Genomic DNA, 72089 nt, shown 5'->3' with positions numbered 1-72089 from the left:
TGGCCCAGGACTGAGTTGCATATCCCATAAGGTTCTATGCTAATTAAAATAATTTGTACAACGGACCATTTACTTTGTGCCATGGTGGTTTGCTGTTGTCAAGAAGATATAAATGTAATACATATTCTTCTGATTTAAGTTATCACTTTTATGAAGTATTTATATTTTAGGCATATAGTTATTGTAATCTGTATTTTGTTGTTTGTTTTAAGCTCAGTGAGGCAAGGGAAACTAGCTGAGAGGCAGGTAAAAAGGCTAAGGGATGCTATAAGGAGGGAAAGTTTAATGGTATGTTTAACTGATGCCATATTGGAGATATGGTTTAAAGAATTCCTGGGAAATTAAACTCTAAAGGTAACTGGTCTATGATTGTTTAATTGAGTTAATGGGCATGGTTATGTAAGTATAAAGATAAAGATATGACAATTATAAGATATGTTCAGAATAGCATTATCATTTAGCAAAGCATTAACTAAAGTAAATGCCAGCCACACATGCGATGAGTGACACAGCACAAATCACTATGCTCTAGATGTATGATCCACCAACTATGGAAAACTCAATTGTTTTAAAGATTGTAGCAACACAGTAAACATGGAAACAGTGTCTGATGTTAGTGTGGTGATCACACTTTATATTAGTTTGTACATGGATGGTGCAGTGGTATAGCAGTAGCATTGTCATCTCACAACAAGACGTCCTCTGGTTGAATTCTGGGCTGGGGTGCCTTCTGTGTGGAGTCTGCATGTCCTCCCTGCATTCGTGTGGGTTTCTTCTGGGTGCACTAGTTTACTGCCATGTTACAAAGACATGCATCTGGTGTGTTTCTCCCAGGGCCTTTGCTGAAAATTGGCTTCGTTCTAAATCAGACTTTCCCAGTAAACAAACGTTAAATAGCTTTCAGACACCATACAACAGACCAGAACAAAAATCTGGCAGGACAATCAAAGACGTATCATAGAATGTATGCTGAAATATCCTGAAAGTGAACCTGCTTCCAGTGATACAGAATCATACAGAAACTGTTCTATAGTAGTGAAGCAGTGAATAGTTGTAGTGCATACAACATAACTAAACCTGGCCAAGGCCTTTGACAGTATTCCCCATGCAAACATCATTGATAGGCTTATACATCTGAATATAAATCCCTATAATATGTGAAGGATATCTAATTGATTGTCTTTCAGAATCCATGTGGTTAGATTAGCAGGTGCCACTTTTGAAAGCAAAACAGTTATTAGTGACATCCCACAGGGGTCGGTTTTGGGACCTCTCCTATTTGGCATATAATTCTCAGACCTTCAGGTCAGCACTTCTAGCCTATGGTTAACTAAGTTTGCATGTTTTTGTAAATTGGGTGTTGTTATTCGATCTTCAACTGACTCAACATGTAAGGGCAGTGGTCTCAAATTAAATTTAAAAAATGTAGTATAGTTCATTGTAGTAAACAAAACTGTTTCAATTACAGTATAGGAGATGCACCACTTCAATTAGACACTTAAGGGATCTGGATACTCTTGTTGACAATTCCTTATCATTTGACCATCATGTCCCCATAGTACTTCAGAAGCCTTTTATCTGGCCCATATAATTTCCAAGGGCATCTCCATTAGATCTGAAGAAGTCTTAATTCCTCTATACTCATATATCATTAGACCCATTATTGAATATAATGCACCTTTTGGCATTTCGTTTTTTTCTAAACGTCACACAGCTTGAGAAACCTGCAGAGATTCATAACTAAAAAGTTCAGTGGTCTCAAAAATCTTAGTTATCAAGAGAGACTGGCAGCTCTTTCTCTGTATTCATTCTCTTACAGACTCCTCTGTGGAGATTTATAACTAGCCTCTCATGGCATGAAAGATCCAACCCTATTTGATATCTTATTCCTTCACACAACTAGTGCTATAGCAAATACTCATTTAAAGGCACTAAACCTTCATCAGCAGATAAACCAAACATGTTGGAGTGACAGATTCATATCCCAACAAATCCTCACCTCTGGAACAAACTTCCACTACATGTCAAACAGAGTAGCACCCTTGCCACTTTCAGTGTAAACAGATAATTGTATGAGCAGCCACAAATTATCTCCCAGTCTACCTTATCTTGCCATCCTTAAGGCTAGAGAAAAATTTTGAATACATTGTTTTTTTTTTTTTTGCCTAGGCTTGAAATCATCTGCAGACCAATTGCCTACTAATTGCCATTGAACCTATGAATGAACAGGACAGTAAATAAATAATTTACACAGATAGCTATCCGTATAGCATTTTTTATGTTTTTTTCTGTGATTTCAATATGCATGATTCATAATTGGGAAATCTGAGAAAGAACTATTGCTTCCTAGGCACACACTGCCTCAGTGTGGTATTGCTATTCGTTCCATTTATTTGTCTGTTTGTTTATTTAGTTATTTATTGATAGTATGTTGGTTTGGTAAACCCCATTGGGTGAACCATGAACTATTCTCAGTGAAAACCTTAAAATTAAGGCTGTGCATAGACTTGACATTAAATCTTGTATCCCAAATACATTTTACATATATGACACATTACCACCTATACATATACTATTAACAATCTGTAGTTTTTTTTTTTTACTTTTGGTTCTGTCAAACTTCATCTATACCTGCCCAGCTCCCTGGTGCCCATGTCCATGCAGGGTCAACTGGCATCCTTCTACTCCCTGGGCTGGTTGTTGATATTAAGGATGTCCTGCAGGCTTGGCTGTAAGTGCTTCTGTCCATTTTATTTATTTTATATGCCCCACCCATTCCACCCAAACACACACTCACTGGTTGCATCTGTGAGCAACTCCCATCTTCGGACTATGCCTCCTCACAGGGACCATCACCAGTAAGTGCCTGCCCCCAGGAGAGACAAACTCTTCCCTCCCTGCCACTCTGTCAGTGGCCCTATCCACTAACAGAACCCATGTCAACTGGGCCATAGTTAGAGCTTTGTTCTTCTATGCCACCAGAGCATCCAGCAGCCAGTAATTTTCATAAAATGTACACATTGTCATTAAATGCACAAAACAAAAGACAAATTTAGATTGATCTATTTTCCTTGTTCAGATATGACTACAGCAGTTATATAAAAATCATAGTATTTTTCAGAAGTGTATGCTGTGAACAAATATGTTTTTGCAATGTACATATGAGTGACCTGAGCTGCAAAAATGGTACAGAAAGGCAGGATAATATTAAGGCACATATTCAAGTTTCCAGTCAGTTATGAGTTCATTCATGACTTAAAACATAATTGTAGTTAAAGGAAAGACTAAGTAATGACTTAACCTGCTTGCATTTGCTTAATGGATGAATTGGCCACCAGGCAATATGCATGTTTCCCCATAAACCAATGCATTTTGTAATTTAGAACTGAATGTAACAATCAACAAAAACTCGAAAGCCAATCACCAATAAGATATAATTGATTTAAAACTGGATTTCTCAGAAAAAAATATTTAACCAGATCAAAAAGGATGAAATGAATGCTTTAAATGATCCATTTTATTAATATCTGTATACTGATGACTTAATGTGTTCCTGTGTAAATGTCTTCATTAAGCAATGATAATTGCCTTTAATATTCTTTAAATCTCTGCCACTATATCTTTTGCAGCTTAGACAAAAATATAAGGTCCAGACTCCTGGAAATTTTACTTCATGTACTCCATGTATTAATTCGCATAAGATCACTGAATTAATGGAATAACTGTATTAGCAGAGGAGCATTGTTGTCATACTAAATCCACAGTATGGTCTAATAGATTTTGAGATGGAGGCAGTGAAGGCAGTGAGGGAGGCTTTTCCCCGAGGTGCATTAGCATGGATTTCTTTTCCATCTGGGTACACATATATTGGGCTATATGGCAAATGGATCTGTGTTTGTTACGTGTATATGTGCCTCTCTGCCAAATGTAGATGAAAGCACTAAGATCTGCTTTCCTACCTCCTGGGGATATTGCTTACTTCCCCTTTACTCATACCTTATCATCTGCATTATTGAATGTAATGCACCTGCTGACATGTATTTGTCTAAACATATCACTCAGCTTTAGAGAGCTCAGAGATTCTTAACTAAAAAAGATCAGTGACTGCAAAAATCTGTCATGCAATTTAAAAACGAAGGCATGGCATCTAGGTTCAATAAAGTCATTGCTCCACTGTATTCAGCATTCGGCAGACCTATCATTTAGTACAGTGCCCTCTTTGGTATGTACCTAACTAAGCATATAAAACAATTGGAACATCCACAGAGGGTCCTCACTAAAAGAACACAGACTGCCTCAAGAACCTATCCCTGTACTCTGTATCCCACAGGCTGTTGAGGGGAGATCTATGCCTGGTGCACAAGGCATTATCAGACACCAGTCTGATGGACCTCCTGCATATCTGCAAAACAAACAGCACCAGAATTACCCATTCTAAAGATTTAAATATTGCCTATGATATAAATAGGACCTGAGGGAGAAACAGGTATGTATTCCAGAGACTACCCCTTCTCTGGAATAGGCTCCCTGTCTACTTGAAGCAGCGGTCTTCCCTAACACAGTTCAAGTGTAACTTGGGCAATGGGATAGGAAACAGGAACTTTATCACTGATATGGAACCTATGTCTCTAATGTACACATGCAGCCTGTACATGGATCATCTCCCAGGCTCCTGCTTACAGTTATCAAGGGTACCAGAACTTGTCAGAGATTTGGGATGGATGACTAGGCTTGAAAAGGTCCTGATGATCATTAGCTTAGTAAACACCTAGGAACCTATCTTAGTTATCAGGTAAGACTGTCAGACCTTCCTCTGTGCTCAGTTTTTAACAGCCTCCTCTGTGGAGATCTGTGTTTAGTCTTTTGAGCCTTGGAAAATCCAATCCTATTTGACCGCCTGTTCCTTTGTGGAATTAACAGTACCTAAAATACTCAGTTAAAGGAGATAAAACCATAATGAGCAGATAAGTAAGACATCCTGGCGTGATGGATTTATACACTAACATAGTCCTCAGTTCTGTAACAAATTTCCACTACATGTCAAGCAGCACCCTTGCTACCTAAATGGATGGGCATCTTCAAATTCTCCCTCAGTCTATCTTGTGTATGTTTTTTGGCTAGGCTTGTAAAGCTCTGCAGTCTGGTCGCCTAACACTTACATATGAACCTATGAACCTATTTCTGTTTGTATCTGTGTATACTATATGTCTACAGTACTATATATATATATATATATATATATATATATATATATATATATAAGAGCTGCGGTGGTACTGGTACAGCGGTAGTGTTGTTACTTCACAGCAAGAGGTTCTCCCGTTTGATTCTCGGCGTGGCTTGGGAGTGCTTTCTGTGTGGAGTCTGCATGTCCTCCCCGTGGTTGGGTAGCAATCGAAAGGCATGTGTGTGTAAATGGGCGTGCCTTTGTTGAAGGTTGGGTGTCGAGCTGGCACCTCGACATTTCGTAAAAAATCTACTGCCAGTCATTAGCGGACTGGAGTTCCCCTGTGGCGACCCCTTACTGGGAAAAAGTCAAAAAAGACAAACAACAACTATATATATATATATATATATATATATATATATATATATATATATATATATATATATACACACACACACACATATATATATATATATATATATATACACATATATTTATATATATATATAGATATATATACATATATATACATATATACATATATACATATGGGTCTACCTGACATGGTCGACAGTTCATATGGTCGACAGTTTATTTGGTTGACAGTTCATTTGATCGACAAGCATTTTAGGTGGGGGGCTTCACCCCCCACACCCCCCTATGTGGGGGGCTGTGCCCCCCACACCCCCCCTAACTATATATATCAACTCCAGGGTTGCACAACATTGGGGAAGGGGGGAAATCTGCTTGTCAACCAAATGAACTGTCGATCAAATGAGTGTCGATTATATGAACTGTCGACCATGTCACGTAGACCCATACACAGATATATAGATATATATATATATATATATATATACACACACACACACAACACACACACACATACACACACTTATATATATATATATAAGATTTAAGCCCTCAGCTTTGTGCCTGATAGTTTTGTGTCTCATTTTGAAGTGGTGAAGGATGTTAAGGCCTTTTGTCGGAAATTGAATTTAAAATATTATTATTATCATAGACCTCAGTTCAGAGATACACAGGATAGATTTATATTCAGGAAATCTGAGTTTCAGCCCCCGTACCATGGAGCAGTAAAAATATTTGAGGAACAAGTGCTACAAGATTTACAGTTGAATCAGGGTAAGGTGTATAGACACTTTAAGGACAGCATGACTATGGAAGAAAAACAAGTTTTGCACAATTTGAGTAATATGATAGCCTGGTCATCACTACGGCGGACAAAGGTGGTGCCATAGTGATTTCAGGCAAAGAGGCCTATGAAACAGAAATTCAATGACATTTGACTGATGTAACATCCTATTGCCATCTTCTTATAGATCCGATAGTGGGATTTAAATTAGAAGTCGATCAGTTTTTGGAAAGAGCTAGAGTAGTGGGTATTATTACCAAAGAATTACAACAACTGACAGTAGAAGATCCTTCTCCACAATACTTTTATTTAGTTCCTAAGATTCATAAATCTACTTCCCCTGTACCAGGACGGCCCATTGTAGCTGGCAGAGGCTCATTAATTGAACCTCTATCAGTTTATTTGGAGTCAAAACTGAAACAATTATTAACATATGTATTGGCTAGGATGAAGGATACAAACCAGTTTTTACAGTTAATGGATGATCTTTATATTCCTAGCCATGCATACATGGGCACACTAGACGTACAGGCTTTATACAAGAGTATTCCTCACCAGGGTGGAATAGCTGCCATACAATATTGGTTTCAGGTTTTGAATTATTACCCCAAAGAAGAACAAGAATCTTTATTAAAACTTTTGGGTTTGGTGTTAGAACATAACTTCTTTAGATATGGGTCGGAATGGTACCTGCAGATTAAGGGTATGGCTATGGGAGCAACTTCTGCTCCCATATATGCGGACCTGTTTATAGGGTTTATGGAGGTACAAATGATTTATCAACAAAAGGAATTTACACCAGAGTTATTGATGTGGAGAAGGTATCTGGATGACTGCTGGGTAATATGGCAGGGTACTGTGGATAGGTGGCGACAGTTCGTCAATTTTTTGAATCACAATCAATATGGAATTTTTTTCAGTGGTAAACTGGAAGGGGAAACTATTGAATTTTTAGATGTTATGGTTACTAAGGCTAATGATGGCATGGTAAATACCAGCCTCTACAGGAAGCCTTTCACCAAGAACTCATTATTGAGGGCGGATAGCAACCATCCACAGCACATTATAAGTAATATTCCCGAAGCTCAATTCAAAAGACTTAAGTGTATATGTAGTCAATCTGATGATTTTCAGATACAGGCCAAGCAGATGATGTCTAGATTATTGGCAAGGGGATATAAAGCTAGGCAAGTTGATAAAGCCTTAAGTATGGTGGACTCCGGTACTAGAGAACAATTATTAATGGAGGTCGAAAGGACACAGGTGGAAGGGAATCAAGTCATCAAGTTTATGACCAAGTTTGGAAGCAGCAGCTTCAAAATAAAAGACATGATACAATGACATTGGCACATATTGAAGTCCGACAGGTTTTTGGACACATGAATAGACTCACAGTGTTCCTTTGTATATAGGAGAGGGAAGATCATAGGTGAAAGTTTAGCTAACTTCAAGAAGAGTCATAAAAAAGTTAGAAATAACCAAGCCAGCAAAATAATGGGCAGTACATATTGTGGACATTGTGTCCATTGTAAGGTTATCTCAAAAACTAAATCATTCATGTCTATAAATACACCCAAGGTATATGATATTAGACACTTGATTACTTGTAGTAGCGAATGGGTGATCTATATGGCGGTGTGCCAATGTGGGGCTTTTTACGTGGGGCAGACCTCTTTATCTTTTCGACAGAGAAAAGCGTTACATATCAGCGATATTAAATTGTAAAAGAGTACGGAGTGCCCTGTACAAACACACTCAAATGCATGCAGGAGCACACTTTATCTTTCTGGGTATTGATCAGGTAGTAGGGGATAATTTAACGTTGATTAGTAAACATAGGATACTAACTGAAAAAGAAAGGAAATGAATAGTGTATCTATGAGCATTATTTAAACCAGGTCTAAATGACCATTGGTAATATTATTTAGGGTATAACATGTGTTAGTTAGTGTGCTAGTTGAATTAATTATGTATTTAGGTAGTTATATGCATTAAGGTATCTATAGTTTTTATTGTAATATGTGGTACGGTTTTTGTGTCTTAAAAACATCACAATTGAATTTGCTTAATGCAATGGTGTCTTTAATTCATGCTGATTGAAAGGGGTATAAATAAGTCACTGTTCCCTACTTGCAATACACACTGATGACGCCAGAGGGCGAAACCTAGGTTTGTGTATTGTGTTCACTGTTTTTATGTGAGCCGGACATTAAATCTATGGCAGCACTTAGCCATGTACCTGTTTGGAGTTCTTTTTATTTTAATTTTCCTAAATAAGCTATACACTCATTCCGGGTGTTTGTATGCTGCTGGCTGGTGCTGGATTTTGGAGAGCGTGGTGTAGATATATATATATATATATATATATATATATATATATATATATACATATATATATATATATATATATATATATATATATATATATATATATATTCAACTTTTATTGACATGAAATATGTTGTGAAACTTCATTGGCAATGTCTTTCATTAAAACACAAAAAACAACAAAATAAAGTCATCACAAATGAAACATACATTTCATTTCTGATTATCTACTGCATGTCAATGTGTTTTTGCCTAGTTGCTTCTGCTCAATGTCAAACTGGAATGAAATTTTGTGATTCATTTCATTTCATTTTCAGTCAGTAATATCATACTCATATATGTATCTATCTCTATCTCTGTATGTCTATATCGATATCTATAGTTATATATACTCAGAGAAAGAAAGAGATAGATATAGAGATATGCACGTGTGTGTGTGTGTGTGTGTGTGTGTGTGTGTGTGTGTGTGTGTGTGTGTGTGTGTGTGTGTGTGTGTGTGTCTCTGTGTGAGAGTGTGTGTGTGTGTGTGTGTGTGTGTGTGAGTGTGTGTGTGTGTGTGTGTGTGTGTGTGTGTGTGTGTGTGTGTGTGTGTGTGTGTGTGTGTGTGTGTGTGTGTGTGTGTGTATGTATGTGTATACATACATATACACATACATTTATGTTTGCACTCACTTTCCCCAGGATTCATTGACAATCATGTAGGCACCTCACTAAGCCTACACGATGTAAGTATGATAGCACAGTGAGCAGCAGTGCTAAAAGAAATGTATGCTGCTCATTGTGCCCACACGTCTGCAATCATCCTTTCATGGCCAGCAATAGGGTTCACTGACATGGAAGCATGCTTGTATGCATGAGCCCAAAATGTAAACCAAACAGCTTGCTTATAGGCAAAGCTAAGATAAGAGCACATCCTGTAGTCTTGAAAAGTTTAAAGGCAAGTGCAGAAAAATAATTCTGAAGAGGGGGTGGTGTAATAGGGTAATTATACACAAAGAATAATGTGTTGTACTGCATAATAATTAATAGAGAAGGTGAAATTAGTAAAGTGTACATATATAACACAGGCAACTGTGCTGAAATATCAAATAAACTTTCCCAGCATAAATCCTGCCATAGTGACATAAAGATAATTAAAATGTCAATGACAATACCAGTGTTATGCACATAAATAAAAATGGCAAACAGAATTAAGACCTCAACGTTCAAATATTTACTCCATAAATAGTGAAAGAGCAGTAAAACAGCAGAGCTATTTTTCAATGCTTAATGAAATCAGTTAGTGCTCTTTATTTTTATATATAAAAAGCCAGCCTATCAAGGTTAGCCTGGCTTTTTATATATAAAAATGGAGAGGACTAATTGTAAAAAAAAAACTAACTTTAAAAACTAACTAATTTAAAAATAACTTTAAAAAGTGGGATAAGAGTGCTATCTGAAGTGTTAAATGCATTCTTGTCAAGAAAATGGATATAGCACCAAGCATTGCACACACTCACACAAACAGACAGACACACACACACACACACACACACACACACACACACACACACACACACACACACACACACACACACACACACACACGCACACACATACTCACACACACATTTTTAATGCTGAGCATTAACCTTCTTATCTATTCAGTCACCCAAGCTGGAGAGCACTGTATTAGTTGCAAGAGCCACAGGAGAAGTCTAACTCTTAAAGGGAGAGAGGTCGCTTTTGTAAGGATATCCTCATCATTGTGTTTCAGAGAGGAAGTTTCAGGAAAAAGTGGGATAATGGCACTGCCAGAAGAGTTAAATATATTTATCTCAGGGGACATGGATAAAACACCAAGTGTTCACACACTCACACACAGGTTTGGCATGCTGACCATTAAACCTCTTCCCTGTTTAGTTAGATACTTGAGAGAACACTGTACTAGTTGCAAGCAAAACAACAGAAATCTGACTCTTAAGGGGAGAGAGTAAATTTTTTCAGGATGACCCCATCATAATGTTTCAGACAAGATGTTTCAGTAGAAAGTGAGATAAGGAAGAAGTCTACAGACTTAAATGTATTCTTCTTAGGAGAAGTGGATACAGCACCAAGCACTGTACACACGCACACAGGCACGGACTAGTTTCCTATGCTGGGGATTGAACATCCTACCTATCTAGAGGGCACTGTATTAGTTGCAAAGTACAATAGGAGAAGAGTGACTTTAACAGTGTGAAATAGTAAGTTTGTACTTCTTGAAAATCCACTGTTTGGAACAGATGATGCTATGCATCACAGATTGTGCAGCAAATGCATATGTGTGCACAGGACAATGTAACATAACCACGATTGTAACATGTAATTACATAATTCTCTACTAAAATTAAACAATGTCTTTCATGTACATTGTACTACTGTGTGGGATACTTGCATGTTTTACATTGCTGGATGCCGTAGTCCAGAGCTTATCTAAACAATCCTATCTTGGTTTGTGATATATTGATCTTAACTGTTAAAAAGAACTGCACCTGCTAGGAACAGTGGGCAGAAGCTACTGCTTGCTCTTATGTGATGTAAAGGAATTACAGATTTTGTCTGACTTTCAGAACTTGTACAGTCAGAACAGCAACTTTACTGTACTTACTTTAGTATTTAATTGTATATTGCTTGCGTGTTTTTCTCATATACGTTGGTTTAAGTTCTCTTTGAATTAATTCTGTGGTTACTGATTTTGATTATTCTTTTCTTTTATCATTTTTATTTGATTGATGCTGAATATGGATTCCTTAAATGAGCATGCCATTAATGATTTGCTAAAGCACAAATATTTTGCACAGTGTAATAAATGCCATGCATATTTAAAGCTAACACCTGATAACACTGGTGATCTATATTCCTCATGTCAAAAGTTGGATGATTTGCTCACCATTATTAATAATAAATCTAGACTGACTGATGATGATTGCACATGTGCAACTGGCAAGGTTTGGAGAACTGTTGTTACATGTATTTATGATGGGACTGGTGAGATAAATAATGTTAGGCAAAGAGCAAATAGAACACATTTAGGAAAGGATGTGTCTATTGTCTGTAAAGATCACTCAACCCGTATCAAATAAGACAATGCCCCTGACAACTTTAGAAGTGAAGCACTGTGAGCACCCTGAAGTTTAGTTAGCTTAACCCATCAGATAGTGAACATGGTCCAACTATTCGGGTAAAAAAAAAAACGAGAAACAATATGAAAGAATAGCTTTTTGAGATATTCAAGCTAAGCTAAAACACCAAGCAGTAGTAGTAGTAAGAAATATTTGTAAATTAAACTCCAAACAATACATACATGCATACATACATACAAATGTTCCAAGCTCAGGCATTAATGCCCTTCCAGCTTGCCAATATACCAAAACACTTGTTCCCATAATAAATGCCCAGGGTGTTCTTAAAAATATCTAAACTAGTACTTGCTTTACTTGCTTTAATGTAATTTGTAGTCTGTTCCAAGCATCAGCTACAATAGTAATAAATAGCAAAAAATATTGTTGCGATCAACATTTCTTCACTTTTGTGAATAAAAATATCTTCAAGTTCTTCATACCAAAACAAAATTCTTGTTGTGATTAAAAATAGCTTCACTTCTTAGTTGCAACAAGTTTTTATTGGGTAAAACTTATATAGATCAGCAGATAAGCACTCTGCTTATGTAAAGGAACTAGAAATAAATCCAGGAGTTATTGTATTACACATTAATAGCTTTCCATCAGATATGGATGTGGGAAAGCTGTATAATAGTAAATTATCATAATCGTTTGTGTATTACCAAACAAAGTTTATTGAAAAATCCAGTAATGTGACATTCCATGTATCTAATTAATCTCTTTTTATGTCTCTTGTCCTATTTTTCTGTTTTTTTGTAGAGGTTATAATTTATTAACATTCTCTTGTTTGCATACCTTGTTGCTGAAATATAAATGACTGATAGCACAGAGTAATAGACTGCCCACTGTGTTTTGGTCTGCCATACCCCCACAGATAGCAGCAAAGACACACACCACTTTAGGTTCACAGCCTGTCAGTGTTGCATTTGCAGTCCCTTCCCTAGCTGCTCCAAATGAGTCAGTAGCTCTGCCCTGGCTGCTGAAGCTGTGATACCCTCTGGGAGCAGTACCAGTGGCAGTGTTGGTTTTGTCACTGGGCATGAGCTGACAGGGCTGGTGAAGGTCATCATGGAGAGTGGCCTCGGTTAATGAATCAGTTGGGTTGAAAAAGTTCTGAATCAGGTTGCAAAGATGATGCCATATCCAGCAGTGACCCAAGCAGCTGATACAGGAGACAGTGATGACAGCTCTGAAGGTGAGGATTTGATTCTCACTGTTCTCATGCTGGATATGGGTACACCTCCAGTGTGTACTGCCAATCCCCGGTCATGATGTTCCCAACCTTTTGTGTCCATCACCATATGTCTGTCGTATATGTCCTGTATGTCTGAGCATGCCTGTTATCCTACACTGCCTACCTGACCTTCTCATCCTAAGCACTTTTCCCAACATTTGTCTCTCTCAAAAAAAAAAAATGGGCATCTGTCCCACAAAATAAAATTACACCCCATACATAGCACTCTGCTTCACCTGTGTGTCATCTTGACACACCTGATTTGGTCCAATTGTCCATATAATATTATTCTGTTGTTGTCACCCATCACTGGTGTGGTGACTAAAAAGTCATGAAATTCTGTGTACAATTGTACATTTATGTTGTGAAGAAGTGGATAGCAATGATGCTCTGCCACAACCCTCTTGCAAATTCATATATTCTTCCTCCTGTGTCCTGCCCTCTGATTGTCAACCCCATTTTTGCCACTGTCCTAGCCACCCCTTTTTTTCACCCATTTAATGTGGTCAAAAATAGATTCACACACAATGGACATGGCTAGAAATGACCAATGAAAAACATCACTTTATGTCCTCAGCATTTGTGCAGAACTTGGCATAACACAGCAATGCTGAGTGACAATGAACACTGTTTAACTTCTTATTGCAAAAGCTGAAGAGTTCATTTTAATCTACACTGGGCAGGTAACCTTTGCATGAATTTGCTTAAATCTACTGCATTGTGAGAATACAGAGTAAAGGCAGACTAAAGGCAATATTGTGAAACAGTTACTGTAGCATTTCTTAGGCAGTTGGCTGTAATGCATTGTGTCATGGGTTCGATTACGGCTGTAGGGTAATGTATTAAGTCATGACATTTCATATTACTCTCATATATGTAACTGCAAACATCTCTTTTTCTCTTCATATAAAACATTCCATTAACATACCATTGAGACAGTACAGCAGGACATAGTTTTCAAAAACATGTAGCACAACAGGGAAAGTTGTTAAGCCAGCCTTATCCTGCTTATAATTGTAGCACTCTCCTACCCTCAATTTCTCTCTGCATTATCACTTTATTGTGCATACTATGATAGTTTAATGATGATTTTATAAGTAAGAGTAACACACTATACAGATGTTGCTACATGTCCCCAAAACATGTCGGTGCTATTCCTCCCTGCACCTCTCTCTATTTCTCTTTTTGTTCCCCTTTCTACTTCAGTAGGTTGTCACTGTCATTCAGTTGGGTGTGCAGTAGTAATCCCTTTGTCGTATGTTGAAATAATGCTCACATCGGGTCTACATCAGTTTGTCGAAAACCTTAATTATCAAATACCTTTTTGTCGAACCCTATTCGTCGAAACCTCACTCCATCGAATGTGCATTTAAGCAAAAATCTTTGCAGGGAGAAGAAACAGTGGGCCATCATCGGACATTTGCCCTTTTTCATACTGTAGTGTGATCTCAGAGTTGGTATATTTAGTTAGAGGGGTGTGGGGGCACAGCCAGCCACACTGCGGCGTGGTTGTACAGTCCCCCACCTGGATGGATTTTAAAATTTGTTATTTTTGCGACTGTCACTTTGTTGGCCAAGCAGTTTTTCCCACTGAGAAAAATTTCATTTAAATGCATGTTCGATGGAGTGAAGTTTAAACAAACAGGGTTTGGCAAAAAGGTATTGACTGACTGGGGTTTTCAATGAAGTGAAGTAGATGCACTCACATCATATCTTTCAAACTCTTAGCACAAGAAATCTGGACAAAGCCTGACATAATGGAAGGACAAGGGCCAGAAAATAGGGACAGATTTTAAATATTGCTCTTATAAACTTAAAAAGTTGTTAGAATAACAGGATTTGTTTTAGCATGCATTTTTCTAAAGGATATGACGTCAGAAACTCAGATGTAGGATGGGGGCGTGGCCAAGGATGAACACAGGATAGCAGCAGATTTCTTCAGCTCCACCAACATAACTACATTAACAGGAAATTATTACTTCAAAATTCAACTAATGGAATAATTTTCTATCTAATAACGTTTGGAATATCAGTATCTTGAATAATATCTAAAAAAGAAAGAAAATTTAACTAATTTTCCTGTCAGAAATCTTTTTGGAAATTTCTCTCTCATCACTTCTGTTCAGAATGAGTTCCAGCAAGGCTAACAGCCAGGATTCCAGCATTAAGAAAGAGCTTAAGTCTTTACTATCAACTATTCAGCAACTAACAATTAAAATGGACAGACTGGATGTTAAAATTGATAACTTTATAGAGAAAACCACAAAACAAATGGATGTGCTACATCAAGATCTACAACATCAAAAAGCTCTGATTACTGGTATAGAAGAGACACTTAATGATATGGACAACAGAATTAAGGAAGAAGAAATAAACATTGAATTCTTATTGACACAAAACACACACCTTCAATCCAAACTAGATGACTTGGAAAACAGATCCAGACGCAATAATATAAGGATTTTTGGACTGCCAGAAAATATAGAAGGTAATGACATTACATCTTTTTTAAATACTTGGCTTCCCAAAACTTTAGATCTGTCAGAGGCATTTTATTTGGTATTGAAAGAGCCCATAGGTCTTTATCTAATTCTAATACAAATAAAAAGTATCCTAGATCAGTTATTGTAAGATTTTTATCATCTTATGACAAGGAGATGGTATTAAAATCTGCATGGGCTAAAGCACCTATAAAAATTAATGAAGCAACAGTGCGCTTTGACAATGACTATTCTTCTCTGGTAATATCAAAAAGAAAGGTCTTTTTACCATTAATAAGAGAGCTTAAGAAAGCACAGTTCAAAACTCATCTTTTATTTCCTTCCAAGCTAAAAATCTTTTACCGGATGGCCCTAGAATTTTTGAAGACTTGGACTCTGCTTTGCTGCACATTAAAAAAAATAAAATACTAGATAAAATAGAGGATATGGAATGGGCAAGTCCTTCGTTAAAGATAATGGCAACAGGAACTTCTTGCAAGACATCAGAGAAACAAAAAAGACTAAAAAACAAATGACATGTTTTATATTTCTTTGAACTCTTTAATTACTGTTACTACATTTACAAGAAAACCACAAATATTTTAATGGTTTGTTCAAAGTTATTTCAATATGCAAGAATTGAATTTTGTTTTATAAATAATCAAACTTCCTGAGGAACAAATAACCTGATATGAATCAACTTGTTTCTCTTTTGTGACAAAGAGACCTAAGAATGTTATGGGAGACAATTTGGGTGTGGGTATCCTCGTGAATAATGTCCTCGAGTCATTTTTAAAGCTTCAACATCAAGAAAACACACAGAGAAGCTGAAAGCAGCCATTTTGAACTTTGACCCCTGATTTCACACAGACTCATCGCAAATTCAAGAAGTAAACTGTTTCAGGAAGTAGAACTGCTGTAAATGCGGTATTGTGATGAAAAACGAACTTTATGACAACAAAATGTGAGTTTTCTTTATAATAATTTACTTATTTAAGATGTAACTTATAAAATATAAAAGTTATAATGATTTTAAATGACTTAATATGCCATAGTAAACAAATGAGATAATTTAGAAGGCATAGAAGGTAAAACTCATGCACAAATGTTTTTGAAAGCTTATATGACTGCTGCACCTTAAAACATATAGATGCATATGATTTAAAGATATGTAATGTTATAATGCATCTGCCTTGACTAAAAGACAAGTATGTGCATTATTATGATTATATTTCAGAAGAAAATGTCATGTGATACATTTTAAAGCTGCAGTGCAGATATATAGGATACAGATGGCTTTCATCACAATGATTTATGTATAACCAGGGATCAATATTGCTGTGTAGTATGTTCTTTTAACTTATATATTGTGAATATTCATTTTATTTATATGATAAGAATGAGTATAAGAAGGAAGCTTTCAGTGCATGTAATTTAAAGTTTTAAAACTACTAACAGTACTGCTTTGACAGAAAATGGGTATACCCTAATGTAAGTAATGTCTGAGTCATGATAGCTTGAGATAACAAATGTTATTGAATTCAACTGAGCATAAACATATAATATGAACTTATTATTACAAATTTTATTAAACTACCATATGGGTATTCCTCCTTTTCTCTCTCTCTCTCTCTCTCTCTCTCTCTCTCTCTTCTCAGCTCTCACTTTCAAGATTGTTAGAATGCCATTATGATTATGAATTTATTATATAGAATAGATGTACATAGCAATATTAGTTGATTATAAATGTTTTATATGATTATATGAAGCTGTTATATAAATTATTTAAGCTTTGCTATAATAGATAATCAAATTAAATGAGGTTAACTTTAGTTAATAATAGTTAGTATTGAAGTAATTTGGTGGCAGCTGGAGTACTGCTGCTTAGGATAGGGGGATAACTTGAGTGGTATTTGTTACTCGAAGTTGGAGTTTTTAACTCCAGGCTGGATGCATTGATTTATCCAAACAATATTTTCACCTGATTATTATCATGTGTATATAGTTTTGACATCCACATTACATTTTATAAACTCATTGTCACTACAAACAAGAGTTAGAATTAAACAAAATTCCATAAGATTTTCATTAAATACAGTTGTAATTAATAGAATACCTAAAGGAGGAGACATAATACTACTTATTTTAGTAAATGTTACTCTGATTATGAGTTTTATATGTTTATAACAGTTAAATGGTAACTTTAAAAGGAATTTCTTTAAACATTAATGGACTGAATAACCCATGTAAAAGGGCAAGTTTAATGAGATATATTAATCTACATAGAGCCAATTTAATATTCCTTCAAGAAACACATCTCCTAAAAAAAGATATAGATAAATTAGACACTAATAAATATACAGTCTTGGCTAGCTCAGAACACACACAGAAAAAAAGAGGAGTGGCTATTTTATGGAACAAAAATATGCCTATACCTAAAACTATTAAGTCTTATAAATATGATAAAGGAATGTTCTGTATGGTCACAATACAGATTAATGGGAAATATATACATTAATTAATGTATACTGGAGTCCAAGAATTGGCACTAATACAGTGAAACACCATCTCAATAAGATTATATCATTTTCTATAGGATATATTATTTTAGCAGGAGATTTTAACTGTATTCTGCATGAAAAAGACACTACTACTATAGGAAAAAGGAAAATCACATCTAATGCAAAACATTTAAAGGATTTCATTAACTTATATCATTTGAATGATATTAATAATCAGGCAGATTCTAAATCATTACCATACACTTTTTTTTCTAATAGACATAAAACTTATTCAAGAATAGATAGAGTCTTTATTTCTAACCAACTGGTAACAGACTTAATTAATTCTAAGATCATTTCATGTCCTATATCAGATCATAATTCAATTGTCTTTGAATTTATGGTAAATAGTACTTATAATGTTCATATTAAAAGAATACCAGCATACTTAACTCAACTAAAGGATTATAAAGATTATATACTTACAGAGGTGCAACATTTCTTAGACTTAAACACTACACCTGACGTCTCCATTATTTACATTTGGGATGCTCTAAAATCATATTTATATGGACAAAGTATCAGATGGTATAATAATAAAAGGAAATCTTGGGACAAAGAATTAATAGACATTCAAAACAAGTTAGACTCATATAAACATAATAATAAAGAAAATATTATGGACAAAAAAGTCATTGAGGAAATAAATAAATTAAATGAGAAATACAAGTAAATTTTAAGTCACAAAGTCAAAATAACATTAGAGAAATATAAATTTTTGTCTTACTCAATAAGTCCCAAATATTTACATAAACTTAAAAATAAAACAAAAAGGCTGAATAAACAAAATCACATCAAAGAAATTTTCTCCAAGGAAAAAGAAGAATGTTTCTAGTTTACCAGAAATATTAGATGAATTTAGAAATCACTTTCATAACATTAACCATAATAACATTAATATGGATTCTAAAGACAAAATAAAGAACTTTATAGTTACAAACATTAACAAAAAACTTAATAAACAACAGACTAAATTAATAGATAAAAATATTTCATATACAGAGGTTATCACACAAATAAATAAACTTAAATCAAACAAAGCACCAGGTAATGATGGTATTATTCCAGAGATTTATAAAATTCTTCCTAAGAGTACTTACTCATTAATACATAAGGTTTTCATTTCAGCTCAAAATGAGTTATCAACTCCCCCATCCTGGCAATACACATTTATTTCACCAATTTTGAAACCTAATAAAGACCCAACCAGATGCATTTCATATAGACCTATTTCATTACTTAATGTTGACTATAAAATGTTCATGAATATATTTGCTGACAGATTAAAGACAATTATTCCAGGTGTAATAGATATAGATCAGACAGGCTTTATTATAAATAGAATTACTTTTGATAATATAAGGAGAACCTTAACGCTAATTGATTATGCAAACAGAAAAAAAGAAAGACTTGACACTTATTAGTCTTGATATAGGTTCAGCATTTGACTCAGTAAGTTGGGACTATTTGTTTATTTTATTGAAATGTACAAATTTCTCTGATGCATTTGTGAATTTAATTGAACATCTATATAAAGGAGCATTGGCTTACATTAAAATAGGAACATATGTCTCACAAAAAATACCCATATTAAAAGGTACAAAACAAGGGTGTCCACTTTCACCATTATTATTTACTTTAATAATGGAGCCTTGGGCTAATTTGATTAGAAACAGCAATGATATAGAAGGATTTGATATAGATGAAAATACAATATCTAAAATCCAACTTTTTGCAGATGATGTTCTAATTACATCAACAGGAACAAATTCTTCTATGCGCTCATTATTTGACAAGATGACAGATTTCAAGAACATTTCTGGTTTGGTATTTAATGAAGAAAAAACTAAAATATTACCAATATATACACAGAATAATGTTCTCAATAATGATTTTCTCAAATATATACCCAATTCAGGTCAAATAATTTACTTAGGCATAATATTAACTAAAGATATAAAATCCATTATACATAATAATTATAGTAATTGTCTTCATAATATACAAAATCTTTTCAATAGCTGGAACAATATGTTTTTTACCATGGAAGAAAGACTCACAATTATTAAAATGATAATATTCCCCAAGATATTATACATAATACAATCAATAATACTCCCACCTGCAAAAGCAATTATTAAGAAATTGAATTCACAAATGTTAAATTTCTTATGGGCACCTAATAGACCTAGGATTGCATTAAAAAAACATACTAATAGTTGGTCTCAAGGGGGCATATCATTTCCAGACTTTAATTTATATGCTATCTCTTCTATTATAAAAGTTATAACATTGCTAATAGATCAGTTATGTTGCAAAATGGAAGGAATATTGGGAACTAATTAGCATGCACTTCACGAAAATATCATTAGTACACAAAAATACTATTGTAAATAATCCCATGTTATGGTTACTAAAATAGTTTTGTACCTCATCTATTACACCAAAATATATAGCTAGTTATCCATTAAATATTATTATTAGATATCGTAATTTTATATTTATGCATCCTAAGTATAAGGAATGGAATTTTATCTTATTTCCTATAATGTATACACAAGGTATTCTTTTATCATCCACCCCTGAAAGAATTCTTCTAGTTACAGAGAATGATTTAAAGTATTGGTATCAGTTGCTGTCAGACAATAAAGCAAAAAATTTAGACTTCTTAAAGCAAGAATTTGATTTGAGAGAAACATGTTGGTTATCGATTCAGACATTTAGACAACATCTTATTAATAAACTTGATTTAATGTCTTTAACAGTTAAAGAATCTGTCCCAATTCTGATTGATTACTTGATATTAAATTTACAACATAGGGTTTCTGATAAAGGTAAGCTCTCACACATACATAAAATTATTAGAGATGAAACACATTACAGTTCAGATACTTACTGGAATTATTTCATTTCCATTAATGGTGAATCACCAAAACAACAAGATAAACAATATATACTGGAATCTGCTTATAAAACTACTTCTATTAATTGCAGACTTTTTACCTGGAAATTTTTACATAGATCTTTCTATACATCCTTAATGATGAATACAATAAACAATAAAGACAACATATGTAAGAGATGTAATGTAGAAATAAATGCCGATTGGGCTCATATGTTTTATGACTGTATAAAATTGAAGGAATATTGGATGTTAATCAATGATTTTTTGCAGGCTCTTTTCACAGATAATTTTACAGTCTCTAAATCACATATTATTTAACACCCCTGTTCCTAAATGTGTTAAAAAAGTTAAGCTTCCCTTATTATAGTCTATTCTAGCAGTGGCTAGAAAAATAATAACCAGAAATTGGATTTCAGATACTCCTCCTTCATTTAATGAATTTAAAAATGTTATGATTGAAGTATGTCATATGGAACTAATGACAATAAAGTCAAGAACCATTAGGAAAACATCTTACTATAATATATGGGATACTTTGCAAAATTTGTTACAACAGTCTTAGTTTCATTAGTAAGATGTTACAGTTTAATTAATTGATTTGATTTGCAGTGGATGTCTTTGTAAATACTTTGGTTGTTTTATCAAATGTTATAATTGTTTATATATTAACTGCTTGTATAAGATTGTTATAATATTTATTTTGTATGTTAAAAATAATAAACTTGTTTTAAAAAAAAAAAGAAACTCAGATGTATGTCATTATTTAGTGACCTCAATCCACAGATCATCCCAGTATATTGCAAGAAAACCACAACTTTTATGAGGAACAGACCAAAAATATGAGGTAAAATCTGGACATTCTGCAAAAACCTGGACAGTTCAGAGATATGGGTCACATATATAGACAGATTTTTTGACTACTTTCTAGGGTTCTAATCCAGGCATTATCTTAGGGTTACATACTATTTTCTCTATTTGATGTCTACATGTTAGCTAAATATTGTTATGATCCATAGTTATCCTTCTTTTGTCACAAGCTACTTTGTCCCTGTCTCCATTTCAACCTGTAAATGTATCTTCTCCCTTCTGTATCATTATTGTTTCACCTCTGCATTTGCACAGTGTCTGATGTCTGGCAACAAATGCAGATAAGGCTAAATGCTAGCACACAGCTTATGGCAACAGCTTGTGGTTTTGTTACCTTCACCTGCATTCCTCTATCGTACTTCACACCATTGTGCTTAGCTACATTTATTGAGTTTAATGTACTTATCAACAAGCTGAAGAGTTGAGCCTTTATTTCCCCATGATGGATAGGAAATATGTATTCAGATATAATAATTGCAATTACCATAACTGAATGTTTTATGACATATTATTGTGGTTATTATTTTACAAATACTTATTCAGTAATAACAAAGTAATTGCTATTCCTGAGCATTGAGCACACACAGATTTAATCTGTTTTTTTTCTCACTGCCTAATGCAAACAGCAAGAATTATTGGGGAAGGCATGCACATTTGAGATCAAGGATGAGGTATAACTGATCAAGATCTACTGACTGAGGAAATGAAATGAGATTTCTGGCTTGAATTTGGGCCTGAGTCATACTTACTCCATGCCTCTCTGAAGTGGGTTAATCTCTCCTGGTGCTCCTCATGGTTTGTCGCTATTTATTCTGCAGCTGTATAGTACAAAAGAAAAAAATATATATATGGAAGCATAATGGGTAACTCTGTTGGCTTACATGTAACAGTCACAAACCTCAAAGGCCTCTCAAGTCTCAAGCACAGTCCTCAAAAACTCTGCATGCACACAAACAAGACATTTCCCATCACAACACATAAAGCTGCATCTCATCATGTCTAAACTACCACGCCCATAAGGCAAAATACTCCATAACCCAAAATTTTGGTCATAGGAGACTCCATTATGAGACACACTGATGTCCCTTTTACCAGGCCAGATAAGGAGAAGGTTACAGTTAATTGCCTGTCAGTGGCTAGGATCTGCCAGATCATGCAACTCAGATCACTTATCCTTAAGTTCCAGTATGACTCAGTCATAGTCCATGTGAACATGAATGACATGACTATATATAGAGAGACATGATTGAGCTCTCAGAATATGTGTTACAGGCAGGTATGAGCCAAGCACTGATCAGCATTCTACCATCTCCAAGGATGATGCCACAATACAAGTGGAAAATTATCAATTTTAACAATTGGCTTAACTACTGGTGTTATCCCAAAGAGGTTCAATACTTGTCAGCCTGCGAGGACATGGCTGATAGGCCATGCTGCTATGCAAGGGGTGATCTTCACATGTCACCTCTAGGCTTTTGAATATTGGCCAAAACATTATCCAACTCTACAGTGCCTTTTTAGGCATTGCTAAACACACAGACCTTCCGACATAACAAAAGCTACTCAGGACAAGCTAAAGGTGTTACTGCTCAGTGTTAGGTGTCTCAACAAGAAACTGCATTCCTGGAAGGCCTGCTCACCCTGGAAAATGCTGATGTCTGTGCACTTACTGAAATATGGTTCAAAGCTACAGAAAGCACTCTGACAGTACATGGCTATAATGCCTTTCATTCATTGACCACTACTGAATATGAAAGAGCAAAAGGTGGGGGTGTATCTGTCTGCATAAAGGATAAGCTCACCTCAAGGCTAATCAAACAATATGACATGCTTGAGCTACTCCACATCCAACTAACCATGGGAAAATCCATTACCATATTTTTGCTAGCTACAGGTCCCCCACCATGATTCAGAAAACCCATATGTTGTACCTGGAGTTACTGGAATCACTTGACATCCAGCCTAATACCATACTCATGGGTGATTTTAACTACCCCCCCCCCATTAATTTGAAGGCATACAAATCCACTAACATACAGGCCCAAATATGTCTTGATTTTGTGAATTCATTGCCTGCAGTAGCAAGTATGCACTCCTACTAGGCTAACAAATATCCTAGATCTAGTATTCACAAATATGGGGAGAGAGCTTTACCACTCCTTGTGATGTCCCTACTGATAAGATCAGATCACAAAGTAGTCTTCCTTGAAAGAAACATGAAACTAGTCCCTCCACTTAACCCCTAAAAGCTTTAAAAACTTTTCTTAGATAACGTACCCCCTATTAAGGGATGGCATTGCTAGTTTCCAAGCTCCCCAAATCCAGAAAAAAATCCAGAAACTTATGCAGAGGCATACACAAAAGCCCTGTATGCCCATATAAACAACTGCATAGAAATGGCAGTACCAGATTAAAATAAACCAAGGTCAAACCACAGAAACAAGCCACCCTGGTAGAGCTCTGGTATTAATAGGTTGTGCAACAAAAGAAAGAAAATCCTGTTGAGAAGTAAGAGGGAATGCCCGCAACAGAGGGAAAAGTCCCTCAGTCTAAACAAGCAAATCAGGGAGCAAGTCATTTCTCTGAAAGCAGACCTTGTGGTAAAAATAGCCTCTAAAGCTAAGGATAATCATAAGGCATCTGTCCTCCTGTTCTCCTTCAGGAAATACCCTCCAGCACTTCACCACCAAGTGTCACCAAAGAGCAAGTTGTAATTGTGCAATCTAAAGCTAAAAACATGGATTAAATGGGGTCTGATGATATAGCAGGTTGCCTCTTAAATAGCTTAAAGCAGGACTTATCAGGCCCATTAGGTTCTCTATTTAACTACAGCCTCTGGACTGGGTTTGTCCTTATAGAGCGGAGGACAGCAACAGTCTTCCTTCTGCATAAAGGAAGACCATCTACTGACCTAGGAAATTACAGATCCATAAGTTTGACTAGTCGTATATGTAAAGCCGTAGAAAGAATTATACTTATGGACCTGCTAAATAATGACATAGGAAACCTCCAAACACTGGACCCAACCCAATTTGGCTTTGTCAAGGTCAGGGCATGCCTAATGAGTCTGGTAGATTTCTTTGAGAAAACTCTGTGCACCACTTGTTTATTAAAAAAATAAGTTAAGTGCTTTTTGTCCATTCATAGTAACCCAATACCATACTCATGGGTGATTTTATCTACCTCTCCATTAATTAGAAAGCATACATGACCAGTAGCATGCAGGCCCAAAGATTTCTGATGACATCCAACTGTTACTGTGAACGGATGAAAGTGCTTAACTTATCTTTTTAATAAACAAGTGGTGCACAGATTTATTTGGGGCTCTTCCTGCCTTGTTGCTGTTTGTTTGTGGCATTCATTTTAATTTATTTTACTGTAGTTATCAGTGTATTGTGTGCCCAGCTACTTTCTGTTTTTGGGTAAAACAATACATACTCACCTACCTCTACCTGGCCAAGGCACTGGACAAAATTCTCCATTGAGGTATTATAAATAAACTCACAAAACTGGGTATAAATCCCTATGTTACCAGATGGATATCCATTTGGCTCAGGGACAGGACACATAGTTAAAGTGGGTTAATCCAGATCCAGCAAGAGGCCAGTTATTAGTGTTGTGACACAGAGATCAGTGCTGGAACAATTCCTGTTCATAATATACTTCTCTGAAGTCAAGGCTAATGTGAAAGTCCTCTGGATGACAAAGTCTGCATATGGCTGCAAGCTGAGCACAATCACTGAATTCCCCCAGTGATGTAGACATCCTTCAGGAGGGTGTTGATTAGACAAATGATTAGTGCCAGAACCATGGAGTAAAACTAAATGTGATAAAATGCATTATCATACTTTTTGGGAAGTCAACTACCCCTGCAAATTACAACTTCAATAGCACACTGCTAAGAGTAGACTCAGAGGTGAGAGATCTAAGTACGCAGATAGATAATAGCCTGAATTTTGACATACATTTGCCCACAGTTGTGAGAACGTCCATCTATGTGGCACAACCTATAAGAAAAGATATAGCATGCAGATCCAGGGAAATTATAGTCTGGCTGTAGACCAGTACTCGAGCACAATGTGGCATTTGGCATATACTTGACTGGGCAGCTGAAGCAACCTCAGAGATTCATCACAAAGAAAATACAGGGTGTAAACAATATGTCCTATGTGGATATACTAACAGCCCTGTCTTTTTAATCTGTCTCCTACTGACTATTAAGGGGTGACTTATGCCTGACCTGCAAGGCACTCACAAATACAACCCTGATGGAGTTGCTATACATCCACATGTCAAACAGCATGAGGGCCACATAATCTAGGGATTTAATCTTAGTCATGTGACTCAAAAAAAGCATTTTGGAGAAACAGATGTGTGTCTCAGAGATTGCACCTTCTTTGGAACAGGTTTTGTATTCACATTAAGCAGAGTCCTTCCCTGGCCCTCTTCAAACACAGTTTGGATCAATTGATGGGGAATTGCAAACTCACACCTGGGGTAGTGCCTATCTCCCGTGTGAACAGTGATAATCTTTAAGATCCTCAAGGCACAGGCACAAATCCTTGCCATCCTCTTTTTCCTAGGGTTAAAAATCTGGTTATATTGGCTAGGCTTGTAAGAGCTCTTAAGCTGTTAGCCTAACAATCTTCTATGAACCTATAAGGCTATATTTGCGGCATGCCTCATGAATCATTACCACCATAGGCTGTTGCAGTGGATTATTCTAGGTCTCACTATGAGGCTGAGGCTTGAAATAGCTTAGCCATGGCTGTCTCCAGTGCATTTGGCCTTCCACACACTAGGGAGCAATGTCATCTCCACTATAGTGACGTTAAGAAGTGCAAATAGGATCTCCTAAGCTGATGAGATGCTGAACTTGGAACTGTGAACACTCTTCAGCTGTGTAGGTATAATGACCCATTACCTGTCTATAAGTGTCATGTCTCTATTTTATGATGCATTCATATTTTAACATCATATATGGATGTGGCAAAGGTGTACAATAATTATCATAACTGTTTATGTATTGCCCCAAAAATTGTATTCAGTAAATAAATTAATGTTAAATACCATGGATCTAATTAGCTTTTTTATTATCACTTTCCATCATATCTCTATTTTTTATTCATATTTTTTGGGGGTAGGTTATAACTATTAACATTCTATTTGTATACCTTGCTGCTGCAAACAAAATGACTAACAGCACAGACAGGTAGACTGACCACTTCAGCTTGGCCTACCATACCTCCACAGGTAGCAGCACAAGCCCCACAACCTGTCAGTGTTGTCTCCATGACCTCTGCCCTACCTGCTCCACATGAGTTAAGTAGCTCTGCCCCATCTGCTGGTGTAATGTTACCTTCCAGGAGCAATGCCAGTGGAGGTGGTACTGGCAGGAGCTGATAGGGCTGATGGAAGAAATTATGGACAGGGGACTTGGTGCACATATTGGCAGGGTTGAAAAGGTCCTGACTGGATTGCAAAAATGATGCCATGTCCAGCAGTGACCAAGGGAGCTGATACAGGAGATAGTGATTACAGTTATGAGAGTGAGGTCTAGATTCTCACTCATTTCAAGCTGGACGTCGGTGCACCTTTGATGTCCCTACCTATTCCCAATTATGATGTTCCCCAACCTTTTGTCTCCATCACCATCCCTGTCTGTCTTGTATGTCCTGTATTTCTCTATGTGCTTCCGAACTTACACTACCAACCTGACCCTCTCATTCCTAAGCACCTTCCATAAACATCCTCTGTCTTCCAAAAAAATGGGCAGATGTCCCACAAAAAGTTACAGCCCATACATATCTTTCCATTATTTCTACATGTCATCTTGACACTTAACTTGATCCAATTGACTATACAACATTATTCTGTTGTCATCAATCCCTGATGTGGTAACTCTCCAAAGTCATGACATTGTGTGTACAATACTACATTTATCTTCCGATGAAGTAGATAGCTATGGTGCTTTCCCACCACCATCCTGCAAATTCCGGTATTCCTTCCCCTGTGTCCTTCCATCTGCTTGTCAATGTCATTTTCAGCACTGTCCTATCCACCCCTTTTTCACATGTTTAATCTGGTCAAAAAAATAGATTCACACAGACGTGACCAGAAAAGACCCACAGAAAAGCCTTCACTTTATGCCCTCGGTGTTTGAGTGGAGGTTGGCATGGTGTAGAAATGCTGAGTGACGGTAAATGCTGTTTAACTTCCTATGACAAAAGCTGAAGATGTCAAGTTCAGCTGCAGTAGTGCAGTTACCCTCATTCAAATGAGCTTACATCTGCTGCAGCATGTGAATACAGAGTAAAAGTAGACTAAGGGAAGTACTGTGAAACAGTTGCTGTAACAGTTCTTAGGCTGCTGGAGGTAATGAACTAGAAGTTCCTGTGCAGAGTGTTCAGATAATTACCGTTTGTAGACTGATTTTGTTGCATAGTGTCATGGGTGTGATTACAGCTTTATGTCTTATTTATTAATTCATGACATTGTATATTACTATCATATATTTAGTACTGTCTGTATTTATCCATATGAATCCAAAAGCACACCCCCGCAAGTAAGGCTGGTGCAAAGGCCAAAAATCCTCAATATTTCACAAAAACAAAAGCCAACAACATGGGTAAGTCAAACCTTCTTTATTGTGGCAAGAGCATACAAAATCAGACCAGTTTCGGCAGTTTCGCCTTCTTCAGTGATACAAACAGAAGCACAAATTGCTATCATTTATACCCTGATAGATTGACATTTAAAGCAACAGCAGCCACTAAAATCAGGGCTATGTTTTAATACACTTTATAAATAGTCATTAAGCCCTGGAGAAAATAAACCCCGAAGCCTAATTATCCAGCCTTTCTCTTTTTTGTTTAACATTACATGCCACCCTGATTTGTTTGTCCTGTCCCACCAGATTTTATCAATAACCATGAAGTGAAACTTGGTATTACTGTGTTTGAGAGTGTATTTATATAAGGCGTTTGATATATATTTATTCGAAATGTCACTTAGATGTTCAGACATACGGATATGCAAAGATTGCGAGGTCTGCCCTACATAGAAGGCAGAACATGAACATGTGGCTAGATATATCAGCCAATCTGATCCACAGTTTGCAAAAAAACCAATATCATAGACCCTGCTTGTATGTTTACTAGAAAATTATTTTGAATTTAACATATGTCTACATAAATAACAATGTCCACATGGAAATGATCCAATCAGTTTTTCCCCAGTCAAAGTAAGCTGTTGTTCTATACTCCGGCCCTTATTACCCCATTTATAATGGTTAAAATAAGAGCCCAAGGTCTGCCCCCTCTATGAGAATTGACATTTTTCTGTAAGAATATTCAAAAGTTCTTTATTAGCCAACAAAATATTCCAATTTTGATTAATAGTGTCTTTAACAGAGAAATACAGGTTCATAGGTTGGTACTAGGCTAACTGCCTTTGTGAGCTATTTTAAGCCTAGCCAATTACCCTCTGTGAGAATCATACTCTACAGTTCTAAATATATAAAGTGGCATTTAATGTTAAACAAAAAAGAAAAAGGTTGGATAATTAGGCTTGGGGGTTTATTTTCTCCAGGGGTTAATGCCCATTTATAAAGTGCATTAAAACATAGCCCTGATTTTAATGGTCGCTGTTACTTTAAATGTCAATTTATCAGGGTATAAATTATAGCAATTTGTGCTTCTGTTTGTATCACTGAAGAAGGCAAAAGTGCCGAAACCAGTCTGATTTTGTATGGTGTTGCCACAATAAAGAAGGTTTGACTTACTCATATGGTGCTGGCGTTTGTTTTTGCGTAATATTTCTCTCCATATGCAATATTTCATTACTATACCATTTAAATTGTGCAGCAAGACATCATTTGCAATAACATTGCAGCACCAACAGGGACGGTTATTAAGCCAACCGTATCCTGCTTATGTCTTCATGTTTGCTGTACTCTCCTACACCTTATTTGTCCCTATAGCAAGCATTTTTTGAACAGTGCATGACAGATTAATGATGATTTCATAAGTAAGAAGGTTGGGAGGGTGGCCTAATGGTTAAGGTGTTTGTCTTACAAACACAAGGTACAGGGTTTGAGTCTCACACAGGATAATTAGCTAGGCTTAAAATGGCTCGAAGGGCAGTTTGCCTAGTACTAATCTATGAACCTAAGAATAACACACCATCCAGATATTTGTACATGTCCCAGAAAACGTATTGTTGTTATATCTGTCTCTGTTCACCTCTTCTTTTCCAGTAAGCTCTTACAGTGCTTCCATTGTGTTATTTAAATGTTCTGAAGTAGTAATTCCTTTGTGACATGATATGATAATGCTCAAATATATAGACACATTTTTGATTATTTTCAAGGGTTTTATTAAAGCCATTAGCTAACTGTTACTGACAGTTTTTGGTATACCATGTTATGCGTACCTGTTGGCTACAAGTTAAGCTACTTTCAATGTACTGTCAATGTATCTACTATGTAGCTACTGTCAATGTATCTTCGCCCTTCTGCCTCATTATTCTTCCACCTCTGCATTTGCACAATGTCTGGCATTGGGGAATAAATGAAATTAAGGCTCACAGCTTATGGCAATATCTTGTGATTTTTATCACCTTCGGCTGCATTACTCTGTTGTGCTTCACATTGCTGTGCTTAGCTATGTTTATTCAGTTTCATGTACTTTTTAACAAGCTGAAGTGTTAGATATAAAAAATTACAGTGCCCAATAAGGTAATGAGGATGAATACATACATTCATGTTTGCTGAAATCTGCTGTCAAATGTTTACTATCAGAAGTATGACTCCTACATGGTGTGCTTAGATAAATGTTTTTCTCTGAATGCTTTAAAGATTCAAACTCATACGTATGAAAAATGTTACAGACTGTTTTGTCTGACTCCTATGGTTGTAATTGTTGTCTATACCTTTCCTTAACAAATCATTATCCTGCATGCTGTAATATTCAGCTTGGCAGTGCCGTGCTTCTGGGAGAAAGTAAAATAAAAAAAAATCAAATAATTATTGGCTTAGCTTGTGCAGCATTTGAGGGTGGCTGTGATAGTGCAAGGGTTAGCATTGCCACCTCAGAGTAAGAGGTTCTCCGGTTTGATTTTTGGCTGGGATCCCTTATGTGCAGAGTCTGCAGGTCCTCCCTGTGGTCATGTGGGTTTCCTTCAGGTGCTCCAGTTTACTTTCAAAGACATACTGCAGGTGGATTGAACACTTTAAATTGGCCTTATGTGTGAGTGTATGCATTCTGCAGAAGACTGGGCACTGGTCTGGCAACTCAGCACTGTAAAACTCCACTGCTAATTGTTCTGCCGACTGTGGTTCCACTGTGCCGACCCCTAATGGGAAAAGCTGAAAGGAGAAGAAGTTAGCACAACATTTGTATGTCTGTATTAACATTTTCAACAGGTTATCTTGATTTCAGAGTTATGTTGATTCAATTAAGTCAGTTGAATAATGTATGTCTATTCTCCAATGGTTACATTATCAACTGTATTATACGTTTGGTTAATTGATTCTCACATAATCCATCAATGTTATTGGTCAGTGCAGTGTCCTGTGTATAACTTGTATGCTTGTCTTGTCAATGCACATTGTGTAAGTAGGAGACAAGACAAGTGTGTAATCATCCTAGCATGAAGTGGCAGGAAATTGTGTGTGTGTGTGTGTGTGTGTGTGTGTGTGTGTGTGTGTGTGTGTGTGTGTGTGTGTGTGTGTGTGTGTGTGTGTGTGTGTGTGTGCGTGCATGCGTGCGTGTGTGTGTGTGTGTGTGTGTGTGTGTGTGTGTGTGTGTGTGTGTGTCTGTATGTAATGCTTGGTGCTGTATTCACTTCCCATGAGAATACATTTAACTTTGAACACAGCTACCATATCCCACTTTTTACAGGAACATCCTCTCGGCATCACACTGAGGAGTTCATACAGTCAAAAGTGCACTCTTCCCTCTTAAAAGTCAGACTACTGTGGCACTTGTGACTAATACTGTGTTATCTGGATTGTGTAAATAGATAAGTAGGAGGTTCAAGGGTCAACACGGGAAACGTGTGTGTAATAGTTGGTGCTGTATCCACTTTCCATAAGGGTAATGCATTTAAATTTGGAAACAACTACCTTATCCCACTTTTTACAGGAACATCCCCTCGGCATCACACTGAGGAGTTCATCCAGTCAAAAGTGCACTCTTCCCTCTTAAAAGTCAGACTTCCGTGGTGCTTGCAACTAATACTGTGCTCTCTAGATTGTGTAACTAGCTTGGTAGGAGGTTCATGGCTCAGTGCATGCAGCTTGTGTTTGTGTGTATAACACTTCTTGCTATATTCATTTCCCATGCTGGGAATACATATAACTTTCCATAAAGGTCCCTTATCCCACTTTTTACATAAACATCCTCTCTGAAACATAATGATGAGGTTATCCAGTCAAACGTGCACTCCCTCTCCTTAATAGTCAGACTTCTTCTGTGGTTCTTGAAACTAATACTGTACTCTCTAGATTGAGTAAATAGATAGGTAGGAGGCTTAATGCTCAACAGGGTGAACTTCTGTGTGTGTGAGGGGGTTTACAGTCAGATGAGCATGTCTTATATCACTTTATACTCTGGCAAAACATTTAAACTGCTAGATGACTCCACTATCCCTATTCCACCTTTCACAACCACAAATTCTTTGCAACACAAGAGTGTGGGTAGCCATAGTCTACTGACTACAACTTTTAAAACATTACTTAGAGAAACCCTAGCTTTTTATGCCATACAATGTCCACAGCCATCTAAATTAAAGCCTTCAATAAGAGTTACATAGATTGATACAATATTTATATTTAATGGTTTTAGAGGAAATGTGATGCAAACATGTGCTAAGTGCTTGATGGGGGACATGCCAAATTTTCAACTATCATGGGGGTTAGGGGGCATCGATAATAGCAAACAACAACAAAATTAAATTCTCTGGCTACACCCCTTATGCAATACAGTGATGAGGTCATTCTTTTTAAAGTGCACTCTCGCACTTTAAATATCTGACTTCTCCTTTGTCTCTTGCGTTTCTTATACTATTCTCTAGAATGTATAAATAGATCAGTAGTAGGTTTGAATACAGCAGTGACTAACTTATACAACTTTGTATGTCACAGTAAATGAATTGAGGATTGGTTTACACACATTTGCAATGGCAACATTTACAACCCCGGATGGCTGTACATGTCATTTTATCACACACATCTCCTTGGCAATACGCTGCTAATGTCATCTCTTCATAGATACCATATGCTTCAGTTGTACTCAGTCTTCTCCTGTGATGCTGGCTGCCAATAATATGCTGTATGTATTGCATAACTAGATAAGAAGGTAGTTTAAGCTTATCTCCTGCTTAAATGTTGTGATTATTATCATTGTCATATACCATCCATCACCTTGCAACCACTTTTATGTATAATTCCATGTGTGAGATGGATTTATAGTGATACAGTGTTACAGTAGCAATTCTTAGCATCTCCAGGTGAAAATAATATTTTGGCCATACAATGATGACATGTTGCTGTCATAACTGTAGTATCTCACAGTTGCAGTGTGAATTCTTCTGTGTCGCATGACTTTGATGCTGTGCATTACATATTGTGTAACTGCATATGTAGGATGGTTGAGGCCATCTGTGACTGTGGCTTTCACCCTCATACTGTGTAGACTACTCTTCATATACATATATGATATGTAGCTACAGCATTATTATGTCTAAGCTGGCCACAGTTGTGCAGCGGTTAACTTTGTCGCGTCACAGCAAGAGGTTCTCCCGTTAGATTCTTGGCAGGAGCACCTTCTGTGTGGAGCCTGCATGTCCTCCCCATGTGTCGAGTGAGTCTAAAGACATGCAGGTAGGTGTGAGCTTGAATAGGCGTGCCTTCTTTGAAGGTCGGGCATTGGGCTAGCAACTCCGCACTGTAAAAACCCACTGCCAATCATGAGCGGACTGGAGTTCCGCTTTGGTGACCCCTAACCGGGAAAAGATGAAAGACTTTTAGCCAGCTAATAAACAGTGGTGATGTTATCCATTCAACTGTGCACTCTCCCGGTTGTACCATGACATGCCAGGTGGTGCTTGTGATTCAGACATTAATCTGTAGCTTGTGATCTTAGATAGTTAGATCAAATGAAGGAATTACAGCTCAGACTGCATTGTGTTAGCCTTATTTTGAGTGCACATGTCACTAACATTACTGCCAAACACATATGTATTGTACACAAATAGATGTCGATTCCTCTTACTAAAAGCTATGATAATTTCTCAAATAGCAATGATGTTATTCAGAGTAATGATCTCACATGATTACGTTTTCCTTAGCTAACATAAGTAGCAACCTTTATCTTCTGGCAGGAGGGAATTAGACGAAATTCTATATATCATTGCCTTAGTACAGCAATTACAGGCACACATATCTCTTACACCAATAACAGGATGTAACAATTTAAAATACTGGTATCACAATTGTAGTAACACTTCTACAATCAAGCATCAATTCTCTACAATATCATGCGTTTTCTGTAGTCAGATGCTCAGGTGTTTAACATCAACACTCAGTGCCTTTTAGCATTGCGTAGCCTTATACTGTAATGCATGAATGGCATCCACCACAATTATAATGTGTACATTTACGGTGGAAGAGGCTTCCATCATACTCTTTTCTCAAAGAGATTATTTACAAGGCATATGTATGATGTATTAAGTTAGCACAGGTGGAGTGTCAGACTTTTATGAAGACTTCCATTTGGCACTTGTGTTCATCTACATGTCAATACTCAGTAGAGTCACGTTGTTTGCTATTCAATTCCTGGCAGGGAACATAACACAAATGTAACAAACACCATTGTATGCAGTTATTCTTATCCATTTTTATGTTAGACAGTGATATATCATCACAGGTTGTGATTGCATGGAAGTGAAATAGTTATTTGAGGCATGAACTGCTGTGAGTGCTCCTGTGGCATGTTCATTGATTATTGGATCATATAGCATACCTATACAGATAGACTATGGTCCAGTTCAGGGACAGTTCTTTTCCTACCCAATGGAAACAGCTTCCTTGCCAAAATACCATTAATTTTATACTACTCACTGTTTTGTGGATAAAAAAATTCATGCTAATATAAATCCTGTTATTCTAGCAACTTTCTAAGCTCCTTTTCAGTATTTGGATTAAATCCATTTTTTCATAATATATTCGTAACCCCTTTATTACTGTGCAGATTGATTTCAGTTATATATGACAACTTCTATTGCTATCTGTGGTGGCACATGAACACAATACAGGGTCTGTAGGGAGCCTAGTATCATAGGGAGGGGTTTGAATCTGGTAATATCTGTCTATCTGTCAGACAACTGTATTAGACAACAGTGGCTTACACACAGATAAAAGTTCAAACATAGTCAGAGGGCCACTTTTTTTAGCTAATGTCCTACAAGGTACAGCATCCAAACACCTTATAATAGGAAAGTGATGTAAGCCCTTCAAGAATATTTTTCATAATATAACCAATATCCATATTTCTCTGATGCGACTGATTAGTATGCATCACTGTGCTATCTGTCTTGGCATGCGTTTGAAAATTACATGATGTGAATGTTTATTATGTCATTCACTGCCCACAGGTATTACCTATTTCCAACAAAAATATTTTCTGTATTGCATGCCTTCATCCTGAAATTTCTTTAATAGTGCAATTGTTTTTGTCACACTAAGGGCTTCCATGAATGTCTTCCTGTATAACATGCTACCAGACCATCAGAAACCATGGCTGGTCCTCTGTTACAGCACTGTCTGATGTGTTGATGCTGTTAAATTGCTGTTATCTTACTGTTCCCTGTAATTCCACGTCAGTAGGCCCAGTATAATGACATGTGGGATTATTGCAATTACCAATGGAAGACTTGAAAGGATGAAATGTCATCTGATCTGTGTTGTTATTTCTCATTTATGTTATATTGAGTATTATTAGCATTTGCATGACTAGGCAGCACTTGCTTGTCTATTGCACATTTATAGCTGATAAACCTCTTTCCTGTTGGTGCCAATAACAATTATTTGCAAAAACATGTCCTTTTCTGATGTGTATGACATGACAGCTGTAACGTTCATTGGCTCTTATGTATACACGCTGAGGAAGAGAATACAGCAGTGTTGTCAGGTTGCATACATAAAGTCCCTACATGTACATCTTTTATGCATTCATCCCATAATGTAGGTTCTGTCCTTGCTAACTGTTATCTCAACTCAGCATTTTATTAACATGTATATCACATATTAACTGCCCTTTATTACACTGTGGCTTTATAACCCCATTACATCCTTGTTTTTATATGCATAACTACAGAATTATCATTGAAATTAATTATCATTACATGAATGTTGTAGGATTTTTGTTAGAAATGTTTCTTTGAAACTTCAGCACATTTGCCAGCTGTATATGTGTAAACTTTGCCCATTTCCTTTTCCCTATTAAATAATTATGCAGTACAAGCCATTATTATTTATGTACAATTCCCCCATTTCACTTCCCCACCTTCAGAATTCTTTGTTTATACTTGCCCTTAGTTTTTCAAGGCTACATACAGCATGTCCCTCTATTTTAGCTTTGCCTATAGGCAAGCTGTTTTGCTTACATTTACAGACAGAGCAGTAGTGCAGCGGTAGCACTGTCTCCTCACAGCAAGAGGTTCTACAGTTCATTTCTTAGCTGGGGTGCCTTCTGTGCAGAGTTTGCATGTCCTCCCTGTGTTCATGTGGGCTCCCTCTGGGTGCTCCAGTTTCCTCCCATGTTACAAAGACATGCATCTGGAGCACACCCCCCCCCCCATGGGCCTTTGCTGAAAATTGGCTTTGTTTCAAGTTGGCCTTTTCTGGTAAATAAATAAAAAAACATTCTGTGCTCATGACTGCAAACACCTTTCCATGGCCATGAAAAGGTACTTGCAAATGTGTCGGCATAATGAGCAGCATTCATATTTCATTAGCGCTGCTATGTAGCAGCAGGGGCACAGAGACTATAAAATAAGCTATTACAAAAAATAACTAGGGTAGAAAAGTGATCCTCATGGACTCACTAAAGTCTAAGCTCAGGAGCACTGGCTGCTGTAGTGTCCGGCTCAGGATCATACAGTAGTCAACTGGAGGTTGTATGACTCAAGCCAAGGACTGATATGGAGCATAAGTGCGTCAGCCATAGTCTTAAACATCTACAAAAATAGGTAAACGTGAAAATAAATGAAAGATCCTGTTGGGTAAACAAGATACTAGTGATTTTACAGGTGACCAACCTGTTTTTTTATTAAATAAAAGAAACAACTGCTTGTTTTATTAATTCATTATTTTGTTTACAAAGGTGCTGAACTGATCAAATCAGAAATGAGCAAAAGCATATTTAGCAATGCAAGAAAATTCAAAAAAATATATTTACATGTTTAAAAATGTAAAGGTTTAACATAAGATACAGAAAAATCAGTTAACAATGACAAAAAATAATTAATACTTGCACCGTGCTGGGAAGAGTATATCATTTAAGTTGTAGACATCACAAATGAGAAGGCAACAAAAATATAACAACATTAATAGAGACTAAGTACCTACTAAAGTATCAGAGTGTAAACAGCTTTGTCCCACATACCAATGACCTCATGTGGCCTTCCTTAACCCTGCCTCTATCCCCTAACCATAATCCTGGACATTACCTTCCAAAAAAAGTTTCCATAACAGAATCATTGCATAAGACACTTACACACACACACGCACACACACACACACACACACACAAACACACACACATACACACACACACACACACACACACACACACACACACACACACACACACACGCACACACACACACACACACACACAAACACACACTTTTTGCACAACCATATGTGCACACTTCTGCACATAGCACTCAACTTTCCATCCTCAAAATGAGGAACACCAGCCCTCATAATGTGGAACACATTTTTATTTTATTTATTAACCAGGAAGCTCCAACTTGGAATCAGCAGAGGCCCAGGGAGAAAAGCTCCAGATGCATGTCTTTGTAACATGGGAGGAAACTGGAGTACCCAGAAAAAACCCACACAAACACAGGGAGGACATGCAGACTCCCCACAGAAAGCATTCCAGCTGAGAATCAAACCAGAGAGCCTCTTGTTGGGAGGTGATAATGCTACCGCTGCACCACCGTGCTGTCCAACACATACTAATGGCTTACTAACAACTTCAACTAGGAAGATCATGGGATGGTTAAAATATGCTGTTTTTACTTTAAAAAATATGTTTTAATGAATTAGCATGATCCATTTCTATTTACCATGGATATCAGTTAAGAAATTCCTAACATAGAATGTGTCAGACACTTTCAATGTGGAACTTTGAGGAACATGAACTGTTTAAGGCCCTGAAATGAGGTACATTCCTCATAATAAAGTACACTTATGGTGTATGATTCTGCATCTATCCCCTTACATACCCCAAACCTTACTTTAACCTACAAACTCTCACAGCCATACTCCTACTCCTAAAGACAAAAATTTCCATATATCAGAAAATTTGACTTTAGTAAACAACTCCACATATCTCCATATAAGCAAACCTCACACACCATATGGAACATTAATGTTTCAAGCATTGACATTTCCAACATTTGAAAACAAAGTCTTTAAACACAAAACACACACTAGTTCACTTTGTTGATAAAAGCAGATTTGATAAAGTGAACTGTAACCACACAAACACACACACAGACACACAGACGCACACACACACACACACACACACACACACACACACACACACACACACACACACACACACACACACACACACACACACACACACACACATACATGTATATATGATTATAAACGGGTTGCCGATCATATTCGACTTATTATGCGGTTAAGTGGGCGTTCGATAGACATGCATTGAATGGGGGTGCCTTTGTTGAAGGTTGGGCATCGGGCTGGCAACTCGACACCATAAAAATCAACTGCCAATCATTAGCAGACCGGAGTTCCGCTGTGGCGACCCCTAACCAGGAAAAGCCGAAAGACAAACAACGACAACAACATGTGTTTCAGAGGTGGATGCCAAGAAATTCACCTTGACAGTGAAGCTCAAGAAGTGAATCTTGGCATCCATGTCAAAAACACATAAAAAAGGGTCATGATTGGAGACCAGATCAGAATTCTTTGTAGTGCATGGAGCTTTATCTGCTCCATGTACTACTAGTTACAGAAAAGAAAAGAAAAAGCACTAAGTCACAAAGCCATAAAGCACTTAGTAATTACTGTTAGACAGTTTAAGAAATCTATGTTTGCACTCACCTTGCCATGCCTCTCAAGTGTCTAGATTTTTGCCTCATATATTTGATCTGTTCTTCATAAAATTTGTGTTTTTTTGACAAATCACTGAGGACTGAAGTCACTAAATAATGACATAAATGTGACTTTCAAACTGTGTATCATTCAGAAAATGCAGACTTACCCAAATTCTATTATTCCATCAACTTTTTAAGTTTATAAGTCAGGGACACATTAATGGCACTGACAAGAGGCAGAAAGAAATCTGTTTTCTTATGCCACTGTTGTTCGTCAGGCAGTACTGGCAGATTTGATGATTAATGTGAGACCCATCTTTAACAAGCTGAACAGGGTATGCTTAACCTTTGTTAAGACTGGGTATTGTGCTACAGTAGTGCCTAACTGATTTGTCTTTTTCCAGATACTGGAGCATAATCACCAGGCTCCAAGCACTACATATAGTTAAAGTAAAAGGTATAGATGGTGAATACATTACAGTTATCTTTAAAAATGTGATTTTATTAACAAAATGTCAAAGTCAAGCAGGCTTCTCCATATTAGGAACTGAAAATACAGTGACGGAAAAGAAACTGCATCATTTAGTAGATCTTTAATGAACATAATACTTCAGTGTAATAGTCACTTCCACACCTGCTGTACTAAAAGTTATTTAGAATGGAGTTCATAGTCCAAATTGTAGCTTTACACAGATTTATTAATGCGCACAATATGTGTACACTAAGTGTACACGAGCAGTGTTGAAGAACATTCCCTATCACATTTTTTGTGCTTTCTAGTCACTCAGAAAGATTATACTGTTTATGTCGTCAACACTTTGTGGTAACCTTCATGAATCCCTCTGGATATTTAAGGCTGCAAGGAAATTGTTAAGAAAACTAAAATTAAGAGGAAGAAAGTGTGAGTTAATCTTCTGTCTGTAAACGTCGAACGGTATACACTTAGTGTAAGCGTTAATGAATTCCAGGGATAGTATTCAAATACCAGCCTTTTGTGAAGCAAAAATACATTAAATAACAAAAAGTCTCTCTTCAACAGGTTTTATACTGGCAAGCAGAAACAGTGCCTTAAAACAATGCCTTCTGAAAAGTTAAAAGTGTGGAGCATACAGGTAGCAGTTTCTGCTGACAGTGCTTTGTCTGATAAATAGATCCAATGTCTTAAGCACACAAATAAATTCTCTGCAACAAGAGTAAAACAGTCTTTGGCTTATGATACCTTCACTGGTTAAAAAAATGGATCTCACTGACTCCTAACTTCTTTGTGATAAAAAGCCATTCTTGATCTTAGTGATCTGGGCTTCCATGGGCAGAACCAAATTCCAGATTACAACCTTCCATCTCAGAAGCAAACTATCTTGCTTCTTAGCATTTCACATTGTCAATAAGATCCTTTGAATTCTGCCAATTTTTTTTTTTTTTTTACTGGTTTGATAAAGCTAGCATTTTACAGCTGACCTTTCTTGCCTGAGATTACAGCTGATTTCATTAATGGGGACTAGTCTTTAATCAGTGTTTCTGTGTTTCTTCCCATTGCTTAAGTCCGTTTCCTTTCTCAAATGCTCAACATAAAAACTATCTGCAGTAGAGAAGGCAGTCTTGTCCTTAGCCTCTCTATTTCTTTAAATCTCTCAGTATCCTTCAGTGTAATCCAGGGTACTAAGAAATCTGACTTGATCTGGTGATTCCATTAGCTCCTCTACTTTAGACATAATCAAGTAAAAACACAGCAACCTAAAACTGCAACTAAATTATGAAATAACTCCAACAGTTTGTCAGCACCAGTTGATATAAACAAAATCCACAGCCATGTAAAATAAAAAAAAATAAGTTATGTACTTACCACAATGTTCCATCTGTGTTTTCCATTTTCCTTCTTCCTCAACCTGTGGGTTTTGGATCCGACCCTCAGATCCGATTCGGCCACTTTCCAATGCTTAGGCTGTGAAGCTTGAGCTCCTCCCCTACACTTAATGCCTCATTTCCCCAGATTGAAGCTAACATATTTTCAAAGTATATATATATATATATATATATATATATATATATATATATATATATATATATATATATATATATATATATATATATATATATACTGAAATAACAGTTCTTTAATTCTGAAACAGCCGACTCCACTTCAGCAAATTTCCATTCTATCGAAAGCACAGACTACTGAACTTTCTTCCCTGGGAAACAAACCACTTATTCACCAGGGTGAACTTTGCCCTTTTCCCAAAAGTAGTGCGATCTTGGAGTTGGTATATTTTTTTAGGGGGGGGGGGGGGAGCCCCCATTTGGGTGGGTTTAATTTGTTTTTGCTCATTTTTTTCCCTGGTGGCTAAGTCAGGGAAAGGAGTTTGGTAGTCCATGCTTTCATTTTAATGGAAGTTCTCTGAAGTGGAGTTGGCTGTTTGGAATTCGAACACATATAATTTCTGTGAGTAAAAGTAGACCCATATATATATATATATATATATATATATATATATATATATATATATATATATATATATATATATATATATATATATATATACCAAAATAATGTCCGTAATATCAGAAAGCAACTAAAAAGGGTAGAGCAAAGATAAGGAGCCCAACAAAGAACAATGGTTTCTATAAGCATGTCCATCAGGTCCTTCATAAGATGGACAGCAGGAAGGAGAGTGGGGAGGTTGAGGAAGAATGAAAATGGACAGCACAGATGGAGCATTATGGTAAGTACATAACTTCATCTGATGTTGTCATTTCCATTCGTTCTTCAACCTGTGGAACAGAGTCTCAGCTACAATAATCCCGGGTGGCCTTCATGGAAGGATATTTCAGAACACTGCAGGACCAAAGGCAGCTCTATTTCCAGAGATAATGTCTAGTTTATAGTAGGAAATAAAAGTGTGAGAATATGACCAAGAAGCAGCTGAACAAATATCATCAAAACTTTTGCCCAAATGACTTCAGCAGTTGCCATTGATCTAGTAGAGTCAGCTTTGACTTGTTTGGGTAAGGAAACACCATTAGATTCATAAACAAATGAAATTCAGTCTGTTAACCATTTAGTTAAAGTGGTCTTGGCCACTGGTTTTGCTTTTCTGATATCCAAAAAGGATATGAGAAGCTGGTCAGATTTTCCAAAATATTTAGTTCAGTCTAAATAAAACACAACTGCCTATGAACATTTAACAGATGAAGAGTATATTCCCCTTAGATTTGATAAGTGGGAATAAAGACTGGTAAGTTGATAGATTGGTTAATATTGTTCTCTATGGCAACTTTAGGTAGAAAGGACGGATCGGTATGTAAGGTTACTTTGTCTTTATGAAAAATTAAATAAGGATATTTTGATGAGAAAGCGTGCAATTCAGATACTCTTCCTGCAGAAGTGATAGCAATTAGAAAAATAGTCTTCCATGATAGGAATTGCAAATCTGCTTTGGCATATGGCCTAAAAGGGGGGGGGTGTGAACTAGTGCCTGTAACATCATAGCTAGGTCCCAAGGAGGTGTTGGATCTTTAACTGGAGGGTGAAGTAGGAAAGTACTCTCTGAGAAAAGCCTTACACAATTTAGATGAAGCTGAAGACGAGGAATTTTCTCAGATATGATCATTTGAAATGGCTGCTTATTGTAATTTCACAGTATAGTGATTTGTCCCATCATAGAATATATGAGCAAGAAAATCTGGAACTGCTGGAATAGAAGAAATAAAATGATCTAACTGCTTCTGTTCAGCCCATATAGAGAATCATTTCCATTTGCTCTTATAGATTCTCCTAGTAGATGATTTGTGGGAGGAGATCAGAATATTTTGGATTGGGGATGACAGCCTGGAAAATCTAGCCATTATTGGAACTGGAGAAGCCATGCAGTTAGTTTTAGGTCTGGGAGATCGGGGTGAGTTTGCCATGATGAATGAGACAGCAGATCTGGACTTGGTTACAGCTTCCACAGAGGGCAAATCAGATGAGACCAAAGGAAAGTGGATCAGATTTGTAGAGGCCAAAAGGGAGCAATGAATATAACTTTGATCTTTAACTTGAATGCTTTCTGAAGAAATCTGAGTGTTAAGAGAAGAGGTGGGAAAACATAAAGTAGACTGAGAGGCCAAGCACAGACTGGAGCATCTCTGGGTAACTGTCCCTGAGGGGGGATCATGGAAAAGAACCTGATGCATTTTTGTTGTTGTGGGGAGATGCAAAGAGATCACAGCAAGGTTGACCCTATTTGTAGAAAATCATATTCGCCACTGACTGATTCAGATACCACTTGTGAAGCATCAGTAAGACTCTGCTGACCCTGTCCACTAGGATGTTGCACTCCCCCCGAATTTGCACTGTGATCAGAAAGGTATCTATGCTTCAGGCTGGGATCAAGACATTTTCAATTCAGAGCTCTTCCTTTTGATTTCACCACAGCATTGAAAATTGACTGTAGAGTGGCCATACTGGCGGAGAAGGATTTTCTTTCCTTATTGGACATGGACTCAGGGAGTGCGCTAGAGAGTTATTTGATTAAATCCCTTTGTAGCCTAGTAAAATGGGAAAGATAGTTTAAGGTTCATAAGGCGAAGGTAGATGAGGTGTAATCTCTCATGCCAAATCTGTTCATGGCCCTAGACTTCCTGTTAGGGGGATGGACAGTGGAGATTTCCTGGGCCAGCTTCTTCTTTGTGGCTACCACAACAACCATGGCATCTAGCAGGATTCCTTTGGTCCAATGGAATCAGTGAGAGGGAGCACTAAGGATCTTGTCTGCACATCTGGGAATACGTTCTACAGTGTCCGAGCCTTTCCATACCCTGCTTGATACCAGGTTGATAAGTCCAGCAACGGGGGGGAGGGGCACCCAAGATGTAGACAGGCCAGACCCAAAAGCCTCCAATAACATGATTTCCTCAGGGGAAGGGTTTTGGGAAGACCATCCACCTTTTTGGTGCAGGATTTCTAAGATTTCTCCAAAACAGACATCCTCAGGTGGAGATCTGGTGGACACTTCCCCTTCCTTGAAATTGGTGTCTTCTGTAATTGATTCTTTTGAAGAATCCAAGTGCCTCTTTTTTCACCTTCCCCTCCAAGGAATTTCCTCAGCAGGGTGGTCTGGGGAGACATTGTGAGAGATCTGGGGTTCCAAAATGGAAGTACCTGAAGGCGTTGCTGAGACAGCTGTCCAAAGGGTGGCAGTTGTGAGGTCTCAAAGACAGTAACCATAGGAGTGAGGAGTGGATCTGAAAGCGTGGGAGCTGAGGAGCTCATGGGCATGGACAGAAACCTCTTCCCCACCTCAAAATTGGAAGGGAGGGGCCAGAGACAATGAAGACCATCCCACCTGAGCTAAAGCTACTGGGGCAGAGAATCACCTAGCTCCCTCTGCTCTAAGCTCTGAGAGGGAAGTCTGGGCCAAGCTGTCAAACACTGATGCTCTGAGGAGAAGTGATAGCTCTGAAAACTTCACAGTTGAGGTCAATCCCTCTGAGCTGACATCAAGGCTTCAGCTCCTGGAGCCGGTCTGCCCCAACACGGTCAAGGCTGAGTGACTCAGGGAAGCTGTCGGGGTCAAAGAGAAAATCACTATCGGCTCTGACACCTTATCTCTTGAAGCCTTCAGATCTGAGGGCTCCAAAGTAGCAGGTCAGATTAGAGAAGGAGCTAATGGTTTAAAAGTTTATTGTCTGCCCAAGGACCCAGTAGGGGATGGGGCTGGTAAGACCCACATCTGGATTTGTGTCTGAAGAAATTGCCTCATCAATCTGTCCACCTCTGTTTCAGAAAGGCTATGGGAGGATCTGATGGATGATGCTGTAAAAGGTGTACTGAGTGTAGTCTTGGGAGATCTCTCATTAAGAAGGAGGAGGCTCTGAAGACAGAGAAGCTCACAACCAAGGAGATGACTGCACTGACTTACACGGTTCTGAGGATTTTGGACCCGGCACCCTAGGAGCCTTGGATGGAGGCTTGTCAGAGGAAGATGAGACTGACTTTCCTGGGGAATATTTACTGAATTCCAGGATGTTTCTATGCTGAAGAGGCAGAACCTGCAGAAAGGGCCGAAAAAGTTAGGCCCTTTAGAATAAGTTTATTTTTTCTGTTTATTTCTTCTGTTGGCCAATGCTCTCTGGTGAAACCCCTTGCAAACAGAGCAGGAGGCTTCTAGGTGATCAGGGCCTTGAAAATATTCACACTTCCTGTAAGCATCAGATAAGGGGATCTTGTGCCCATGGGAAGTGCAGTTTTTAAAGTCTAAAAGCTTATCAGACATGTTCTTAACAGTTAAGAAAGAAAGGAGAGAGTAAAGGGAATTTACTCCCACCAAAGAGAAATGGCCAGTGATTGCTATTTTAAAGTAGAAAATATGAAGACTTTTTTTATATACAGAAAAAGAGGTAGGAGATAAGAAGGAAGTACAACTCTAAAAGATATAAGATAAAAAAGAGAGAAAAAAATAAACTTAACTGTCAGTGTCTAAAAACAGAGCTTGAGTAAGTGTATCACAATGCTTTTACTATGAGCGGCAAACAAGATCTGGGAGAATGAGGCATTATGCATAGGGGAGGAGCTCAAGCTTCAGAGCTTAAGCTTTAGAAAGCATTCAAGTCAGATCCAAGGGTCAGATCTGAAACCCACAGGTTGAGGAATGAATGAAAATGACAACATCAGAGCAATTGCTATTAGAAAGGTAATGTTAAGAAGTTTCATTGTCCCTACTAAGGCAGGTGTTTTTTTATAATAGTTATAAAGTCTTCACCACATAGACGCACAGTACTGAGTTTGATTCTGACCTCAAATTATTGAGTTAGGCTATAGTAGTCTTTAGATTGACTGCCCATTATTTAACTAATATGAGTATGAAAGGATTTCATGAGAACCAAACTTACCACCCCTTAGCTTCCTTAAAAATGGTTGGCATAAATGACATCACCAAATTGATAACTACATTTAAAGAAACCGCCTTTAAAAGCAACAGTAAGATCATATAGGAAGTAACCAACATTAAAACCAAGACATAAGTAGGTTGTAATATTTAGTAGTCTACAAATAAAATATTGAATACCAAAATGTGAATATTAATAAAACCATATGAGTACATCACAATATATTTAAAAAAGTCATGCATCAGTGTGACATCATTTGTTTGCTAACTTGTTAGATGACTCCTTACATACAATTTCATAACACAATATTTATTCTACCAAAGTCACAATGCATGTGGCATCCTGCGGTTCAGTTTCACATAGCCACCATTTAACAGTAGCTAGCAAAGCTTTCTGAAACATGCTTATTATTAGGATGTCTAACGTAGACACCTTGCTATTAAGACCTTTTGGGTCAAACCAGAACTTTACTATGTGTTTCAACTCATACAGTTGTCATCTTATTCTTCTCACTGCTTCCAACTTGCTTGCTTTAGTTTATCTCTCTTACAGAATTCCCATGTTGTAATTACCCCAATTATTGCACCTGACTTTACTACAGATCCTCTCTCACACAAAGAATTCCATGTTTTAATGTCCCAGCCTTAGCTACTCCTTTCATTCAGTTTTAACTTCTTCCCACATATGAAAATATTTGAATTTTATTTTTGATTAATATAATGTAAACATATAAGAAATGCATTTTCATGTTGTTCAGTGTATATCTATATATACATAGCTGTATTCATAAACATTGAAGACACCTGTGATTGACGTACTGACTTTTAACATCTATATGTTGAAACCATGTACGTTGTTAAGCAGCTACACATGTGGCGTGAAACAGCTTCAGTGCATGCAAAAAATATAAAAAAATAAATTAACACAAAAATAAACAAATAAAACATCAATTTTTGAAGGGAACAACCCCCCTCACTCCTGATAATTAAATATGCAGGCTCTGAGATTGCACATATTCCACAGCCCCTGGAATTTTTCTATCTTGGAACCTTTGAAACCAGCTGTTTAATAGATCATAAATGGTTGAATAAAGCGCTGTCACCCAAGCATTTACTAAACCAATGGGATGAAACCTGTTTGTATCTATCTATTTATCTATATTTGTATATATCTATATATCTATATCTATCTATATATATATATATATATATATATATATATATATATATATGTATATATATATATATATATATATATAAAACTGTAAATAAACACACAAATATCTGTTTATGCATATGCCCAAAACAATTGCCATGTACTTATGTTAAAATTATTGTCACATACTAAAACATTTGTTTTGCATTTTTTGTACTGCTGTTTCTGTAATGTCTTCAAGGCTAGGTCATGCCTGAAAAGTGTTCTCAAACTAGTGTACTTACTTAGTTAAAAAAAAGTGTAAATGAGTCAGTTAAACAATGAATCAACCAATCAATCAAATCTTGGCATTTTAGATTTGGAAATGGACCATTTATAAAACATATGCACTTGGTTCTCTGAAGTGACCCTGATACTTGTCAGTAAGTCCTTTCCCTCAGTGTTAACGTGACCACATCCTTGACATGGAATGTCTATATAGACACGGGAGAGTATCCTTGAGAGGTATGCTGCTAAAATTCATGCCCAGGAGGATTGGTCCCAGCCCCCTTGGATGACAATTTTTTTTTTAAATCACAAGCTGTACCTCAGGGTCATCATCACAGTTGAGAAGTTTGATAGGCAGTGCAGACCTTGGCTGGGCAATGGAATTATCTACTACTACCATTCCTTTCATAGCGGTGGTAATTGTATGAATCAACTGTTCCATGGTGGCCATCCTTTGACTCTATGACCCCTATGATAAGACACCAAGACTTCAACAAACTGAATACTTTGCGCTTCATGATACTGGGATTTAACACTCACTTTCTCATCTGTGACAGGCAGAATCAGAACTTCAATTAGTATTAGCTTCCCACTGAATCTTTCCATTGTAGAAGGTATAGTTTGTTTCCAAATATAAAGTGATTAAAAGTGTTATTGCTAAAAATAACATCTTTGAAGAAGTGACCAAGCCATTAATAAAGTTCTTGAACCCATCTTACAATTTTTAACAAAATAGCACTTAATATTGCCAGCTTTGTCAGAGTAGAGCATACTCCTGACAATGATCCAACTAATCCAAGATCAATTAACAGGTCAGGTGCCAAATATAGCTGGCAGCTGTGGATGGAAGACAGCATCCACGTTTGGTTCACACAACCTGAGGGAAGGGGAGTGGTTCTGGTTTGTCATTTGTGTGACATCTAGTTTAAGCACTGGGTGTTGCATTCTTGGAGCACAGGCATGCACACACATGTTGTCACTATGTAGGTGCACTGGAGAAGGAAGGCTATAACCTCAGGCACATTTCCCACTGCTAGCAGCATATGTGAGCTCACAGGAGCTACTACAGAGAAGGGTGGGTATTCCAAGGGGCATGGTAGGTCTCACCTTTTGAACTGAAAGTGTAGCTCTCTCACCTCTCTCACCACAGTAAATGACTGCCCCTTAAACACAATAGAACAAATGGGCTAGCTGAGTAATGATAGTGAATCCACTGGGCAGGTTCAGTGGAGAACCAATATCTATCTATCTACCTATCTATCTATCTATCTATCTATCTATCTATCTATCTATCTGTCTATCTATCTATCTATCTATCTATCTATTACAGAATAAAAAAGGATTTAAAGAACAAAACTAAGTTAGTCCAGAAAATATTATTCCTTCTAAGCCATTATTACATTCAATTCTGACATGTGCAAACAATGCAAGATTATTGGACATGGTCCTTAAACTGAAAATCATATTTCTGGTAGAGTCTTAGCATTGAAAAAGTATTTCCTCTTTTCTGCTACTAATTTGGTCTGTCATGGACAGGGTAATGCTTGCTAATGCTTTTATATTGGAAAAACATTGAGGGCAATTCCATATACAACCTATGAACAACTGCCCAAAACAAGCACAGTGTCCTTTCTAGACAAAGCACAGTGTTACTTCTAGATGTAGCATAGTGTGCTCAGATAAATAAAATGGGATTTACATGTACTGGAGAGGAATGTTGTATGAGAGAGGAGGCATTGCTGAAACATCTGTTAGAGACTCTTGAGCTTGTTTGCCAGGTTAGATTCAATACTTTTAATTAATGCTGCTTAAACAACACCTTGAATTTTTAATGTGTACAAAAGTCCCATCCAGAGGTCCTAGAAGCTGCTAAGGCTTGGGAGGCAGAGGGCAACAGGGTCACATGTTGTAAAACAGGGCAAATATTTATTTATTTATTATGTACTACCATAAGAGAAGAAGATAATAGAATTTAAAATATAAATGTGAAAGTTACTATAACATAAAAATGACAGAAAATATTACTTTTCTCTACAAAATAGTATTTTTTGGTTACTTCATAAAAATACAGCAATGATATGGCTGAGATACATACTGTTTGTCAGGTTGAAAAAACACAAAATACATATTTTTGTGAAACAAATAGCAAAACCAGAGCATCCTAATGTGACTACTGGTAGTACCTAGCCATTAAGAACAATATGTCTGCAACCACTCAAGGTATTACAGCAATTTCCTCAGCATAATATATTATGACCATTGGCTAAGAAATGTACTTAGATGGTTGCTCCAGCTATAAAGACACATACACAATGTTGCCTTCTTATAAAGAAGTTTACTGCAAATGAGTCCAAAGTGGATGGAGGGGCGCAAGTCAAGTGACAAAAAGTGATGTAGTAGCACCTCAGTAAAAAAAGTATTTTATGACATTTTTGTACTTAGGATACTCATTAAATGTTCATTATAATATCTGCAATGAAAACAGAGTGTAAAGCTCATGAACTAAAGCTACTGCAACCTGTGTTTGAAAGGGTATATTTCTGTTTTCCTTTGTGGTTTCATTATTGAACTTTCAGGTAACAACATAGTGTCCAGTAATAAATCACACTTAAAACTGCAGTTCTAATCTCAGAGCTTATTAGTACAACACACCTCTATATTTCACCCCATTGCCTTAGCCACCTAAAAGCATGGCATTGTAGCCACAGCTTAATACCACTAAAAACAAATTTGTTTTTCTGATATAATATAGAGGAATTTGTTTTCAAATGTATTAGGAATCTTCAGCTATTATTTTACTTAGAGTATCAAGCAGAATTTCACTGCAGCACCCACAATGAAAAAAGTACAATACAAAATGTCAGATGGGCAGTAAAGGCACATGAGTTCAAGCCAAAGCATCTATCTTTGTTTTCTTTTAAGATTATTGTGTTGAGCCCTCTTTACCCTGGAGCAGTAACTAAGGAGCCTCGATCCCCACCTATCTCTGGTAAGGGAGTGTCACTAAAAGCAGGGAGAGAAATACACAATTTCCCCTAAGAGTACACTGGGAACAGGTTCCAAACCTGGGGCTGGACTATATGCTTCACTCCAGGTCCCCAAAAGTGACACCCCACTAACCACTGCAGATCACTGTCCCAGTTCTAGGTAACTGATGCACTCACTCTTAAATGTCTGACATTCACACATACACACACTCTTGGGAAAGACTGGCACATATTTACCTGCTGTATCCCTTTTCTCAAATTATAAGGCAACGGCTGACACTAGTCAAATACCACAATACCCTTCAAAAGGGGTGTTCAATTATATTGGGTAAAATAGATATTGATACAAATGGTAGCATGTAACACAAGCAGTAAGGCCTTTCTGAGTGGCCATGGTGTTATCACAATAAGCATAAACACTCTCAAGTTATTAAAAGTATTCACTAAATAATCAGCCGCAATAAGAGGTAGTAAAATATTTAATAATAAATAACAGGATTTGAAACATGTAAACACTGAGTAACTGATTCCAATAAACAGCAGGAAATATGAAAATAATACTGTAGGATAGATATCATATTGTTTTTAGAAAACCTCTAACAAAATAGCTGTAGTTCCGTGACTATCTGAGGATTAACTCTCCCTATCTAATCTGACTAACTCAGCAAGGCAAGATTATACTTTTACTTCCGTAAGGTAAGATGAAGAATTATGTACACACTCTAGGTTGTTGTCTGTCCTCAGTGACTGGACAACTACTCTAGAAACAAAGGGATTACTACTACCGAACAGCTCTGGAAAACAAATCTGAACAACTGACTCACAACCTGCATTTATAGCAGATTTTTTAAAAGTAACAGGAAGCTGCTGTGAGAATTCTAGTCTTTCATATCAGACTTTGAAAAGTAAACAAATAGCTGCATGAAAATTCTATTCTCCCAACCCTAGCACAAAATGACATCACATCTAGGTAAGCTGCATTACATATATTCAGAATTCTCTTTAAAGAAAACATGTACATTTGATCAGCGAGAAGAACACTGTTTGACATTCAAACATCTTGCATAAAATCAGAGTGATAATCAAAAGACAGACTTATTTCCTTGTCGTTGGTCATTTTCAAGGCAACCATAGAACTTTATTTGTCTTTCTTTCCAGCTGCACTCCACTCTTTACACAGTTGCTTATCTGTAGACCTTTTTCCTTTTCCACTTTTCTCCCACCCAGCACTCTTTTCTCCTTGTTGTTTTCTGCTAGCTATCTCAGCCTATAACTGGTAGTGTGAACCAGCCATTTTTATTTTCTTCTAATCTCCTCCCAGCAGAAATTGACATCTGCAAACTTACGTGTTTTTTTTTTTTTTTGCAGGATTCTAGACCAGGGCCAGCCCACTTTGTCCTCATAACACTCAGGTCGACTCCACTCCCCTACCCTACCCCCATTCCCACACCCCCATCTTTCTTAGGTTTATACTTCTTCATACCACTCCCACTATCTCATCATCCAATGAGCTACACTATAACCACACCCACACTCTTCACACATTTCACTTTAAATGCTCCTTGCTCTAACCAATATCCCATGCATTTTAATTAGTTCACTTATCCTATCAATTTTTATCTGTAAAATGTCTAACACCATACAGCTAACAATTTTCATCTCATCTCTCAGTATTTCTCTCCTCATATTGACCCAAGCCACCTTTTTCCACTATATACAATGCAGATTTCCTCCAAAAAAACCCACCCTAGTTATTACAACAGAACCAAATGTAATGAGTTTCTCAAACATTTCCTCAACAATATTTAATTGCTATAACATATTACCTTATAAACTCAAACTTCTCCCCATTAATAACAGACTCAAGCTAACTAACAATACTTTATCTGAGTCCTTTATTAAATACTTTTATTTTGCACACATAATAATTTGGGTCTATGTTATATGTTTGAACGCTTAATTGTTCGAACCACCAATGATCGAACGTTAGTGATCGAACAATTAAATGTTCAAACATATAAAAAATAATATTTACAAAAAAAAAAAAGAAAATGTAAGGGGTGTAAGCAGGGGGGCAAGACCCCCTGCACCCCCCACACCCCCCACTGCTTAAATATACTGACTCCGAGATCACACTTCGGTGTGTTACAGTGCAGAAATGGAAAATTTCCCATTTCCTACACTGTAGCGGGATCTTGGAGTTGGTATATTTAAGTAGCGGGGGGTGTGGGGGTAAAGGGGTGCTTGCCCCCCCCCCGCTTACACCCTTTAGTTTTTTTTTTTAGTTTATTTTTTTTTAATTTTTTTAAAAATATTCAAACATTTAAATGTTCGATCACTAAAAGTCACTCTTTAGTGATTCGAACATTTAAATGTTTGAATATGTAACATAGACCCAAATAATCCACCCCCAGTTATCTCAAAGCAGCAATATTCACCCAAACCTCAGCCCTTCCCTCTGCCAATACAAACAAATCTCCCTTTCCTTCTTTAAACACAGCCACAAACGCTTGAAACCTTGCTATAATAATCAATACAAGGAGTATCTGTAATAAAATTACTGAATTTCAAGGCTGGCTCTCTCAATACACACCTGATATAGTAGCTGCTACAGAAACATGGCTAAAGCCTCACATATTAGACTCTGAAATAGTGCCAAATGGCTACAATACCCTTCAAAAAGATAGACTCTCAAGGAAAGGTGGTGGTGTAGCTATAATCTGTTGTAACTATTTAACCATTACATCCTTTCCCAAACCCATCCCAGCTTTCAGCAATATGGAATTTCAATTGGCATCACTACAAATAAACAGTAATAAAAATGTATGCATAACAGTAATATACATTTCCCCTGGTCATAATACATCTACTCTTGAAAATTTCCTAGCATGGGATACTCAGACTTCATCTAACAATTCCATTATTCTAGGAGATACTAACATTAACTGACAAAACCTGACCACAGACTCCCCTGATCACTGTATAAGTCTGTACAGGTTCACACAACTGGTCACATGTCCCACATGAATACTAAACAATCATCTGGTATCCACCCTAGACAGGATCCTTCTCTCAGATCCACAAAAATACTTAGACACTAGTACCCTTCCTAACATTCTCAGTGACCATCTACCTGCCCTTACACATAGAACCCATACTCAGATCCCAAAATCCCACTTATATAGAGCATCCAGGAACCTAACTAATTTTAACCAAACAGCCTTTAACAATGCTCTAAATGCTCAGAATTGGTCCCAACTAAAATCCTTACCATTAGAAGAAGCAGTACTAAACACTTTAACCCTGCTGTGATACAAAAGAACAAACCTCAATCATGCTCCCTGGTTTAGCAAACCAACTATACAAATACTTCTTCCAGAGATTAAGCCTGGAAAGAATGGCATAAAAATGAAACACAAGCAAATTAAATTAATTTCAAATAACTTCACAATAAATCCCCCCAAAAATATTCAAAATGATAAAAGAAACTACTTCTCACAATAATTATCTGGTTCAAGAAATATTCCGGAAATCAGTCTCTTCACTCCTTAATCCTGGGATACCACAAAACCCATCACCTTTTCCTGACAAATACCCACAATAAAAAGCCCATATTTTTAACTCTCATTTCATAGATAGCATCTCTAAAGTAGTCAACAACCCCCACACCCAAAACCGATGAAACCCCCAAAAATAAGATAACCGCCACAAACTCACCTCATAAGGATCCTGGCATGCACCCCTTATTCTATAATGAAATAGATAACAACACCCCAACAATTCCAACTTTCTCCCTAAAATCCATGCCCACCTTCCTAATACTCAAGTTACTATACAAACTAAAACATTGCTCCTTATCTGCTGACAACCTCCTATCCGAATATATGAAAATCAGTGCCAAAGCAATAATTTACCCTGTCAGCATTCTAATTAATAGCTCTATCTCAGAGTCTGTAATCCCTCAAATATGGAAAAAATCCATTATAACCCCATTGCACAAAGGCAGAACCACAAACAACTTAACTAAGTATCGGCGCATTTCCATTCTCTCTCCATTATTTAAAATATTAGAAAAAAATTATTTTGCTCGATATTCATATTCATATTATATTTTTCTTCTGTTTAAGTATTTTTTGCACTGTTTCAACCTTTTTGTATTGCTTATACTTTTTTGTATTGTTTATACTTTTTATAATTGGAGCTTTTCTCCTTGGGCCTCTGCTAAAAAGGGGTTTTCCTGCCCAGTCAGACTATCTCAGTTAACAAATGTCAAATAGATAAAAATAAATAAATACATTCAGCTATTAAAACACATCTGTGATAATCCCTTGCCCCTACCCAACATGGTTTTCATGTCATTTACTGTTACTGTGAACAAGGCTTTGGACACTAGTCTACTAACATCTGTACTTTTACTTGACCTGTCCAAAGCATTTGACACAATATGACATAATAAACTAATTCAGTGACTTGCAAAATTAGGATCCTCCCAACATACCCTTACCTGGTTCTCCAACTACCTGAATAACAGACAGCAATCAGTTAAATGGCAAAATAAACAATCCGGATACATAGTCAATAAAACAGGTGTCCCACGTGGGTCTATTCTGGGATCTTTGCTATTTAATTTATAAATGATCATTCTGTCTCATTTCAAAGTTCAGTCATCCAATACACTGATGATTCTACAATTATATCCTCCTCTAGTAACTTCTGTGACCTCCAAAAAATAACACAAAAGGCCTTTACAAACATATAAACTTGGCTAAATGGAGCACAATTTCTAAATCTCCAAAAATCTAAACTACTATTGTTTTCATCTATGCCACATCTACATGCCTTTATGATTTACTCCCATAAAAGGACCAAAACTGAAGTAGTGAAGTCAGCAAAATTACTAGGCATTACTATTGATGATAAACTATTCTTTGAGCAACATATTCTAAACACAATAAAAAACCCACTTTAAACTAGGTAAGCTATGTAGACAGAAATCATACATGGATAAAACCACAAAAATAAAGCTGGCAAATACCCTCCTATTCCCATCCCTTCTCTATGGTTCCCCTACTTTTACTAACCTACATTCATCCCTAAGCAAGAAACTACCACTGGACTATCATAGGTTCATAGGTGTTTACTAGGTTAATAACCACAAAGGCCTTTTTTTCCAACAAATATCTTTATTAAATTTTCACACATGACATAGGAAATCTTACATTTATACAAATGAAAAACAATCAACATGACACCACTTTAGTTGCAAACAGTATACATCACAGACACCATTGAAACAACTGTATTTGCAAACATTATACATCACTTATAATCTATCCACTTATTGTCAGTTAAGCATTGTATACCTCATTCAAATCCTGTGTCTTAAACCTCATTCCTGCTCTGCATATATTGTTCCCACAATTCCCATTTTTCCTGTGTAGTTTGCTCCCACCCTTTTCTAAAGATCCCAATTCCAAAAAGTCATTTTATCTCTGTTAGTGTATTCATTGCTTCTAGTAAAGTTGGTCTAGACTTTGATTTCCATTTTCTAGTAATTGCTTTTTTGGCAGCCACCATAATTAGACTCAGAAAGGCTTTACTGTGTCTAGGCAATTCTGATTCTGTATCATAACTCAAAAAATCATCTCCCAAGTTAATCCAATCTGCTCACCCAACATCTCCAACATAGCAGTCTGCAGGGAATCCCTAAAGTCTGCCAGTTGATTACACTCCCAACAAGTACATTCCCAGCCACCTGTTTCTTGCCCGTCACACCTCCCACACTTGCTATCCACCTGAGGAAAAATTCTTTGGAGTCAGCTTGGGGTATAAAAATACCTATGTAAACACTTCCAGGCAAAGATCCTAAATCTTCTAGATGTTGTTGTATATTTGGGAGATATGCATATATTTCCCATTGTCTCTTTGTGAATTGCTTCTCCAACCTCTATTTCCAATCCTTTCTATGCTCCTCTGATTGATTCTTATAATTATCATGCAGTATTTTATATGCTTTACTAATTATTCCTTTTTTAATGGCAGCATCTATTCTAGATTCTATTAAAAACTCTACCAGTGCTGGTCTTTCATTCAGGAACCCCCTAGTTCTTTCTCTTTGTCTATGCATGATATTAATCCTCGATAAGGAAGTCAATCTAACCTGAAATCCAAATAAATCATTGGCCTCTTCCCATTCTATTACCTTTCCCTTTCTAGTTACTTGCTTCCAATACATTGGTTCCTTTGTCAGTTTTCTCCAATAAATTCCAGCCCCCTCTTGCCTATTGTCTGTATCCCTGACCACAGTCATTCCCATCAGCAAAATCTCTTTTTTCCATTCTAGTGCTGGTTTGGTTCTTAGAATACTCCCTGCTATTGTATGAATATAATACTCTGTATGATTGTTGTTCTCCTTGAGTCTGCATCCAAAATCCCAGTCTCTTTTCATTTCTTGAGCATCCTCCCTGTATCAGCATAATTTCTTTCCACTTTGAATTATAGTTTTCTGCTTGTGTTATGTGCAAGAACCTTAACTAAGTCTGCCGTTTTTCTATTGGAAGAATCAACTTATCCCACTTGACCCTTGCTGTCTTCCCTTCTTAGCTAAAATCCTTCAACTCATTTTTAATTGCTATCCACAGCTTTTCCTCTGGTTGATAAAATATAAATGGCCTATGTATAAGACTAAAATCATTTTAATGGCTTGTATCTTAGTATCCATATCCATCCAGTTTCTCAATTTTGTATTATCTTCTGTTTAGTCTCTTCCCACATATCCTTAGCTGCCACAACAGAGTAATTTCTAATCCATACTCCATTTTATGTTTCCATAAATATGGATATTGTTGGACCAATTCATGTGTGGTTGCATAATTTACAGCTATTGCCTTTGTTTTAGCTTCATTAATTTTGTATCCTGAGAAGATTTGAAGCTGTCTTAAAATGTTCCACAACACTGTATTGTCCCTTTTTGGTTTTGTCATGTATAAATTAATATCATCTGCAAACAGAGCCAGCTTTTCCTGACTACCATACCAATTATATACTTGAATTTCTGAATCCCTTATTTTCTTTGCCAATGGTTCTAAATATAATGCAAACAACAGAGGGAAAAGTGGACAACCCTGCCTGGGTTCCTCTACTCAAGCAGAAATTATCGGAGAGGACCCCACCCACCTTAATTTGCACCTCAGATCCCTCATATAGTCTTCTAATCAACCTTATAATAGTATCAGAGAAAGCAAATGCTTCCATCACAAGGGCCTTTTTAAGCCTAGCCATGCATTCCAAATCTCGGACAAGTTCTGATATCCTTGATAAGTGTAAGCGGGTGCTTGGGAGATGAAACATTTAGAAGCTAGGGCCTGGAAGATGAACCATTTACAGGTTGCTTGTGTCCATTAGAGACATAGATGCCAAACAAGGGATGAATTTCTTGTTTCCCATCCAACTGTCCATATTGCACTTGAATTGAGTTAGGGAGGAACTCTGCTTCACATGGATGGGGGGCCTGCTTCAGAGATGGAGTAATCTCTGGGATACATACCTGTCTCTCCAGCAGGTCCTTTTTATATCACAGGCAAGGTTTAAGTCTTTATAATTGGTAATTATGGTGCTGTTTGTTTTGTGGATATGCAGGAGGTCCATCAGAATAGGTCTGACAATACTCTGTACGTCTGGTAAAAATCTCCCCTCAGTAAGTCACAGCAAACTCACCACTGTCAAGCCATTAAGGAATTGAAATCAATACACCCAACTAACACTGGCCCATAAACTAATATATAACACAGATAACGACCCTTCTCTCCATTCTACCATACAATTCTACACCACCACCTAAAGCCTTCGATCCACTAACAAACAACTCCTAAAAGTTTCCAAACCAAATAAAATAGCTGGACAAAGCCTGTACTCACACTCCATATCTAAACTGTGGAATTCCCTACCCACTTTATCGCACAACTGGATTCCTTAAAAAACTTTAAACTCACTTTAAAAATAATTTCCTTAACAAACTAATATGTCCCTGTTTACAAAACCCGAGACCATCTTATGCTTTGTCTAACATATCAAAGTAGTATGTCTCCCATCAATGTCAATACAATCTTTCCCAGTGAATATGATGATAATCTATATTTGTTTCTCGTAATCTCATTATCTAGTCATAATGGGTCATTGTGTTGACATGCATTCTAATTTTGTCTAATAAGAAGGTACAATATGAACCCTATCTAGACTACGTAAATATCTGCACTCTATGTTACTAATCAACAGAAAATCATATATGCCTTAGAACTGTACAAAAACTTTACAATTGATGTATTTTAATCTTTGGCAATTTGTATGAAAACTTTGGATGTTGCTGTATAAGTAATATTGTCTTATATGCTTCTTTGATTTGTAATTGAAGTTTTTCTCCCTGCTCCTCCACTGAAAATTGTTTTTTGACCCAGTGGACATTCCCAGTCAATAAATATCAATAAATGCCAATAAATAAATAATAAATGAATTATTTACAAAATTTTAGCTAGTCATGCTGGCATATGTAACACAGGGTAATTTATAATTATTTACAACTATTTACAAATCCTCAGCTAGTCATGCTAGCACAGATAACAATATCCAAGTACGGTAATTACATAATATTGCAACCAGATTTGATGCAGGAGAAGTGGCTCATTTAGAAACCCTTCTCCTGACGAAATATGTTGTCAAAGTTATTATTTTATGTTACAGTGAAATGTGGTGTGTAAACTCCAACTTACTTTTTTGTCACATTGCTTCTAAAGCAGGACCAGGAATATCGGGAAAATTTCTTTTCCTGGGTACCATCATTTAGTGGCATGAATGAATGGAAAATTTTAAGGCGTACAGTAGCAGCTTGCCAGCAACAGCAATTATAGAGGCTTGTGATGAATGTGCTTCTTCACATCTGCATTTGTAATCATTTTGTTTTGGTCTGACTTAATGGAGGGCTGCAGTAAGGTGTGCAATCGGTAATTTTTTTAACGTGCTGTCATGTGTTCTCCTTTAATTCTGTATTGCCATTTATAGCTCTGCAAGCCTCTGTGACATGCTTCGCCTCAAGGCAGACTGCAATGCACATCTTGTTTGTATGTGTTTGAATGGCTTGTATTTTGCCGGTAATTGCTTTTCTGAAATGAGTATTCAGTAAGACTAAACATGATGATGATTACATTGCACTGTGGAAGAATCAGTGGTTGTATATGTAAGAAGCACTACATTCTTCATGTCTTCGGTTCATTTTATTTTGCATGAAAATAATCTGGTAACGGATGGTACCAAGGAAGAGGAATTTGGCTGTTATTCCAGTTCCTCTTTCAGAAGCAAGGTGATACAACACTGATTTTGACTTTACACACCCCATTTTAGTTTGCTATAAAGTCAGTTTGTGATAACATCAGGAAATACACCAGGTTAGAAATCTGGTTGCGATAATACATAAGCACCCTAATATCCTCACAATTACTATAAAACTTCAGATAATAACTTGGCATTTGGCTACATAAAACAATTAGAACTACAATTCTAACCACTAAGCTTCCAGTACAGCATGCCTCTGATTTTGAGTCCAGAACTTTAGCTGATAGAAAGCATGGCATTGTAGCAGCAGCTTGTTACAACTAAAATATACATTGTTTCTGGGAAATGTATAGTATTTTCACTATGCAATGCACATATATTCTGGACATTAGTATTACTCAGCCTTTTCTGCAGAGGTAATACAGCCTTTCGGTGCAAACAAAACAGTACCAAACTGTGATAACAAAAGCCAATGGAAACTCTAATTTTACTAGTTGTATACAAAAAGCCAAATGTTGGATCAGTGAAGACAGCTCACAATAAAAATTGTGGGACCTGTAAAAAGGTACTTTGGTAAAAAAAAAATCCACATGCTGTCTCAGTGGACTGTGTCATTTTTGAGAGGGTACATTACCTCTGACTGTGAAAGAATCACATAAATCTAATAGTCATATAGCTCTTTGACAGATCCTTTTGCCCCAATACCATATCAATAATCAATCAGAAGTGATCCTGATACAGTTGTTTGCTTTAATACATCAACTACCCTCAGCCGATTGTGCAGGGTCAAATACTCCCAAGGTAAAAGCCAAGCATCATGGCACTCTCTTTCAACACAAGCTCTCTAAAACACTGGCTTTGCTAGCAGTGGGCAACAGGTATATGCCAGTTCCTCAAAGGCAGTTCACATTAAAAAAATCAGGCACTTATAATAAGGTGCTCTGGAATAAAACACAAAATACTGCTCCAGAAGATTGTGTCCCCTCCTGAGAGGATGCATTACCTGCAACTGTGTAGCAGATACCATATCCTCACAGAAGGGAAGATGCATTACCTGCAATTGTGTAGCAATCACAAAAATGCAGTGGTCATATTACTCTTTGATAAGATGCTGTCCCTCTCCAATGAATCATATCAATAATCAATTTAAAGTGACACTATAGCTATTTGACTTCATGCATTAGCTGCCCCAGCCCTTTTATCCAGAAGTGAAATAGCACCCTAGCAGGCATCAAAAGTAGTGGCAGAATGTGACAACAAAAGCCTTAACTTGGATTTATCAGATGTATGAGACCATATGTCATTTTTCTCAAAAAAATTCACAATAAAAAAAAAAATCAAGGTCCTCAAATAAGTTATTTTGTAAAAAACACATACTGACCCAATGGAATGTTCAATTTCTTGGATGGTACAATACCTTTGAATGCAAAGGAATCACATGAATACGATGGCCATATACAACTTTGAAAGATCCTGCGCCCCTCAACAAGCCATAGCAATAATCAATCAGAACTGATCCAGTAACTGCCATTTGCTTTCGTACATCATATGTTCCACAAAAATGATACCCACAATTCAGTATACTTCTAATGTCTCACGGAGAAGAAAACAAAAAGCATTACAGCCACAGCAACATATTTCCAGTAGCTACTGTTAAACACATACATTGACCTGACCCAGACAAGCCATATTTTCATTTTATAGTTTTCGTGTAATGACCATGTGTTTTCACATGCAGCATGCTTTCTCATCACATTCCACACAAAGATATCAGTTTTCTATATACACCTCTCATGAATGACTGTGTGGAAAGTCAAAGAAAATTGGACAATAATTTATTTCATCCCCTCACTCTTGAACAAATATAACTATTCCTGCTGTTGGTTACTTGTAGAAATTCAGAGTAACTCATTTTTTATGCTTTTATCTTTCCAACTGGCTTCCTTACCTCTCATAGGATTCTATCAAGTTTGCTCTGGGTATTGCAAGGGGCTACATTCCAACACCACAACAAACCAATATAACCATTCTCTGGAAGATGCACCATTTTTGAGGAAAGGGAGCCAACTTAGGTGAGTTCACAGATCATCCAGCTTCTTACTACAAGTAGCCATTGCCCACACTCCTGGTTTCACAAAATAACCATGTTAATGACTGTTTAATAACTCATGCAATTGCTCATTGTTTTTATGTACATCTGCCCTCCCCCATACACACAGCCGCTTACAGCAACCACCTCTCATGTATGATTACCAAAAGTGGTGAAATAGGACACAAGCAGCAACTGAAACACCCATGGAGCTACCTTACTAAAAGGATGCAAAGCCTAAACAACATGTCCTATATGGACCAACTCAAAGTCCTGTCACTATACTCAGTATCCTACACACTGCTAAGAGGTGGCCTCTTGGCATGCAAGGCATCCTCCTATCCAATACTGATGGATTTACTGCATATTATCCAGTCAAATGGATTAGAAATACTCAATCTAGGGATCTAAACCTCTTCTGCAACAACTGAATGGTTGGAAGGGACATGTATATATTACAGTGTAAACTTCTGCTCATCTCTGGAACACACTCCCCATCTAAATAAAAAAAGGTTTTCCCTGTCTATATTCAAGCACAGCTTAGGAGCTGCTTCTGTCCAGGGTTACATTTTCTGTTTTACATCCATGATCCAAATCTCCTCAAATTATCTATGGCATGATCCTAGTTATTCTCCGTAGGGGTGATATATAATTACTGACCATGGGATGGGTAAGTCCAATCTCTAACCGAATAGGATAGGTCAATTTGAGTACAAAAAGCAAGAAGAAAGCACTGATGAGAGGGGCACAGCAGATGTTAAATGCCTTGGAAGAAGTCTAAAATAGGACAAAAAAAGCAGTGAATCATTAAAGCATTTACCATTATGTTTGTTTTATGTGCTGTGGGACTGTGCTGGGAATGGACTTAAAGACATTTAACATCTGCTGTGCCCCTCTCATCAGTGCTTTCTTCTTGGTTATTGAGGTGTTTTTAGCACTGAAACTCCTGTTTTCTATTGAGTACAAAAAGGGAAACTGATTAGGTAGATGTAATAATGTCCAAATTTATCAGGATTCTGATTTAAGTCTATGACCACAGAATGTATGCATCTAATACTTATGTCCTTGCTGGTATCCATGTTATTCCAGAAAGAGGCTTACCATTTTCAGAAATGGCTAACACGTGATCAATGTATAGTCTATACGTTCATCAGCATTTTCACCAGAGAGGGAGTTTCCAGTTTGAGGTTATGGGTGGCCTAATGGTAAGGTGTTTGCCTTACAAACACAAGTTGTAGGGTTTGAGTCTCACAAGGGATAATTGACTAAGCTTAAAATGGCTCGCAATGACAATTAGCTTAGTACCAGTCTATGAACCTATACATTGATCACCTGTTAGCTATTTCTGAAAATGGCTAACAGGTGATCAATATGTAGGCTATAACTTCAAACTGGAAATGGCTAACAGGTGCACACAAATGATGCTTAACAATTTGCAAGTTTTTGAAGCTGAATTTGAAACTGCACTTTGTGCAAATGTACAGAATTTAAAGAACTGGTTAAGACAGAACCATGCAGTTTTATAAGATAACATAAAATAAATTCCAGTTCAGCTGACCCAGCTAAAGTGCTCAGAAAGACATATTGGGTGTGGCCAATTAGGAAAAAAAGAGTAACCATACAAATTTATGCTGTGTAGGGTATACCAGAAATAACAGTCAAGTTACCTGAATACAGTTTTGTCAGGATTTAACAAGTATAATAAGGGAAGCCGGAGGACTTCGTTTTTTTTTTTCCAAAATTAAGGTGATTGAACTAAATCTGTCAACAAAGTCTACTTCTCCCATACCACTCATCTTGTTTGCTCAGAAATTATGGATAAAGAGAAAAATAATGGGAAAACAGGCCCACAGTCAGGGACAATTTTTAAATATTACTCTGATTCACTTAGAAATTAATTGAGCAACAGGTTTTTAATCAACATTCATTTTTTAACATTAAAAAGCATGAAACTCTGACTGCTATTACTGGCTGACTATAATCCTCAGGTGAGTTATAAGAAACTCAAAACTTTTACAAGGAACAAGGCAAAAATATGAGGCAATATGAGGCAAAGATATGAGGCACCAGCCAGAGGTGTAGCCAGTAATTTACAAAGTGCGTAGACTGGGGTCATACTGCACTGTCCTACTCTGTAAAAGTTATAGGTCATGCCAGAACACTGAAATTCCCTGTTACAACCATACTGCAGCCCCTCTCCAAAAAATATAAAAAGTATAAGTCATGAATTGGCACTGCAGTACATTACCCTCTTTAGTCATATCACATAGACAGGCTTTTGGTTGTAGTGCTGCACTACAAGTCTCTATAGCCTAGCCAGAGGACTTCACTTGCAAGGCAGTACTGTCACAAGTCTGTATGCCATATAACAGCACTCAGTCTTACAGATGTCCACTAACATGCAGGAATTTAACACCATGTGTCTATGCCAAATCACACAATAGCCAGTTCCTGAGTTAGTCCAAGCTTGTGTGCTGCATCATGGCAACTAGTCCCACAGGTCCACTTACACAAACAACAATATGCAGCACTAACAAACCTCTGAGCCACAACATGGAAAGTGGTCCACAAAGTAACATTCATCCTCTTTACTCAGACTAGCTAGGTCAGCACATACAGTAAACTGTAATATGCTACAAATGGCTAGAGTAACAACATTAATACATTTAAACCAACCAAAATAACTTATTAAAACTAAATAAAAAGAAAACTTGCATCCCTCATGTAGCCACAGCTTTCACTTATGCCAATGAATTTTACTCCAGTCTAAGAAACTGCATAATGCAAGCCATTACATCAGTACCAAATATACTAGTGAATATAAAAATAAACCATCTTGGTAGAATACAACACTAATAAGCTATGTAACAAAAGAAAAAAATAATTCAAACCTATAATAAATAAAACTTTACCCCATTCGACACTGTCAAAAAGCTCAGCAAATAGGCTCATTGCTTCATAGGTGTGTACTTGGCTAATGGCCCTGGAGCCTTAATAATCCTAGCCCATAGGATTACCCTGACATCGTGCCACCCGACCTTAGTTCTCAGTGCCACTGTCAAGTAGAGCCACTGGAGTGATCCTGAGGGTGAATTTTCTATCTCCCTTCTAGTCATCAAGATTTCTCTTGAAGAGGCCAGTGAGGCACTCCACTTGACATGTATGGGAAGTCTGTTCCATAGCATTGGCAGTCTCTGGGTTATGGACCTGTCTCTCCAGATTTTTCTATTGATTGTGCTAATGAGGTTGAGGTCTCTGGAGTGTGTAGTGCAGAGGGATTGGGTCATTGTCTCCTTCTACTCTTCCCCCATTAGGCCAATAATCAAGTACAATGCCCCATTTGGCATGTACCTCACTAGGCAACTGCAACAACTGGAGAAGCCACAAAAGTACCTCACAAAAAGGATCATGCACCTTAAACACTTGCCCCTTATATGTATAGACTCAAAAAACTCCAACTATTCTCTATCTCCTATCACCTACTTAGAGGCAATATCTGCTTGACTTACAAAGCTATGTCTGACCCAGCTCTGTTAGAAATGCTACATCTAAATAAATCCCAATCCCTCCGCACCACACCCTCCAGATACCTCACGCTTTTTACCACAATTAACAGAACATGCTGGAGGGACAGGTTCATAACCCAGAGACTGCCCATGCTGTGCAATAGACTTCCTATACATGTCAAGGAGACCACCTCATTGACCCTCTTCAAAAGAAATTTTGATGAGTAGATGGGAAATAGAACATTTACCCCGGGGATCACTCCAGTGGCTCTACTCGACAGAGGTACTAGGAACTAAGGTCGGGTGGCACAATGCCGGTGTAATCATATGGGCTAGGCTTGTAAAGGCTCCAGGGCGATTAGCCAAGTACACACCTGTAAACCTATGAAACTATGAAAAATCTGGGTGTTAATTACAGTTTTGGAGAAACACACACACACACACACACACACACACACACACACACACACACACACACACACACAGACACACACACACACACACACACACATATATATATATATATATATATATATATATATATATATATATATATATATAGTTATACATATATATATATATATATATATATATATATAAATATATATAGATATGTGAGCACTGAATTTTGTTGAAATTACATTTGTTCAAAATCTGTTTCATCAACAAAATTTGAAGGTATAAGCAGATGTTTTACAGGTGTATGAGACTGCACAGTTGTTGAGGTTGGAGAATATGCCCTTTCCCTAATATTGTGTGATCTCATAAATAATTAGCAGGAAGGTGAGGGCAGAGCCTGCACATGGGGGGTGCAGGAAGGCTTACCCCCTACAACAATAAATGTTTTTTTTCTTTTTTTTTAGCTTTAACTTTGCATGTGCCAAGGTTATTTTTCATTTGCATGAGTAGTAGCATGTCAACATTTGCACTGTTGATATTTTGAGAACAATGTTTTGATGCTGATGTTTAAATGTTTTCATAAAAGTCAGTAGACTGATACACACAAACACATGTGTATATATATATATATATATATATATATATATATATATATATATATATATATATATATACACACACACACACACACACACACACACACACACACACACACGTGCACACACACACACACACACACACACACACACACACACACACACACACACACACACACACACACACACACATATATATATATATATATATATATATATATATAGATATATAGATATATAGATATATATGTATGTATGTATGCATGTGCGTGTGTATATATATATATATATATATATATATATATATATATATATATATATATATATATATACTCCTACTTTATTTTGCTTTTGCGTCATCTTAAAAGTGCTCAATTGTATTTATTACTGCTTTGTGTAACTCATTCTAAGCCTTTTAGTTTAAGCACTTGGGCTTCAGACCAGTTGTTTTACATTAGGAAGGTTTGTGGTCTGCGCTGTGGTGGCAGGACAGGTAGCTTACATCCTTCTAAGTTGGGAACTGCTGATTGAGGGCTCAGTGTCTGTTATTCTAAAAGTGTATTAATTCTGTTTTAAGCACTTGGGCTTCAGGCCAGTTATTTTACATTAAAAGGGTTCGTGGTCTGCACTCTTGTGGGAGGAGAGGCTGGACTCTGCCCTTCTAGCTGGGAAGTTCTGGTTAAAGGCTTATAGTGCCTACATATCTAAACTGCTTCTTACTGAAATTGGTACACCTTGTTTGTGTAGCATAGACTAGATCCAGCACCCTGAATCTAGCTTTGTTTGTATAACCTGAGCACTAATCCAGGCATTCTTTAAAGTATTCAATTGTATTTATTACTGCTTGGTAGTAACTTGATTAAAGTGTAGCTATCATTCTAAGTCTTTTGGATTAAGCACTTGGGCTTCAGACCAGTTGTTTTACATTAGGAAGGTTTGTGGCCTGCACTGTGGTGGCAGGACAGGTAGCTTACATCCTTCTAAGTTGGGAACTGCTGATTGAGGGCTCAGTGTCTGTTATTCTAAAAGTGTATTAATTCTGGTTTAAGCACTTGGGCTTCAGGCCAGTTGTTTTACATTAAGAAGGTTTGTGGTCTGCACTGTAGTGGCAGAACAGGTAGCTTATATCCTTCTAAGTTGGGAACTGATGATTGAGGGCTCAGTGTCTGTTATTCTAAAAGTGTATTAATTCTGGTTTAATCACTTGGGCTTCAGGCCAGTTATTTTACATTAAAAGGGTTTGTAGTCTGCACTCCTGTGGGAGGAGAGGCTGGACTCTGCCCTTCTGAGCTGGGAATTTCTGGTTAAAGGCTTATAGTGCCTGCATATTTGAACTGCTTCTTACTGAAATTGGTACACCTTGTTTGCTGTAGCATAAACTAGATCCAGGCCTGCTGAATCTAGCTTTGTTTGTATAACTTGAGCACTAATCCAGGCATTCTTTAAAGTATTCAATTGTATTTATTACTGCTTGGTAGTAACTTGATTAAAGTGTAGCTATCATTCTAAGTCTTTTGGATTAAGCACTTGGGCTTCAGACCAGTTGTTTTACATTAGGAAGGTTTGTGGCCTGCACTGTGGTGGCAGGACAGATAGCTTACATCCTTCTAAGTTGTGAACTGCTGATTGAGGGCTCAGTGTCTGTTATTCTAAAAATGTATTTGTTCTGGTTTAAGCACTTGGGCTTCAGGCCAGTTATTTTACATTAAGAAGGTTCGTGGTCTGCACTCTTGTGGGAGGAGAGGCTGGACTCTGCCCTTCTGAGCTGGGAATTTCTGGTTAAAGGCTTATAGTGCCTGCATATTTGAACTGTTTCTTACTGAAATTGGTACACCTTGTTTGCTGTAGCATAGACTAGATCCAGGCCTGCTGAATCTAGCTTTATTTGTACACTGCTTGTTTGTTTGCTTGTTATTGCCCTGAAACGCTAATTCCACCTAAAACGCGGCTTTTCAGTGCTTCTGTGGATCCCTAGTGATATCTGCATTTCTTACTGTACTTATTTGCTTGTTTCACTTGAAAGAAAGTTACTGTTTCTCGTTCTTGCATTTAAATTACCTGAAACACATTGCATTTAAGTTACTTGGCACTTGCTCACCAAAGCAATTATACAAGTCAGCACTAAAATATTAAAAGCACTACACCCTCACAAACTCCCCTTGAGTACCTTGTTCTCCTTTGGCCCTTTTTTTCAATTATAAAGGAATTCCCAATACTATTTTAGCATGTCCAAAGGTCAGTTGTCAAGCTCCACTTCGGTCCAGCTGGTGAATCTCGGAATCTTGAGGCAATGTTACAACTGCCTCATGTACACAGACAACACTCTCCTCCTCCCAACAAATTCCAACACATGTGAGAGATGCAACCATATAGCCATACTGGAGGCTAAGCTCTCTCAACTCAGTACTGGCGAAACCATTCAGGAGGAGAAGGAAACCACACTCACTACAATTCCAATCTCACATAGACCTACCACAACAGCAAACCAAACACATAAACACACAAAAACATACTCGGAGACTCTAAATAAAAATCCGCCTAAGCAGCAGAGACCTCCAAAGCAGACAGCCAAGCAACCGCTACCACAAAACAAAACTCGTGCAACACATAGCTCACAAAGCCAGTGTGCCAAACAGTCACAGCCCTTAAGGCTAAACAACACACCTGATACACTTGTAATAGGTGACTCTATCGGCAGGCACACTGATGTCACGCTCACCAGGCTGAACAAGGAGAAGGTCACGGTGAGCTGCCTGTCGGGCGCTAGGATCTGCCACATAACACAATCACTCAGGTCACTCCAAGGCAAGTACAAATATGACTCAGTCATTGTTCATGCTGATGTGAATGATCTGAGACGTACCTCCCTGGACTACATGAAAAGAGACATAGAGGAGCTCTCTGAGCATGTAGCCCAGGCCAGTATGACCCTGACCTTGAGTAGCATCTTACCCTCACCAAGAATGATGCCACAATATGAAGACAAGATGATCAATTTCAACAATTGGCTTAAGTATTGGTGTCATTCAAAGGGGATCCAATGCCTGTCAGCCTGGGATGACATGCTCGACAAGCCACGATGCTTCGCTAGGGATGGCTTGCACCTGTCACCCCTGGGCTTTCAGATAATGGCAAAGGCTCTTGCTACCCCCATAGTGCCTTTTTTAGGCAAGGCTCAAAAGACAAACCCACCTCCATAGGTATCACAAGGGATAAGAAACTAAGAGTAATGCTACTCAATGCCAGAAGTCTAAACCACAAGATGCACGCACTCAAAACTCTCCTTAGCATGGAGAACATTGATATCTATGCAGTAACAGAAACCTGGTTCAAGGCTCCCGTGAGCACCCCAGCACTATCAGTTTATACCTCATACCATGCTTTTCGGCCCCAAAACTTGGACCGTACTACAAAAGGAGGGGGAGTATCAATATTCGTCAAAGATACCCACACCTCCAGGTTGGTGGCACAGCACGAAGCATCAGAGTCTATCCATGTGCAACTAACAGTGGGTAAAACTGCCTTCCAGTTTATAGCCTGCTACAAACCACCCTCCCAAACACAGGAACCCCACTCGGCCTTCCTGAGAACGCTGGAAAATATGAAAGTCTCTCCAAACACCATTATATTGGGCGACTTTAACTACCCAAACAGAGACTGGGAGCATTACTCTAGCTCCAACACCCTAGCCCAAAGGTTCCTAGAATTTATAAACTCAAATGCTATGGAACAACATGTTACCACTCCCACAAGAGGGGAAAACATACTGGACCTGATCATCACCAACATGGGGACTCTCTGCTCCAGACCAGAAGTGTATCCTTCACTGGTAAGATCAGGCCATAAACTAATCTCACTGGATATTCACATCCCGACTCCACCCCCTGCCCTGGAAACCACAGTGAAAAACTTCTCTAAAGCAAATTTCACACTCCTCAAAACTGAGGTGGAATCCTTCAAAGCCCCCGGGCCTGTGAAAAATATGGCCCAGACCGCAGAATCCTTTATAAATGCATTCTATGAACACCTTCAGGAATACATGGATTATGCAATCCCAAATAAAACCAAGACCCATTCCTCCAAAGGCAGACGTCCTGTCTGGTGGACCCCAGCCATAAACAAACTATACAATAGAAGGAGGAAGCTACTACATGATAGAGCAAAATCCCAAAAAGGGAAGGCATCTCTGATCAGTATTAGCAAAAAACTACTGGCACTCATAAAATCGTCTAAGGCCAGCTTTGAGAGAAAAATTGCACAGGACACTAAGGATAATCACAAGGCTTTCTTTAGTTATGTTAGGAACCTGGGTGGGAATTCCCAGATATGCTCAGAATTAGTCAAAAATGACAAAAAATACACCGAACCCAAAGACATTGCCAACATCCTAGCTGACAGGTTCAGCGCAAACTTCTCCCCCCTCCCCACCAAAAGGGCAAATATTTATCCCAGCAGAGTGCTGCCCCACTGACATCTCAGATGCTCAGGTAAGAGCTGCCCTCTCCAAAGCAAAAAAACACAGCATCAATGGGACCAGACGGTGTCCCAGGCTGCGTCCTACCTGAACTCCAAGAAGAGCTAAACCCAAACATAAAACTACTGTTCAATCTCAGCCTTACTACAGGATATGTACCCAAAGAGTGGCGTACAGCAACAATGGTCCCTCTCCACAAAGGTGGTGCCTCAACGGATCCTGGAAACTATCACCCCATAAGCCTGACTAGCTTGGTCTGCAAAGCTATGGAAAGGATCATCATGGACCTCATAAATAAAGATATTGGGGACCTACAGACACTGGATCCTACCCAGTTCAGCTTTGTTAAGTGCAGATCCTGCCTCTTAAACCTGGTTGATTTCTTTGAAACAGTCACCAAGGCCATTGACGAGGGGAAGGTGGTCCACACAGCCTACCTGGACCTCGCAAAAGCCTTTGATACAATACCCCACTCGGGCATTATAGATAAGGTCACCAGCTTAAATATAGGTTCATAGGTTCATAGGTTCATAGGTTCATACTAGGCTATCTGCCCTGGGGCAATTATAAGCCTAGCCTGATTCTGTATGGCTTACGCCACCCCTTGATTTGAGTATACTGTGCCCTTTTTAAGGTTTAGTTTACTGTGCCTCTGTCTAATAGTGACACTGGAGTAATCCCTGGGACAAACCTACGATCCCCCATCCACCTATCGAGATTCTTCTTGAAGAGATTCAGTGAGGTGCTCTGCCTCACATGAACTGGAATTCTATTCCAGAGCGAAGGGAGCCTCTGGGTTATGAACCTGTCCCTCCAGCAAGTTCTATTTATTTCTGTGCTGAGGTTCAAGTCCCTCAAGCATGTGGCTCTAAGGGATTTAGATTTACTGAGGTGGAGCATGTCCATTAATTCTGGATTTGACATAGCTTTGTATGTCAGGCATAGATCGCCTCAAGTAGGCGGTATGCAACCGAGTAGAGCTGGAGTTTTTTAACCAAGCAGCATATGGCATCTGTTTGAGACCCTTGATCCTCTTGGTGAGATACTTTTGGGGTCTTTCTAATTGCTGCAGGTGTCGGGTAAGGTACATCCCAAAAGGGGCATTGTATTCTATGATGGGCCTGATGAAGGATGAATAAAGGGGCACGATTACCTCTCTTGATCTAGATGTGAAACCCTTCATGATGAGGTGGGCTATGTAGAAGGTCCTTCTAACC

The sequence above is a fragment of the Protopterus annectens genome, chromosome 1.part1 (genome assembly GCF_019279795.1).
Source record: "Protopterus annectens isolate FY-2018-M chromosome 1.part1, PAN1.0, whole genome shotgun sequence".
Classification (NCBI taxonomy): Eukaryota; Metazoa; Chordata; order Ceratodontiformes; family Protopteridae; genus Protopterus; species Protopterus annectens.
The sequence above is the reverse complement of the archived record's forward strand: the minus strand, read 5'-3'. Positions refer to the sequence as shown.